This window comes from Schistocerca piceifrons, chromosome X, assembly GCF_021461385.2.
Source record: "Schistocerca piceifrons isolate TAMUIC-IGC-003096 chromosome X, iqSchPice1.1, whole genome shotgun sequence".
In the NCBI taxonomy this organism is placed as follows: domain Eukaryota; kingdom Metazoa; phylum Arthropoda; class Insecta; order Orthoptera; family Acrididae; genus Schistocerca; species Schistocerca piceifrons.
The window spans coordinates 743,306,083-743,378,171 of NC_060149.1; the positions used below are offsets into that span (position 1 = coordinate 743,306,083).

At 41.0% G+C, this 72,089-nt stretch overlaps 1 protein-coding gene across 1 annotated transcript; it reads left to right on the top strand.

Moving 5' to 3' along the window:
• Nucleotides 1-12,865: 12,865 nt before the first annotated feature.
• LOC124721739 (protein obstructor-E-like) lies at nucleotides 12,866-56,701 on the top strand. The gene is made up of 5 exons (XM_047246841.1): nucleotides 12,866-12,966; nucleotides 34,112-34,315; nucleotides 35,898-36,104; nucleotides 44,098-44,311; nucleotides 56,087-56,701. Exons 1-5 carry the CDS (start codon nucleotides 12,918-12,920, stop codon nucleotides 56,127-56,129), a joined length of 717 nt encoding a protein of 238 aa, XP_047102797.1. The 5' UTR covers nucleotides 12,866-12,917; the 3' UTR covers nucleotides 56,130-56,701.
• Nucleotides 56,702-72,089: the final 15,388 nt, after the last annotated feature.

The following is a 72,089-nucleotide window of genomic DNA, read 5'->3' on the forward strand; positions in this document are numbered from 1 at the left end:
AATGGAACAGTGTGTCTTGAGCAGATGTGCAGGGTGCCTCGCAGACGTATGCGCGAACCGTACCGTCAAATCATTGAGTTTGGAAGAGGGCGCATTATTGGCATGAGAGAATGTGATGCATCCATCCGGGAAATTGCTACTCGTGTGGGGCGAAGCGTTTCGGCAGTGTAACGGATGTGTGCAGAATAGTTGATGGAAGGCTGTAGAACACTACGAGATGGGTCAGTTTGCTACACCCATATCATCCCCGAGAAGATCGACACCTCATCCGAATGGCATTGCAAGACAGATCTGCGTCCTCCTCAGCTCTGGCGCAACAGTGGAACAGTGTAACACATCGTACACTATCAAGCATGGGTTACGTGCACGTCGTCCACTTTTGAGCTTACGTTTGACAAATGTGCAGAAACATGCTGGACGACAATGGTGTATGGAACGACGTCACTCGGGACAGGAATGGCATTGGATAGTGTTTTCGGACTAATCCAAGTTCTGTTTGTTTGAAAATGATGGCCGCACTTTTGTTCACCACAGTCACGGGAAGCGGCATCACAGTGACTTCATTCGCACAAGGCATACAGGGCCAACTCAAGGACTTATGGTGTGAGTTGCTATTGGGTACAACCACAAATCACAGTTAGTGCATGTCCAGGGCACTATTACCATTGTGACCCCAGTCAATGACATCATACGACCCTTAGCCATACTCTATCTGCACAACACCCCAGACGCCATTTTTCAGCATGACAATGAACGACCACGTGTTGCTGCATGAACACGAGCCTTCTTCGTGTCACCGGATGTCAGACTTTTGCCCTGGCCCGCCATCTCACCAGACTTGTCGTCAATCGAAAATGCGTGGAATATGGTGAAACCACGGGTACAGCGCTGCGACCCAATGCCAACCACCATAGATGACTTTGGAACCAGGTGAATGCAACATGGGTGGTTATACCACAAGACCCCATTCGCACCTTATACCCGTCGATGTCATGTACATGTCCTGTGAATACGTACGTCCTATCTCTAGTTGTTCAAGGTGTTCTGTTTTTTCTGAACGTGAGTGTATTAGAAGTTCAAAACAGGGAGGGGGGTCTTCAGTTATTTAAGAGCTGTGTGAAAAGACTACAAAAAACACGATCTGTTTATCAGGCGCCTCATATTTGTTGCAACTTATAGAGAACCATTTTCTAATGAGAGCTGATTCAAAGTAGAGAATAAACACTGATCAGCCTTACGCATCTCAGCAGCTGTCAGAAATTACAATTTTTTATATATTATAACCTCTGTATCGTCAAACATTAGCTTTCTTGCAGTTTTTGGAACATGTAGTTAAAATATTAACTCATAGTTATCGTGACCAAAAAGTAAAATAAGAAAACCTCTCTTCTGACGTAATCTTGTGTAGCTACACATTAGACACTGCCACGCTATTACACTATTCAAGTATGCAAACACTAAGTGTTATCTCCACTTCAACAACGAGCAACAGACGTAAGTGAAGCTGAATCATTTCCAGAAGCCTGGTCAACACTGGCACGCTCGAAGTCACGAATAATGGTTTGCAAAGCAGGCTGTATGATATGCTGTTTAAAGCTTTTTCTCGCTATAATACGTTTTAGTGATGCTGTCGGCCGTTGCGTCTGTTGGTGCCACAGACACATCGCAATAGTTCGGCGCCTGTACGTTTGTTAAGACTCCTGACATTTCACGATGTTCGATACTTGTATCTCACTCTAGTGTTAAAATCGTGCCGCGATGTACGTTACTGCTGTCTATGATGGCAAACGGTAAAACATTCAAATTCCGAGGTATTACGGCTCGAGATTCGTTGTACATATCCATTTACGATTTCCGTCCTTCCAGTAAATTTCCTTGGATAAATTCACAAATTCCCTAACAGCTCCCTGTGTAAAGTCTAAATAAATGTTTGAATAACAGTTTCCAACTTAAGTACTAAGCATTCTAACATTTCTTACATTCATGACGATGAGACGTTCGTTTCTCATCGTATTGTGCACCAGTGCAGCCGGTCGCTGTGGCCGAGCGGTTCTAGGCGCTTCAGTCTGGATCTGCGCGACCGCTACGTCGCAGGTTCGAATCCTGCCTCGGGCACGAATGTGTCTGATGTCCTTATGTTTGTTAGGTTTAAGTAGTTCTAAATTCTAGGGGACTGATGACCTCAGATGTTAAGTCGCATAGTGCTCAGAGCCATTTGAACCGGTCATTTTGCGCCAGCGTAGCCATCCCGGCTCAGTTTCATAGAGACCGTAGATATTTGAAGAATAATGTGGATACTTTATCGGCTGTTTTTAAATCACCGTTTACACCAATTGGAAATGAGAAACGAACATCTCTTCAGATGTTACTTTGAAACGCCATATCGTTTTGGGACACTGTTATATGGTAGTAAGGAAATCATTCCAAGAACTGTGCATGAAAACTCTGAGCCCATATTACATGATGTTATGTTCTGAGCGTTGTATTGGTCTAGGAACCGCGCTAAATACAACTGGAGGATATCGGGAGGAACAACGCTCGTCGTCTCTGTTCTGGAAGCTAGTGTTACACCGAATTACTCCTGGATCGCTGCATCAGAAGAGTAGCCATCCTTGATTATTCGATGACAGAAGAACAATTTAGGAAGAATGTTTTACCCATAGTGTCAACTGGGACAACCAGTATTTGTTTGTGGATGCTGAGCCATGTAAAATAATGGCGCTCTTCCATAACTCATCCCGATGGAAGCTGCGCTACTGATGCAACAGGAGATGAAACGAATTGTGGCATGACGTCAGTGATGGTCATCTGGAAATTAAGAGTGAACCAGAAGAGCAACAAGTGTCTGAGTATCAGGCGGCTACTTACTCGAAAATCTCATTGAATACTGGTGTCAGGAACCAGAACCTAAGGTGGAAGGAAGAAAGGAAGATGATGGTTTATCTTTCGATCGACAACGAAGTCTCTACAGGCGGGGGACGGCTTTGGATTGGAGGAGGAAATCCGCCGTGCCTTTATCGTGGAGCCGTCCTGGAAATCACCTTAAATGATTGAAAGAACCCACGGAAAAATAAGTGCACAATCGCTGGGCGTGGATTTGAACCGCCCTCCTGCTGACTGCGACTTTAGAATCTTAGCCACTACTCCAACTCGCCCAGATAGCGTATTTTGAGAGTATACTTCAGGTATTTGTAGATGGAACACACTCAGTACAGCAGACTGTGAATTCTGTTGCCGTTTCCAGTACCTTAGGTGTTACTCAGCGCGCTCTCCTGGATATTAGTCAACACCAATGGATAGTGCAATTACTAGTCTCGTATCTCTTTGAGCACGCATGGGACATGATGAAACTGTGCTCCCAACATCCCTTCACCACTTGCGACTAGTGGTGGAAGAGATAAGGAATGTACTCCTCCACACGTCTTCCGACACCTCTAGGGTCGTGCAGGACTGCCACATTCAAATCAATGTGCCAGTGTGTGGACGACCGTTTGATTACAAACTATACAGTATACAACATGATTAATATTAGAAAAAAGGTATTTAGAGACCATTGCCGTAGTGCTTCACTGGCTTATTATGCCAAAGAATGGGTCACTAAGTTGTTTCCAAAACAAGTTGTCTTAGCTAAAATCCTTCTTAGAAACTCACTTAAAGAATTATCTGGACTTCAGTTTTTGTGGGGGTGCGTGAAAGCCCCATGTTTGGTACAACTCCCTGTGAAAGGATCCAGTTACTGGGTATTTTCCGCGAACTGACCCTGTATATTACACCAATAATTCACGTATGGAATACTATGTTACCCTTCGCCAAACCTTTACTGATGTGGTGTGTATGAAAATTAAACGGCGAAAATTAGTTTGTCCTAAAACTGAGGCAGGGTTACCATTTTTCCAGTTAAATGTGTACATTTCGCACGTCCTAGCGACATCTCTACGCAGTCAGGAGTGTCTGACATTCATGTATTTTTCCGTTACTTTATCACTTATTTCTTTCATGGTCACCTCAAAACAGAGCTAGACAGACAGCTTGTCAGAAAATTAGACAGCACAGAACTTCTTTGATAGCTGATATCATTAGTCGCCGACACTGCAGTTGCTTGTTGTTAAGAACTTTCAAGACGTTACTAACCTATGGCGACCGCATGACTACTGTAATTATTTTGATACCTTGAAAAGCTTTTTTCTTCTCTGGGTAACTCAACAATAGCAGTAACATGCCGGTAGCATTTATGATGTTATCAAACAGCGCATGACATGTCTTCTTTCCTCCCAATTTCCCTCTGTCATTTCCAGCATGACGTTTTCCACAGGTAGCTCAAAAATGGTTCACATGGCTCTAAGCACTATGGGACTTAACATCGGAGGTCATTAGTCCCCTAGACTTAGAACTACGTAAACCTAACTAACCTAAGGACAGCACACACATCCATGGCCGAGGCAGGATTCGAACCTGCGACCATAGCAGCAGCGCGGTTCCAGACTGAAACGCCTAGAAAAGCTCGGTCACAGTTACCGTTGGCCCCTGATGTGCTCAAGTCTCTCCACGTTTGATGTTGTGAAACTTATATCTCCTAATACTGATAATTAATTGATCTACAAATCTCGGGAATTCGCAGCATTCTCATTTAACGACATGTATAAGAACCGAATGTCATATTTTTGTTCTGTTCTGCTTCTTCACGGTACATTCCACGGAATTAACCACTTTATATTACTGATATTGTAATTAATTTTCTCTGTCATCATGCGGGTATATAAGCACCGACACGTACGCAAGGTATTAGTGGCACATTCGCGTCTTTCCGACGTGCGTCCGGGAAATGCGGAAACGTGAACTATGGCGACGTTATTACCAAATGCATCCAAACAGGACAAACGTGCTGTTATTCGTTTCTTGGCTGCCGAAAGACAAACACCGGTAGCCATCTGTCGGATGTGTATGGGGCAACAAGTCCGTCGAAAACACCGTTGTGGAAAGGTGCTCCAAATCCCACGCTAATCGCGATAACGCATGTCCTCATATCGCAAATACCGTAACGAGGCAGTTGCGCCAACTCAAGTTGGAGACACTCGAGCGCCCACCCTATAGTCCTGAACTCTCCTTATGCGATTATCATACCTCCGGTCCCTTAAGAAAAGTCTTGACGGAAGAGGATGTAGAGCAGCCAGTTGTGGACTTCCTCACATAGCAGGACACGGTGTTCTACCAAACGGGATCTTCAACCTGTTGCTACGGTTGGATGATTGCCTCAGTGTTCACAGCGATTTTGCCTGTTTGGCATACCGATTCTGGACTATACGGCCTTCGAAAGGAAACTTTTCGATCACCCCTAGCACTTCTCTCATTTGTTCTAAATCATGCCCCACTTCTGTATAAAATCCACGATATTATCGTTAAACACTTGATGCCGAGTGTTTGCCGTTGATATTTGTTTCGCATTCTTTATTCGCCACATCTAGATACCAACAGCTACATCAGTACCCCGCAATACACCTTAGGATGCATGGTGGAGGGTACCGCAGGTACTATTATCATTTTCCCTATTCTCTGTCCCATTTGTGAATGGCGCGTGGGAAGCACGGCTGTCGATGTACACTGATGAGCCAAACCACAGTCACCACCTGCTTAATAGCGTTTGGTTGATCTTTGAAACGCAATACTGCAGCGATTGTGGGTGATACGGACTTGAATAGTCCTTGGTAGACTTCCGGGTTTATGTGACACAAAAAAAGTTCAAATGTGTGTGAAATCTTATGGGACTTAACTGCTAAGGTCACAGTCCCTAAGCTTACACACTACTTAACCTAAATTATCCTAAGGACAGACACACAAACACACATACCCGAGGGAGGACTCGAACCTCCGCCGGGACCAGCCGCACAGTCCATGACTGCAGCGCCTAAGACCGCTCGGCTAATCCCGCGCGGCTATGTGACACCAGATGACTACCCACATGTCATGCTAATCCTGTATATTACGGACTTGTGGTTTGTGAGCGCGGAGCTGGCGCCCGTCAGCGACCCAGACCTGCTCCATCGAGTTAAACCAGGGCGAATTTGCTGGCCAAGACATCGACATATCCTTCTGAAAGCTCTCATCGTCTTCGTGGAACACCTCAGGCATACAGAGATGCAACAACTGAGTTGTTAGATGTCCCCCTGAGGGATTCCGTGCCAAATTCTATCCAAACTGCACATTATATCATCAAAATCGCGAGTTGGTTGGAAACTCCTGCCCATAATGCTCCAGACGTTCTCAGTTGGGGAGAGATACAGTGAGATTGCTGGCGAAGGTAGGGTTTGTTAAGCACGAAAATAAGCAATAGAAACTTTTGCATTGTGCGGAAGGGCATTATATTGTTGCGATGTAGGCCCAGGATGGTTTTCCATGAAGGGCAACAAAACGGGGCATAGAATATCGTCGACATACCACTGTGTTGTAAGGGTGGCCCGGATGACAACCAAAGGGCTCCTACTATGAAAAGAAATAGCACCCCAAACCTGGATGTTGGGCCATACGACGGACGACAGTCAGGTTGGTATTCCACTGCTGTCTGGAGAGTCTCCAGACATGTCTTCGCTGGTCGTCGGGCCTCCATTCGAAGCAGGACTCATCATTGAAGAATCCTGCTTCGAACTGAGCCCCAATGATTGGGCGAAGACTTGTCTGGATACGTCCCAGACAGCGGTGGAATACAAACCAGACCGTCGCCTTCCATACAGCCCAACATCCAGGACCGATGGTCTCGGGTGCCATTTCATTTCATAGCAATACCCGTTTGCTTGTTATCGACGACACCTTTACAGAACAGCGGTACGTCGACGATATTCTAAGCTCCGTTTTGTTGTCCTTCGTGGCGAGTCATCCTGGGCTTACATTCCAGCAAGATAACGCACGGCATGAGTCTCTACTGCTTGTATCTGTGCTTGTCAAACCCAACTTGGCCAGCTTGGGGGCCTCCAACCAGCTCGGGATTTTGACGATCTAACACGCTAATTGGACAGAATATGGTACAATATGCCTCAGGAGGACATCTAACAACTCTGTCAGTCAATGTATAAGAGCCATAGGTAGACCAACGCGTTAGTGACTTGCTCAGTTTGTGAAGCTCTCTCTCGTGAATAAATCATCCAATTTTTCTGAACTTGTAATCATTGGTTTGTACATTTACATCACACCTAGCGATTTAGGTCCCATTCAGATAATTCTGTCGCGTCTTTTCTTTCTTTAATTTGTGTTAGAGTATATTTTCCCTTTATCAAAGTCGTACGCTCTCGGAATTTCGACAGTAAACTTTCCCATGATTCACAATGCCTCTCTTGTAGCATCTGCCACTGGAGTTTGCCAAGCGTCACCATAACGCTCTCGCAGAAAAAAAAACAACATATCCAGTGACAAAAGCGCCGCTCTTAGGTGGATTTTCTCAGTCTCTTCCAGTAATCCAGCCTGTAAGTGTCGCAGACTGATGACCATGGTTCAAGAATCGGTCTTACAAGCATTTTGTAACCATGTGTTTCGTGGAAGAATTGCATTTCCTTATGATTCTTCCTGTCAATAACAGCCTGGCATCTACTTTTCACAAAACTAGTTTTATGTGTTCATTCCACTTAACGTCTCTCCAGACGGTTATTCCTATTTTACGGTTATTACTGTTTCCACTGATTTAATCACCATTTACGTAATCGAACAATAACGGGTCTCCTCATCTATTTATACGTAATGTATATTTATGCTCAGGGTCAGCTACTAATCCCAGCGCCAATCGTCGATCCTTTACAGTTCTCCCTGCATTCTGATACAGCCTTCTGGATCGATGATGAAGCATTTACGAGGTGTTAATTCTCATTTTATCATTCCTGCAGCGGATTTAAGATCCACCAAAAACAGCCCTGTTATATTCAAGGACTATTTCGACGTTTTCACTATCTTACCACCTGTTTTAACGTTCCACTTTCAAATTTATTGATTTTGTGTTTAATATGAACTTCCTGGGAAAGTAAACGTATTTACCTAAAAAAGACAAACTTGTCGCTTGTGTAAATGGTTTTTTGTTAAAAATTAAATATCAGTGAACATCCGATGTGCCACAAAAAGCGTTAAAGTGTTTTACTTTCCGAAACTTGTAAACTATACTCTGCCATTAGGTTCTGAAATCATCATTCATCTTGTGATCATTGACACAGAATTAATTCTGCTTAAATCAACAGAAAAGTGTTAATGTCGTTTGAGGTAGTAAACTAGAATAAATGTAAGAAAACTATGGGTGGTGAGACTTTAAGGACTGAGAAAATAGTAACAATTACAGCAATCACTAGACAAGTCATTAAAACATATCATAAAACAGTTGATAGATTGAATTTGTTTCGATGTGAATGAGGAGCAACATCTGGTATCTTCCATTTCCAATTTATCGAGTCATGCCAGAAACAATCTTGTTTTCATGTTTTGTTAATGTTAGGCTTCATTCTCATGTTAATGAGAAAAGAAATCTTTAGAAGTTTCTCAGACTGTCTGCCTCATCTACCCTTCTTTTAGTAATCAAGCATCCAGAAAATAGTTTACATTGTTTTAGGCTTTCAAAAAAAAATGGCTCTGAGCACTATGGGACTTAACATCTGAGGTCATCAGTCCCCTAGAACTTAGAACTACGTAAACCTAACTAACCTAAGGACATCAAACACATCCATACCCGAGGCAGGATTCGAACCTGCGACCGTAGTGGCCGCGCGGTTCCAGACTGTAGAGCCTAGAACCGCTCGACCGCACCGGCCGGCTTTTAGGCTTTCACACACATTTTATGTATAAGTTTAGAATGACTTTACATTATGACTGACACTGTATTTTAGTTATATGTATGAGTGTGCACACGTATAGGCAGGGCTGCATCGTGCATGCATGATTATCCTGCTCTGAAAGTGATCCTTCTTTCGCAATAGTAACAACATTTACTTATCTTTGTAACGAAATTCCACCTCGTATGAAAGATAATTAAATTATATTTCCTTCGCTCATTCATCTATGAACAAACGTTAGTGGATTAGTAATTTATTTTATCTCTCGAAAATTTTCGAAATACTTAATACTTTCATAAAAAATTTCCTAAAATTATGCGTAAAAAGACATCTATGGATAATATTTATTGTTTACGTATAAATTTCTTTCTTGTTGTAGGTTTCTGTCCCCCAGTCGTCTACAGCTGCTCCGGTGCGGGCGTCCGTCTGTATGCTGACAGCAGTAAAACAAAAACTTGCCAACCAATTATTTCAAATTATATTGACTATTATAAGGTTCTATTTAAAATGCCTTATTCATGTAACAAGTAAGTAGTTACTCTATTTTAATTTCATGAAGATCTAATAGTTTGTAAAACATTTTTCTTTGTTTAGTTCTAAATATTTTTAATGTCTATTTCGTTATTAGCTTTCATATCTACTCCCTCTACATTTCTTCATAGCGAGAGACTCCTAAATGATAATACCATCAGTTTTACACAATCAGTTCAAGATGTTACATGAGGTCTGAAAGAGCTGAATGTAGGCCTAAATATGCCGATACGCCGCCACAGCTCACTTTCATTTCCATTTCCTTCTGAACATAGCCTAATAGATTACAAAGCTGAGTTCTGCTTGTTTCTGATGAAGCACGAATTATTGTGACTTTCATTGGCCAAACATGTTTTAGTAAATCCGTGAAACCATCGGTGTTTCAATTTTAGAGTACGTCTAAAAAACAAATTTTTGACAATAACAAGGATGACTGGGGGATCGTTATTATTCCTTTCTGTTTTTCGCATTAACTATTAAGTTGCTTAGTTTATAGGAAATTCACCTGTTTTGTACGCATAGTCTGTTATTAACAATAGATGGCGGAATACCCTACCCGAACAGCTTAATGTTCTATAAACCGAACTACCAGTTAAGGTAATAAGCAAAAAAGCAATTCTAATAACAAATTGTTTGGGCCTAATGTCCTAAATATCACTGGTACTTTTAAACATTTATTGTTTTTAGGTATACAACAAAAATAAAGATCCATAGATGAGGAGAAAAAGGTTCTGACAATGGAAGTATTTGTGTTTTAGCGTAAACAGGTGGAACCCAGTCCCACAGTCTTGCTACACATGCGTTTGCTCCTACCTAATGTATGAGTTCAATATTTTAACTACAGCGCCACCTAGGTCGATCTGTCTGAAACATCACAAACCAGATGATTATTGTAGCCTATCAGGACTGAAACTGTTTTGTGTTGATAGATTCTTATTTAGAACGTTTTACGCTTTCTTTACATAAAGTTCTACAGAAAACTTTAACATTTACCTTATCGCTTTATTTTTTTGCTTATGTAATGAATGACGCTAAAAAATCTACCGTTCCTTTTCAAGAAAAAAGAGGTTTTCTGCCATACTGGCTTATCTGCAGATACAAATGTTTCGAGTGTGACTCGACACTTTTTAAACTTTGTGCACTGATACAGTATAAAACTACTTTTGATGTATTATTTTATTCATAGCTGTTATTTTGTCAGCAACTATAGTACGTATTTTAGAATAAAAGTCAGTCGTTAGTTGAACGGATATTTTTATTTCGCTTTATTAGTTTCAAAAGATTAATTGGTCATCTTCAGAAGCTTAGTATTGGTTTTGCAGATGCCAGTATCTTACTCACAGACGCACTAGGCTATGGCATGCCAAAAATTTACGTATTGTATGTGACTATTACAAACCAAGTTTGACGGATTAATAATCTATAGTACAGAATCACATTTATTTACACAATCAAGTAGCTGTGCTAGCAGCAAGAAATTTACAAATTGTATGCGACTATTATAAACCCAGACTGATAGACTGATAATTTAAAGTACAGAATCACATTTATGCATACGGTCAAGTAGCTGTGCTACCAATTCCTTGCTGCTGGCACAACAACTTGGCTAAGTCCTTAAATGTGATTCATTTACTGTAAGTTATCAATCTGTCAATCTGTGTTCACAACAACCAAGTACAATATGCACAGTTTTAGTCATGTGTACATCTACATTTATACTCCGCAAGCCACCCAACGGTGTGTGGCGGAGGGCACATGCTATTATGCTTCCTTGAAGAAGATAGTGACATCTGCTAAGCAAGTACTGAGTAAATTTTTATAATACATTTCTTACACTGTACTTTAATATATGGCCAAGGTCTAATGATTCATAACAGCCCTAATTTTGTAGGCTTCTGAAGATGACAGATTAATCTCTTGAAACTGGGAAAGTAAAAATATGTTTGCAACTGACGGCAGAATTTTGTTGTGGAATGTGTTTGATGTTATACGTTATCTTGTAAGACTGTATTATGATCAAAAGAGCATTGTATAGAGGGCACTTACTTGGAACAAGTGCTGTTTTTACGACACAGGATGGAGTTTGCTGTGTCGTCCAGTCTGATTTAGGTTTTGCTTCTTTTTTTCTAAACCATTTCAGGCAAATGCCGATCCTTCAGCTAGGTCTCGGTCGATCACTTGTCTCATCCTCGTTAACGTGCTTATATATTCTGTGTGCATGTACACGAGCAATCACATTATGAGAAGTAAAACTCTCCAACCCTTCAGCAGTAGAAGTAGTACTATCGGTTATGACAATAGCTATAATCAACCAATCGGTACCTTCAATAAAAGTAACATTGTTACTAATACTACAAGTAAATGCGCATCCTACAAATACGAGTAAACAAGGACGATCAAAGATGGAGGTAGAGGCAACTCCTTATGAGCTATTTATTTTCATTATATTATCATGACAAATGCTATATCCTTGTGAAAAGATCTCCGGATAATGAAATAAATATAAGGGGATTATTCTCATACATATTACCCAATATCGACACCGCGATGAAATGGGTACGTGTTACTTTTCCTCCAATATAAAATTAATTGTTGGTAAGGCGAGTACCAGGTTGAGATTCATTGGGAGAGTCCTTAGAAAATGTAGTCCATCAACAAAGGAGGTGGCTTACAAAACAGTCGTTCGACCTATACTTGACTATTGCTCATCAGTGTGGGATCCGTACCAGATCGGGTTGACGGAGGAGATGGAGAAGATCCAAAGAAGAGCGGCGCGTTTCGTCACAGGGTTATTTGGCAAGCGTGATAGCGTTACGGAGATGTTTAGCAAACTCAAGTGGCAAACTCTGCAAGAGAGGCGCTCAGCATCGCGGTGTAGCTTGCTGTCCATGTTTCGAGAGGGTGCGTTTCTGGATGAGGTATCGAATATATTGCGTCCCCCTACTTATACCTCCCGAGGAGATCACGAATGTAAAATTAGAGAGATTCGAGCGCGCACGGAGGCTTTCCGGCAGTCGTTCTTCCCGCGAACCATACGCGACTGGAACAGAAAAGGGAGTGGCACGTAAAGTGCCCTCCGCCACACACCGTTGGGTGGCTTGCGGAGTATAAATGTAGATGTAGATGTAGATTCCTTTGCAGATCCTCGGTGGATCGCAATATTCTGTCTGAGCTCACAGAGAAAACAAACAGTGATACAAGATTTCATGAAACGTCTGTCGGAGGAGACGGATTCGCTCGCAATGTCGGAAGGTTAATAATTTTCGAGAGATAAGAAACGTCGTGGATGTCACGATCGGAATGAAGCGAGCCCGCATTATTACTTCCCAGCACGCTGGCGGGTTTTCACGGGCCGGATGCGGCGGGAAAGTCAATTTGCGAGGGTCTGATTGCTGGCAGCCGGAAGGAGAAGAACCCCGGGTGCGTACAAGTCAGTCACACCCCGAGCCGGGTGTCATCAGGCGACGTGCGGCGTCGGCGCCGGGGCCGCGTCCAGCCTGGGGTGGGGGGTGCGGGGTGTGGAGGGGGCCGCCGCCTGCTATAAAGCTATAGGCGCGCCGGGAGGGTTCACAGATTTCACGTGACTCAGCCATGGCTACCAGCGCAGCTCTGCTCCTCGCGTCCGCGGCCGTCCTCTTGGGTGAGTTCCCAGTTCATTGACTCTGCGACCTACACTCCGGAACGGCTGAACCTTTCCCGCCTTGACCCACAACGGCCGCCATCCGTCCAACAGCTACTCGCACTCTTCTTACAGACCAGTGCTTTTGTGTTCTGACGCGTATTCGAAAATAATAAATTAGTGTAGATACAATGCAGAACTTCCACTTCTCGAGAGGACTAGTCAAACTCAGTTTGACACTCTTAATACCCGACTTCAAACGTTCACAATGCAGTAAATGCTCATTTTTTTTCTAGCCGTCACTTTATTTTTTGGTTGATATCGTCAGAGCACCGAACATACGTCTCGCACAGTTCGAGCTCGATATTACATTCGAGATTCCTGTTATTTAATTATTTTACGATTATTACTATTCTTCGTAAATGAATTTATCACTTAGCATCACGCTAAAATTAATTTCCCCTACGGATCCTCTTCTTCTATGGGACTTGTTCATGTCTCCGATGGCCTGGTTTCTTAATCATTCTTTCAACGTAAATCTATTTATTTTTAAAAAACAATCTTCTTTCAGTTTGAAACTCTTGCAACTTTTGCAAACTGCTCCTAAATGTGTGAACTTATAAATAACATTTGTTAGACTATGCTAGACATTCTCCAACGTCCTTAAAAAAACGATGTAATGGCCTCATATTTCAGGGATAGTTCAATTAATCATTTAGGATAACTCTAAAATTTATTTCCCTTTCCTTCCATGGATCTGCTTCGTCTCTAGGCCATCATGTGTTGGGCTGCTGTCTTTGTTATTCTGTCGATGATAATAATTTAAAAAAATTCTTCTCTCAGATTGAAACTCTTCCAGATTTCGCTCTGTGATCCTAAAGTATTTACTTATAAGTAATTTTAATTGTCAGACCTTCCTAGATTTTCCTCGACTTCCTTAAAACAGAGGGTAGCTGAATTTCTGCTTGGTTGATCTATTTTCATTCGTCCTGCACAGGTGTCGCAGAAATGTCAGCCTCTTTATTAAATAGCCTATGTATATATAAGAATACACAGCCTACACTTGCAGGTATATTCTTATATAAACAATACCAGTTGCTGTCGCTGCATAAAAATGTTAAAAATTAAGAAAATAGCCTATGCTTATTTAGCGATGTACTGAAACATCTTCTAAATTAGTTTATATTTTGCTATAATTTCCAGTCGTACAGATTTATGGTATTAAATAGACCGGGATGCAAGTATTATTATTTCTGCCATGAGATTTTACAAAAGCCTGTTACATATTCCTCGTTTATTTGTAACAAATACCAGTTTCGTGGACCAATATATGAGCCCCGATGAATGAAACACAGCGGCCAGCATTTACGATGCTTATATTGTCGGGTACAAGAAACACAGGTACAAAAGGCGGGCTTGAAATCGCATAAATACAACTATTTCTAAGACGCAAAATTTTCGTATAGACTTTACGACATAAAAATCCGTCAGACACCGAGAACTTTGAGCAAGATTTCGAAGATCTTCTTTCTTAAAAGTGCGATTTATAATTCGAGATTCTTTATATGAATTTTGCTGTCTACTCTTTTCTTTTAAAAAAGAACTTTTATGAATTAAGTCATGGCTTGCTTTGAGAATAGTCATGATCCACCTACTTTAGACCCCACTGAAGGCAGGAAAGCATACCAATACTGTATTACTTGTTACACACTGGAAGTATACACTGATGAAGTCACTACTTTCAGTTTTCGGCTCTCGTATGACTCTGATCAAAAATAAAATAGTCTGCAATACACGTGCAGAGACTTTGCTTTCGTGAAGTATTATTGTTGTAGGAAGCCACAACGAAATATAGGAGTAGATACATTCGTTGACGATCTGGATTGTTGCCATACTGTACAACTGCCATTATACTAAAGAATATCTACCGCTTTAAATATTTTATCGTCATTTGTGGATCAGTTCCAGAACATGACATTTTAGCTTTAATATTCTTAGCTTGCCACCTGATTGTTAACTGTTATGAGATGGAAAAGAGTTCCGAACCGTGGATAAAATGTGTTATATAAGTGATTCAACCCTGCCTTTTCAGAGAACTTGACGAAACGTGTTTAGAATAATAATGATAATAATAATAATAATAATAATAATAATAATAATAATAATAAAAGAGGACAGTGAAAGATTCGATGTCACTACAGAGAATACATTTTATCAAAATTAAACTAAAATCAGGCTTCGACATCATACTGCCAGCCAGGAATATTTTCGAATTACAAATTTATTAGTTACATAATTCACACGGGAACACAAATAAGCGATAATAGTAGGCCTACAGGACAGCGTGTATTGCGGGCCGTCAGCGGTCTAAATCTGCAACGTATAGGTCCAGATGGTAGATATGATTTGGCAGCATTACAATACGCGTTCCCCTGTGGCGCTGACACCACATCTAGATAGGCCAGCTGCGGCCGCCACTTTCGCTGAACTGGGCGGCGCTCCACATACGCAGCTGGTTTGTCCAGTCACGTCCCACTTCAATAAATGTCAACATATTCGGCACGGCAGACCACTTCTCGTACTTCCTATTCCGGGTATTTATTAATAATTACTTGGCATATGCCCAATGCTATCTTGGTGCCTCAGTAGATTAGATCTTTCCTTGACACTTTATCACTACGGGTATAACTAGAAATGATAATTTCGCTTCTGATCTGAGCAATAAGCAACTCTTAATCTAACTCATCAGTTCTATGACAGAGAAACAACTGTGTCGCTGGAGAAAGAAGTGATGACCGATGATTTCACCCTTCTGCTTTTAATACCTGTGAAAACATTCCTTATCTAGTTTCCTTTAGGCAGTTCTTTTAGAAAAATTACGATTTTCGATGTTCAAGGGTATTTAGATGTTGCAGCCTACCTTTATAATAGTTAAGAAACTCACCTCTTCCCATCATACATTCATAAAAAGTCGAATTTTACTTGGTGACAGAAAGTACATATAACTTGCAGCGCTGTTCTACATTAATGTTTAACGCAACGATGTAGACATGGTGCTCGAACAGTCGCTGTTTCGTATTTGCTACAGATTATGTCTTGCCAGCAAGTTACTTAACTGAATTCGACATCGAATGAATGGTTGACATTGTAGTGCGTTATAGAGGCGAAAACACATTCTCCAGTTGCTTTAAAATTTGAGTTGTTTTGAAAATCAATATTATGCAAACACTATTTATTTCTTTTTGTTGATCCGGGCATGTTTGGACACCTATGTGTCACGTTCTTTAGGTCAAATTTTATTTATGAAAATTACATTGCTAGTGACACTGCATTATTATGGATGGGTCTTTGTGCTGTTTTTAGTCGTTTTCGAGAGCATGTCATATTTTCTGTCCTGCTATTGGGTACACTGTTTCCACACTGGCATCCATAAAATTTTGCTCACCACTTTACTTCACACGTATTTTCCACAACACGTGACGGAACATAATTTGAGCAGACTCTTCTGTTTCCATTGCATTCTTCATATTTGGAGACAGAAGTGACTGTTCAAATCCATAGTATGAAGACAGAAGTGTCCTCTCAAATCAGGTTCAGTCAGCTTTTGTAGAAAATACGTGTGAAGTAAAGTGGTGGGCGAAATTCTATTAATAAGTGTGAAACCAGTGTACTCAATAGCAGCAGGAAGATATCCACCAGACACACAAAACAGGACGGAAAATATGACATGCTGTCAAAAACGACCAAAATGAGCAAAAAGGCCCAGCTACAATAACGCAGTTTCCATTGTAATGTAATTTTCAGAAATGAAATTTGACGCACAGAAGATGGCACGTAGGTGTCGAAACATGACTGGGTGAATAAAAAGAAATAAATAACGTTTGCGTAAGTCATAATTTGAAAACAACCCAAATTTTAAATTGCAAACACGGAAAAACATCAAGAGGAACTTCACATCTTAGCAAGTTATTTTAAACTCTGAAACACAAACAAAATATTTCACTGAATTGGATACCGTGTAACACTTACTTTAACGCTCCCGTGAGAACACAAGATTTTTTTACATGTTAGAAAATAAATTAACTCATGTCAAGTCAACATTTTCAAGATACAATGCTTTACATCTACCACTACCTGCAGAAGAACTGCAGCTACTGTGACATTAAAGTAAATAAATGTTCAAATGTCCACCGAAATCATTTCAGCAAAAGACATTCAAGATGATCACTAGTAGACAATCTCAAATATTTAATTCGTACACGGGAGATGCATGATCGATCCAACCCCCCCCCCCTCCACTATCCCCTCCTCCCCTCCCCCTTCCCCCGGCCGTAAGGGCTTAGATTTACCGTTGTTTCCACAAATAAATTTAAATGAAAACTGTGGTGCCTCATTTGAAAATGTAACGGTGGGTTTTCTGACCTATCCTTGTCTAGTACTACCTCGCCCTCATCTTTAATTACCTCGTCGTCCACGGGAAGTTTAACCCTCAAATTGTTTCCGCAGTATTCGAAAAATGTTACCGTCGCCAAGAAAACAAATTTTGCCACAGTCACGTTGTTAACTGACCGTACAACGTCAAAGTCGGTGCTTCTGTGTTCCGGTAGAGTGACCTATCATAGGAGGAGGTGAGTCAGTGCACACACCTTTACGGAGTCAAGAGTCAGGGCCGCTAGCTAGGCCTCTCACGACTGTATCGCGTGAGACAATCATAAGCTGCTTGCTAGCTTAACAAGAAGAAAGAGCACCTAAGTTCCGTATGGCATGTCCTTGTCCCGGAAGCCTGAAAACAATTCTAGACGTTTCTTCAACGAATATCGTGTAGAATGCGTAAAGTGTTCGGAAATCTGCCGCCGAGCTTTAGTCGTGTGGCATAATACTCAACGTTAAACCAAAAATACTTTGTTAAAATACCGTACCATCTATCCCGTGCGAGAACCCTCTGGTGCTGTGAGTTACGAACACTGCATGTTGGGAACCCATAGCGAAGACAGATTATACTGAAAATAATACAGTATATCTCGTTTTAAAAAGTACGTAGGGACTTCAGGAAGTAAGTTATACAAGTCGTCCCACGCCAAGGTCGTAGTGCACCAATGGTGGATATTGTCAGAAGAGAGTATATATTCCGGGTTTATGGCATCTGCCCCACAATGTGCAAGTAAAGTGGCGCAGCAATTGTAAACGTACTTCAAAGTTGAAATACACAGGACAATATGATTCTTGTAGACAAAACGTCTAGACCGCACACAGGTTCATAGCGAAATTTTAGCGGTGTATGGACCAAATATCATGTCGCGTGCAGCCGTAGCGAAACAGTGCTAACAATTTGACCAAAGGCTGGCGATGCTGACCGGGAAATCCAGATTTTGCACGGTACGATTTCCATCTTTTCAGCAAGCTTAAAAAACATCTGGAGGAAAAAGATTTTCAGACGATGAGGACGCTCACACAGTGGCTTTCAAATGGCTCTGTAACCAAGGAACAGATTTCAGAACACCGTGTATATACACTCCACTACGAATATGACGTCCCAATGTTAAACACCGGATAATTACAAAAAATTCGATAAATATAGACGTAAGTATCGGCGCAAATGGATAGAAATAAGAGGGAGAGAGCACACACGACCGAAGACTCTGACTCGGAACTTTGTTCAAAAGCATCAGCGGTTCTATCACAAACGATTTACGCACAGAGCTTCTTGAAATCATGTGAAAGAAGTGATCTTTTCAAACGCCACCGGAAGTGTCATGGTAGGATAAAATAAAATTTTTGAATTCAGCTGAATGGCGTCATTTTCTTCAGTTTGGACCATAATCTGCAACTGGTTATACTGTGCCTTTGGCGGTCACTGGGGAGTCTGTTCCATGAATTGGCTGAGTCTCTGCGGCATCCACTTCTACACACATACCATTGAATCCCGCAATTATATGCCGTATTGTCGTTATTTACCATAAAAATGGTTCAAATGGCTCTGAGCACTATCGGACTTAACTTCTGAGGTCATCAGTCCCCCAGAACTTAGAACTACTTAAACTTAACTAACCTAAGGACACCACACACATCCATGCCCGAGGCAGGATTCGAACCTGCGACCGTAGCGGTCGGGCGGTTCAGACTGTAGCACCTAGAACCGCTCGGCCACCCTGGCCGGCCCATTTACCATATTTTCAGATTTTACATCTACATCTATATTTCACAAAACACCTTATCGTGTGTGATGGAGAATACTTCTTACACAACTGTCGCCTGTCCACCTCTGAGCGAAGTAGCGCAGTGGTTAACACACTGGACTCGCATTCGGGAGGACGACTGTTCAAACCCGCGTCCAGCCATTCTGATTTAGGTTTTCCATGATTTCAATAAATCGCTTAAGGCAAATGCCGGGATGGTTCCTTCGGAAAGGCACGGCCGATTTTCTTCCCTATCCTTCCCCAATCCGAGCTTGTGCTTCATATCTAATGACCTCGTTGTCGATGCACGTTAAACACTCCTTTGTCATCTCTCCCCTTTCCTGTTACAGCCTTGAACGGTGTGCTGGAGGAACGACTCTAATTTTATTGTCTTGGTCCTTTCGCGAAATATATGTAGGGGGAGCAATATGTCGGTTGACTCTTGTAGGAACGCACGCTTTCGGAATTTAAGCACACCGTAATGCTCAACGTCTCTCCTCTGACGTCTGTCACTGGACTTGATTGAGCATCTATGTCACGCTTTCGCGTTTATTAAATAGATCTGCTTAGAAATATGTTACAGTTCTTTGGATCTTCTCTATTTACTCTATATGTACTACGGGCCCCCAATTGACGAGCGAGGTGGCGCAGTGGTTAGCACACTGGACTCGCATTCGGGAGGACGACGGTTCAATCCCGTCTCCGGCCATCCTGATTTAGGTTTTCCGTGATTTCCCTAAATCGTTTCAGGCAAATGCCGGGATGGTTCCTTTGAAAGGGCACGGCCGATTTCCTTCCCAATCCTTCCCTAACCCGAGCTTGCGCTCAGTCTCTAATGACCTCGTTGTCGACGGGACGTTAAACACTAACCACCACCACCACCACCACAATTGGCGAGAAATATTCAATTGTCAGTCGAACGAGGGTTTTGTAAGTTACATACCTAAACACATGAGAATTCTTCCTACGCATTTCAGTCTGGCATCTGCCTTTCCTATTTTTTGGGGTCAACTTAGTTCAAAACTCTCCGAACGTATACGACCAGACAAATGAGGAATGTGACTGCTTCCAGTGATTATTCGGTAATTTTGTAATCAAACAGTAATGGACCTTTCCGTGTATTAATGCGCAATACGTTATTGTTCATGCTGTGAGTTACCTGGAAATTAGTGAACCGAGGTCGATCATCCGCAGGTCTTCTCAACAATTTTCAGCGTTGCTATTTCTCTACGCAACAGCATCGTCCGCGAACAGCTCAAATGTTCAAATGTGTGTGAAATCTTACGGGACTTAACTGCTAAGGTCATCAGTCCCTAAGCTTACACACTATTTAACCTAAATTATCCTAAGGAGAAACACACACACCCACGCCCGAGGGAGGACTCGAACCTCCGTCGGGACCAGCCGCACAGTCCATGACTGCAGCGCCTGAGACCGCTCGGCTAATCCCGCGCGGCCCGCGAACAGCCTCATGGATATATCTACGTTATCTACTGTATCAGTTATATGTACATTGTGCACGTTATTGTCTAAATTTTCTCGTTTGATGTGCGCCTGAACCTAATTTTACACCTAAAGACACCAACCACATGTTCTTTTCTATTGGCTGGGAACTCTTCAATCCAATCGTTAAGACTGATCTGATATTCCGTATTTTGTTGTATGTTTGTTCATCAGGTGATAGTATAGAAGTATATCGAAAGCCTTCTGGATGTCAAGGAACGCAGCACCATTAACCTGGCTGCTTGCGTCTGTTGCCTTGTAGGTATCGTAGACGAACGGAGCGAGCTGGGATTTACAAGATCGTTGTTTGAGGAGTTCGTGTTGATTCCTATCGAGGAGAGTTTCGGTCTTCTGGTAGGTCATAAAGCTGGAGCATTAAACGTGGTCTATAGCGGATTGACGCCAGCAGTACATGCCTATTGTACAACAGCAGGACACATCGCACTGCCTCAAGCTCGTTAACACATTTAGGCAAGGCACTGAGTGAAAAGTAGCAAGTAATAGATAATATAATGAGAGAAGCACCCTGAGTTTTCTCAGAGATTGACGCCTTTGTAAAAAACATTCCGATCCACTAACGACTCACTGAGCTGATAATGTCCAGTCCAGTTGTAGGTCTTATCTGTGGTGGGGTTAGGACGGAGGTACGTTTGGCATCTCAGGCGGGTTATTCAGAACTGCTTGCCAAACGCGTTCACTCTGCATAACTATCAGTCTCTTGTCACCAGATCAAGCAGATCTCAGCTACTCACGAATGACAAACAAACCTTCTCGCACGAGGAAGCCGATTCCCGAGTCGAACGTTTTCTCATATTTACAATTGGTTGTTTAGAGTTAAGAGGATATGGAAAATTAGCCCTGGAACATGAAAGATAATTTATCAAGTGAGGCGACGTAGTGCTAAAGGCACTGAACTCGCAGTAAAGAGGAACAGGGCTCAAATCCCCATTCGGCATTCCAAATTCAGATTTTTTTGTCGTTTCTGTAAATCACTTAAGAAGAATGGCTAGATAGTTCCTTTTAAAATGTCACGGCTGATTTCCTAGATTTATTGCAGATTCTTCTACAATCCAAGCTCGTGTTTCGTTTATAGTGACCTTACCATCGATTGCACCCTGCCCTACAGGGTATTGAAAAACCACGTCTTCATAGACAAACAACAATATTACCCTGAATACCTCACACTTCTCATCTACGCATAATACGTTGCTACACCCAATCATAAGCTGTGATATTCTCTGTAAACCGCCATTAACTGGACAGACATAGACCGTGACGGACACTCGGAGGACCACGGTGAGATAGATGTATGATTTTGGCACCACACAAATCTGAAAAGTTTCGCTTCTGATTGTAAGACAAGGATTCATTCTCACGTATCACGCTTAGCTGTACAGCCAGTACAAAATACGAGTCACTGTTTAGTACAAACAAGAGATGCGCAGCGAAACGTCACCTTGGAGGAGAGAGCGACAAGCAAGAGACGGAGAAAGAGAGAGGTCTGTTGCAGGCTAACGGATCCTTGTGCACTCCTGCGGAACGGTTCAAATTAGCGCAGTCAGTGATGCGAATTTAGAGCATCGTGTTCTGGCAGCGTAAAGACAGGTAGAAAGAGAGAGACGATAGGAGATAAAATTGGTAATTCTAGAATACACACCACTTCTGCTGTTCCACCATGAAATAAGTCCACATTTTAATTCTCCCTAAACGTGGTTTCCTTAATCGATTAAGGTCGATTGCTTGGATGATTTCTTTGAAAAGCACGCGTCCGATTTCTTTGCCTATCCCTCCCCACCTGAACCTAGGCCCCATCTCTAAGAAACTTCACGACGACGAGAGATTACACCTCAATATTCCTTCGTATGATTAGTGTCGCTATGAGCTCACGTGAAATGAGTTAACTTCAGTGATCTTGGCTGTACATTCGTCATTGGTACACACGGATACGAAAATTGGATGCTTTGTGTAGATTTTTTTAGTGACATCTATCACGCATGGGGCCTATAAGGGAGCGGTATGGGATGTATTTGATGAGTCTGACACACTCCTGCCTTGTAGATGCCAATATATGTCTTCAGAGATTCTTCTTCATGGTACGTTGGGCTTTTGAAAACTAAATTTGGACAGAGGGAAAATTTCTCCTTCTAACAAACAGACGGAGTTGACGTGAAATTGAAGCGTTCTCTCGAACAACGACTGAAATGAAACCCAAATCAGTCAGTAATTCTTACATATTACTCTATCATGTCATATATTTTGAAACAAAAATATTTCGTTTATATTTGACGGAAACTTAGCCCATGTACTGAAGACTAAAATGAATAAAAAAACTATTTAAACTGTTCGATGCTATGTATCTCGATCTCAGTATATTTCAGATAAGTCGTTTTCCCAGAGAATGCCTCGACTGTATTTCCGTTATATGGGTACATATTGCCCAGTTGTGTAGTTGGAGTGTGCAGTTGGTCTTCAAACAAATTTCCTTTACACAGCTTTTTAAAATAGTTGTATGAGTATGTTTCGTTGAAACGTGTAAAATAGGTCAATTTAGCGTTAGTACATTCTTTGTTATGCGCGATTTATCGTTAACGAAAATTCATCTAAAGTTGGCCAAGATTTAAAGCTAATCTGCTCCTTTGTTATAAATAGTAAAGAATTAGATGTATGCCGTAGATCAATTGGTAAATACTGATGCATTAAATACATGAGACCACAACCATATCAAAAGAATGTGTACGGTTTACAAGAGAAATTAACTATGAGAAATCAAGATGGGTGCCACGTGTACTCCCATTTCATGCTGACTGAAAGAAGATGCAGAACCAAATATCTCGTCAGTATCAGGCCTGGGTAAAAAGAATAGAAGTAATTTTGTGCGCCTTTAAGTTACGTTGAATGAAACTTGCTTCCATCAGTCTACACTAGAAACCAAGCAACATTCAAAGCAATGATTGAAACCGGTGGCATTGTATAGAAAGGCTATCATAATGTCATTATCGAAACTCTTATATGGAACGGAGAAAAGAAGAAATGAAGAATTAAGAGGGCTGTACAAACACCGTAACATCGACGAAGTGCTCAAGAGGAGAAGGTTTAATTGGGCAGGCCATATAGCAAGAATGCAGAGAATAGACTACATAGAATGGCATTCAGCAGAACAATAGATGGAACGAGAGGAAGAGGGAGACCCAGAATCAGATAGCGGGATAACATTCGGGAGGACACAGCTAGGATGAACAGCAGCAGCAACTGGACAAACAGTGCATTGGACAGGCAGAAGTGGAAGAGGCTCATAGAGCAGGCGTATGGTCGATAAGGCCCTTGCCACATGTAAAGTAAAAAAAAGTAAAGGTTCGAGCAACACGCGAGTGTTACGAAGGTTCTTCCCGATACAAAATTTCTGTTCCTGAAGGGAAAACGACATCGTTTTCACGACACAAAGTACAGAAAATTTAGAGAATGTGAATTTTAAACTTACTGCAGAACGACTCTACTGCCGCCAACGTACTTTTCGCGTAAGGACCGGAAACACAAGAGAAATCAGGGCTCGTACTGAGGCGTATAGACAACCTTTTTTCCTCGTCCCATTGGAGAGGAAATGATTAGTAGTGCTGAAAAGTACCTTCTGCCATGCACCATGCAGTGGCTTTCCGAGTATGTAGGTAGATGCAGAAATCCCAGTCCGGGTACCCCCATTTTGGTTTCGTTTGGTTTCCGAAAACCGTTTAAAGCAAAAGCTGGGGTAGTTTTTTCGAAAAGCAAAAGCCTCATGTTCTTCTATAACGTTGTCCGCTCCTAACTTGTACTCCGTCTATAGGTGTCTCTATTGACAGGGCGTTAAACCCTTACACCCCTTCCTTCATTGTAAAATACCTTGGACTGATTCCTCGGCACAGGCCCGTCTCTTGTGAGAGACTCTACGAGTAACCAAGTTCCCCCTTAATATTTGCATTACATATGCCTGCGACTGATCTCTGTCGTTCGCAAAATCTCGTAGATGGCCCCACTTGGAGAGACCAGTCTATTCATCTGTACTATACGCATTTATGTTCATCGGGCGTGACCTACTTGACCGAGCACGGTTGCGTTTCGGTCGCACAGTGGATTCGCATTCGGGACATTGGTGGTTTATATTCTCGTTCAAGCATCGAGATGTTGGCTTCCGTGGCTTCTCTAAGTCGTTAAGGCAATTGTCGGAATGGTTCCGTTGGAAAGGACGTGTGGGCTGTTCTTTTCCCGTTATTATTGAAAACGAACTTCTGCTCTGTTTCTAATAAACTCGTCGTCGACAGGACGTTAAAATCTATTCTTCCTTCTTCCTTGTTCTGATACAATAGTAAGACATTCGAATCATATTCAAGAGAGCGTGGTTCAGATCACGGTTGACCACCATTTGTGTTTCCAACGGTCCTCGCGAATGATTTCCGGCGAATGCCTGGATGATTTCTTCAAAAAGATAATGCTTCTTAACTTGTATCATTCTCATCGTACAGCGATTATGTTTTTTGTGTAATGATGTGTGCAACCGACATCAACACAACATCAATCTCTAACATTTCTCCTCATTCTCTTCTTCCTTCTTATTCTTATTGTAACATTTATCCTAGGTTTTATAATATCTCATTAAAGTTGTGCTATAGAGAAATACTTTCGTCTGTGACACCGAATTCACATTTTCCATATCTTAGCCACACTTTCCGTGACCCATGCTCTGCTGTTTGTGGCGTGTGACCGTAACTGGCAATGTTCCTTTATGGAGCAATTGATATCGATGTGTTACGTACGAAAAGTTTTCTGCCATATATCTATAACGAATACGGTCATCATTTGTAAATGCCGGTCGCGCTAACAAATTATGAATATTCATTTGGGCAGCTTAAGTTTCACCAATTGTCTTGAGAAAAGACGAAGTTCTTGTAGAACACCAGATGAATGCGCCCTACGAAGGCTTCGTGCTATACTCCTCTTTCATAGCTGTTGAATTCAGGACTGTTTTTCAACTTTATGATGCATCTGATCAAATACAGGAGTAGTGCCCTCCGTTATCCTGAAAAGTGAAAGCCTGAAACAGTGATGACTGATGGGTTAGTTGTATTACCATCTTAAGCCTGGGGATCATCTTGATGCTTTGTGAATGGAGCAGGCCGTCTATCGGCAACAAGGGGATTGAAGAAAGAGTTCAATTTTCTCTGAGAGTTTTGGTCATCACAGACGTAATGGCCAAGTACAAGAAAGGAAATGTATAGTAATTTTTGTGTCACATCACACTCACCACCAAAAAATTTCTTTTTTTCCTTCCTTCGTTTTCACATTCATTCACAATAAAGTAAACATGCTACTATACTTCAAATATGCTCACTGCGTATTTACTAACAGTGCAGTTATGTGTCTGACACTAAATAAAATAGTCAGGTTAACACAATGGCTAGCAGAGACAGAAATTAACGTATCATATTAAAAAAAACGCGTCTTTTCTTTATTTGACACTGGTGACAGGTACATTTCCACTACCAGCAACATTAAGCGAAAGACTCATCTCCGAGGTAAACGAGTTGAGTCTCAGAAACCGTGCCAAATCAGTAGTTTTCCGTAGTTAGGCAACCGATGTAACCGATGTGGCCGACCTCTGCATCGAACACGCCGGTCTGCGTGTTTTGGATTATTAGCTACACGCAGAGCTGATCATTTTCAACTCTTACGTTTCACTCAATAGCCGAAAATTGCAGAGACCATTTGCAGGCGAGTTCAAACTGCTACTTCCATTTGAGGTCACGGGCCATGATTCGCCACCCACTCCGAACCTTATATTTCACTTTTAACTGAAATGTTGGAGAGTGGTAAGATAATTGCAGATGTCTTTTTGAATCTCTTTCTAGTGGTTAATTGCTCAAGAGGAAGAGTTAGGTCTTTGTTTTGCAGATTTTTAACTGAGAATTAAATGTTGTCGTTGGTAACTGAACCGAATGGAACAGGATAATTAATCCTACTTTCCATTTTTATGACGTCATAGTTTTTGTTCCTGTTGATGATCTTTCTGTTATCAATGATTTTTCACCGGAAAAGTGATTTCGAAAAACGTCATAGATGGGATATTGTGCATTCATTGAACTTTCAGGGCTCGTGTCCGGTTGTCTCACACGATTTGTCTTCAACATAGGTTTATTGTTTATCAGGAAAGAAGCTAAAAATTCCAAAAGATCAACGTTCTGGACAAATAGTTGCTCTTAAGAGGATACCTGCGTTTCTAAATGTCGGCGACATTCTCGTCAAGGTATCGGAAAACACTTTCGAGTTTTGAGCAGCCGCAGGGAGCGTTTCCTTACTCGTCTGCTGTGACTAGTATTTACGAGAGCAGCGCACTGATTTCCATTTCTGGCACAACAGGAAAATTCCACCTTGACGAACCCTTTACCCGTGATTTCACTTCAGTACAAACAACTGCGCATCGTTATTGACTGGGGGTGCGAGGCTACTCTCAATGTCTCTTCCTCTGACATTTCGGAAGACAGTGAATAAGACGACGGTACTGCATAACCGCGTGTGATGATGGACGTCATTCACAATCATTTCACACGAGTCTAGCACATGGCATTAGTATACCGCTTGCATTTTGAGTTCGTGGGCAGTTTATGAAACTGAAGATTTGTATATTTTATAATTTATTTCAATAAACGAGCAAGTATTTATTATGAGTTTGGTTGCTCTTTCGTAGATCAGTATCAAGATCATTTTCCTTCATGTGGATCTGTTATTTTTAAATTGTTTTTAATTTTATTTATATATTTATTTTTTCCGGAGAGGATTGGTATCGAAGCTGTCTATGTTAACGGAGAGTGTACATTTACTCATGTAACTCGGGCAGTTTTGTAGCCTTTGGGTCATCATTGAAATCGGAAAGTATATCTTACTTTTTCAAGACAGGCATATACACGTGCACTGCAGCTACACATAGAAATATATGCAGACTGTGCTAAAAAAAAAAAAAAAAATGCCGGTTAAAGGGAAGAAAATGAAATGCTATTAACCATTGGAGTCATGTTAAACATGACAGTGCATGCTGATACTAATCGAGGTTATTATGTAAAATATTTCAGTTGCTTCTTTTCACTTACTAAAAACAAGCGCACACACCATTTATAATCAGGGATTGTCAGTTTTCGAAATAAAACACTACGTGATAACGAAAAACAGCTCTTGGAAAAAAGTTTAAAGCTCAATGTTGTCTCACAAATAAGTGAACGACAAACATTAAGCATTCTGTAATAGTTGAAAAGACGAAAGTGAAGTAACTTGCATAATTATACAGCAACTACCGACTGTATGGCCAAACAAGTGAAGAAATTAAGTGAACATCATTATTTGCATATACCTTGATAATACTGCATTTCCAACTGACGTTTGATGAAAATTATCATCCTCGAGTTATGGAGTTAATTGAATGAACGAAGGCTTAGTACCAAGGAAAAGCAAGAAAACTATTTAGCAGAGTAGTTATGTATTGAGCGTTCACTGATTTTTAAAGCAATTTAATAGCAGAAGGAACAGAAGGTATTCATCTTAAATGGGTTCGTTGACTTGTATTTGAAGATCTCAAGCAGTACCACATCGCAGAGAATGTCAGAAATCATATTAACAAATTTTACGAAGGAATTTATTTCTTGAAATGCCTGAAATGCATTATCAGCCTTCAATAAATAGCTAAATGACACATAAAACAATAAAATCTGGGAACCGCGAGATATTTTAGATAAAAAAAACAGTAATTCAGTCTCTACAAGCAATGGCCAATGTCTGATGTCCCTTTAGGACAGAGGACAATACAGATGGACCAGTGGCTCCCTTGGTCACAGTTTTGTCGATGATACCTTCATTGCATTCGTCTAAGCGAATTCAAGGAAAACGACGGAAAATTTTGTTCGTGATATCTGGATGTGGAACTGACTGCACTCCACCTGACAGAGGAATGAGTCACATTTCTCCGTTGTCTCGAGCATGGATTTTTCCTCACGGACTGATATTTCCATCACAATGCTGTCTACTGGTTAAACAGAGAAATGCAACTCTCCGACAATATTTATTACTGAAATGACCTAGTTTCAGGTTAGAATGAATATTTTAGTTTTAAACTTAGCTTTTCGTTTCAAAAGAGGAAGCTCTTACTCTCCGAAAACAGGAAGACTACTGCATACAGTATGTGTGACGCATAGTTCCCTGTGTTTAAAGCAGGAATTAATTATAATGTGCTGGTAGAAGATTTCACTAACGTGGAAATGTATATTGGTTTTTATTTGCATACGATATCACCAATCACCACTTCTTTTCATAAGCATCTTTTCCCGATCCGAGATTTCTGTCAAGTATAGGACAGAATAAACCTTGAGATGTCTTACAAGGCCAAACAGACAATTATCCTGTTGCTCTGGTACGATTTCTCTGTTCACTGTACTCTCTGAAGCGTTGCATGACTTGTTTTGTCGGGAAGAAGAAGGTTACTCCTGTTGCGTCTCAAAGGCCTTCAGAGTTCAGCAGGGACTCCACGTAGGTCTTAGCAATGCCTTTGTGACTTCGGATAAATTATGTTATGCAGCTTGATTTCACTGCATGTCTTTTTCTACATTTTTTGTTACAATTTTTATAAACAGTTTGTTTCAGAAAAAATATGACGGAAACTTATAACACATTCCTACTTGGAGAACAGAACCAAATGCGAAGTAGGAAGATTAGGATTCAACATCCCATCGTGGATGAAAAGTTATTTGAAACAGAACACAAGCTCGAGTTGGACAAAGGTACAATAAGATATCGGCTGTTACACCGTGAAGAGATATTTTGAAACCGTATAAATGGGGTAGTTGGACGAGAATTCGAATGCAGATCCTCCCCAAAGCGAATACATTGCCTTAATCACTGCACACCTTCACTTGATGTAGCCTACTAGGTTTTTATTAGACGAATGAAACAGACTCGTGGACACTAGACGAATAGAGAATCAACACAGCATAAATCTAAATCTTCACACCAAAGAGCAGTGAAGTCTTCCGCATATTATCGAGCTTTCACTGCATGTTTCATCAGAGGCTTCTGCCAGGGAGAGTCTTCTAGATATTCCGAACGGGCTATGAGATTCTCTGTACAAGTATATAACTAGATATAAGAGGTTCCTCTTTCCCAAATATGTTGTTCTTTCGTATACAAAGTTCCACATGTTATCTGTCGACACCAGTTACCATCAAATCTAACTTTGAAGAAGGAAACTATTTCTCAATGGATGGACAGAAGAAGTATGTTCATGTCGGTGACTTAACGAAAGAAGATTGTTACGAAATATTTCTTAGTCTTCAACTATTTAAGAAAAGACAAACAAGATGAGTAACAAGCAGCAAATACTGTGAAAAATTTCAAGCTAATATGCCAGTGCTCAAGCATTCACGAAAAAACAGGAGGCGAAAGCTACCCCTTGAAAACCTAGTGACTCCTGAAAATGTTTGCAGTATGCTAAAGCATTCTGAACCTGAAATGGATAAACATTTGGTAGACGAACTTTTCCACCAAGTTGAACTCCAGTTATTCTTCTCGACCCAAAAGAAAATCTGAGTTTCTAGGAAAACATATCCCAGAAACAAATGTAGCCGAAATATTCTCAAAACGATTAAGCTGAAGTTGTCAGCTAAGTTAAACTTCCCTCATCAGTTAGTTCTTTCCATTAATAGCTGCTAACGTATTTTCAGAATTATACATATTGAAACTTGCCCGACAGAGTCTCTATCAGAGTGCAGACTTTCCCTGTGCGGAGTCCATTTCTGTAAGATGTCACTGGGTGTGTGACTGTGTCATGATGTGATAAAAACACCGACATTTTTGCTACCATTGCAGACAGCCTGTTGAATGTTGATTCCCGACGAGGCCTTATGAAGGCACCTGCAACATACCCGAAACTTCTGTACTTTTCATACAGACGCGGTCAAGTGGTCAGAAGAAACCTATAGTAAAGAGCCTTTGTAGTCTTACATTAACCAAACCACCTCTCTGAGAGAGTGAATTTTCTTCACGTTCGCCATGAAAAATAAGCGAGTTATGTGACGTCTACTGTTACTGTTTAGAATGCACGCGCCAAATGCCGACTTAACAACGAATATTGTGGAAGAATTATGCACTGTACTGTTACTAGAAAATGCAGTCATAGTTTCAAAAAACAGACAGAAAATAATGTAATAGTGGAGAACAGGACGTCTCCCAGGAGTAAAAGGGAAGTTGGAAGTCAATGACATCGCCGACACGAAAGGTGAAGCACGCCGTTGCAGCATCTAAACTGAGTGCCACCTACCTCCGTGAGTTTCTCCTTCTGCAGCAAAAGGTCAGATGCAACGATGCGCCTTTCTCACACTAACTGCGGATAGAAGCTGCCTTATTCGTGCCATGCACATTTTCTCCGCGGCTGCCCTCACGCGCTGTTGTGTAATAACCCCAGCATCTAACGATCTTCACTAGCTATGTTTACCATCTCCTGCTGCTGTTGTGTAACCAACACAAAGAGAGAAAATCAGTTTATTACCTCGGCTGATGAACAGAAATTTTAAATTCGATAATCATACGTGGTGGCTCATAATACATTGCGTGAAGTGTATTGAAAGTATTACTCTATTTTTACAATTATTTATTTGTTCAATGTGCTTGGATACTTTGTCGGGTGTCTTTTCTGTGTGACATTAGCATCGGTGTAACGTTAGCTGTTCAATGTTCGTCAAAAGTATATCGTTTCGTTAAGCGTAGTGAAAAAGTCTTACCGCGTTTCATTTTTCTTCTTTATCTTCAGCCATTTTCTGTCCTGGCAGAGTTCGTTAACGATCAGAATCCAGCAAAACATGATTTGACCATTGTTTTATTTTTATCCCGCTGCCTGTTGGTTTTAGTGTCCCACAATTAGTAGTTACCTTAAAGAACAAAACTGTGCTTGTTGTGAGTCGTGTAGTCTTTGTTGTGCGTTGTAGTTATGAACCAGAAACGTGAAACTGGAGAGACATTTACCCAGGTGAATGAAAAAAAAGAGACTGAAAACTACTCTTACCCTATCTACGTGGAAGTGATATTGGTCGGGTATGCCTCCACATCACACAACCCGTCGAAATCTATGCAGGTCTCTTCCCCAAAAAGAAGTAAGAGATGCACCTACTCTTCGATTGTCGGTTACTTCTCACTAGCTGTCGAAAACCCAGTCAGTTAAGCTACGAAAGGGCTGATAGATTCAGCGAAGTGATCTTTGGCTCAAATACATGATGTAATTAAGAATAGTTATGTTCCTACATTATTTAAGAAACTACCGTGAAATTTTTGCGAACTATTTCGGAAGTATGCACATAAAAAGTAGTAGTATAAATAGTTTCGCACTGGACACAAGAAAGTAGTCATGGATTGGCTGTTCCACCTTGAAGGACATTTTCAAACCATACCTCTCACTGCTCCGTACATTGTACAGATAATGCATGAATACGTGCGCGCTCGTGCGTATGAGTGTGCATGCGTGCGTTCTTGTGAGAGCGTTCATGCGTGTGTGTGTGTGTATAAGTGAGAGAGAGTGAGAGAGAGAGAAAGGGACATTTATATTCGGTTACATGTGCACAATCATAATATGTGAAGATGTTATCAATTCGCCATCCAATACTTTCCCCTCAGAATGTAGTTAGCAGAAGCTATACGCCTCTCCATAAAGATTTTTACCAGGTTTGTTGTGTATTGCTATATGATCTTCCATGATTTTCCGCAACCCGTTCCTTCACCTGCAGTGTCCGCCTGCTTAGCTGGGTGGTAACGTCCTGGCCTCCCATTTAAGCGGGCTCGGCTTCGATTTCTGGCCGGGTTGGAGATTTTCTCCGCTCGGGTCCTGGGTATTGTGTTGTCCTCATTATCATTTCATCCTCATCATCGCCCAATGTGGCGTCGACTGAAATTAGACTTGCACTTGGTGGCCGAACTCTCCCGGATGAGGCCTCCCACCCAACGATGCCATACGCTCATTTCATTTCATCTGCAGTGGCAATAACAGTTCCTCTCCGCTTCCATCCCTCAGGAAGGAATGGATTATTTCATTTACTCTTGCCCCTAATGAATCTGCTCTCTGTTTCTCATATGAAGCCTAAAATCTTCCTTTTGTTCCTGGGTTTTCCTGTATCCCAGGGTATAAACACTGATATTGGATTGATACTTTCAGCGTTACTGGCGGACATGTACTGATGAGTCAAAATATTAAGACCTCCTGCTTAATAGCTTCGGTGTCCGTCTTTGGAACGAAATACATCACTGATTCTGTGTATCAGGGATCCAACAGTTTGTTGGTCGGTTTGTGGAGATATGTGACATTAGATGTCTACGCACACGTTATGCAACTCGCGTAAATAAGGGGGTGCTGATTTGCGTACATGATGATGGCGTCCGATAGCGACCCAGATGGGTTCCACAGGATATAAATTAGGCGAATTTGGTCGCCGTGGTATCAGCGCGAGTTCACTGTAACGCTTCTCAAATCAATGTAGCACATTTCTGGCTCCGGGACACGGATAATTATGTTGCTGAAAGATGACATCGCCGTTGGGGAAAACATCAAGCATGAAGGGACGGAGGGTGTTCGCAGCGGTCAGCGTGTCTTAGATTACTACTACCGGTCCCATGCAAGCGCAGGAGAATGTCTCCCGTAGCATAATACTGCTCCCACCAGCCTGCGTCAGTGGCGCGCTGCAGGTTTCAAGCCGCCGTTCACCTCGATGATGGGGTTTGTAGAGACGACCAGCGACCTAGTGTAGCAAAGATGTGGTTCACCCGAAGAGCCGACACGTTTCCATTAAGCGACGATGTTCCCGTGCCCACTGCAATCGTAACTGACGATGTCGTTAGGTCGACAAGTGAACACGTAGGGGTGATGGGCTGCGTAGCTCTATGTTCAACAATGTACGACGAACGGTGTGCCCCGGAACTCTTGTGCGTTGAGCGCGCACCAGCACTGTGATTTTTCGGAAAAATTGCTGCAGATCACCATCTATCCTATTTTACACTGCAGACAAGCCACCGAACCCCATGTTCTGTGAAGAGTCGTGGACGTCCAACTATTTAGCGCCTAGAGGTAGTTTCACTGTCCTACCTCTTCCCGTAGATACTCACGACATTAACACATGAACCTTCGACCGCTTTGCGTAATAGTAATCCACTCTTTGTCAAAGTGGCTTATCTCAATGGACTTCCCCACCTGCAGCCCATATCTTCGCTAGGAAGATTCCCCGTCCGTGTCTGCTCGGCTGACATACTTTCGTCAGCTCGTCTCGCGCCCAAAATGCCACCAGGCGGCATACAACGTCACGGTAGGCAGTGGTCATGATGTTTTGGCTTATCAGTGTAATGAAGATATTGGCAGGGCTATCCAGATCATCGCATGCAACAAGGAAATGAATCTGACCGGCAGGGTGAGTACGTGTTATGAGCAACGTGTGTTGTGTTGACAGGTTCGGCAGCAGCGCAGTTCAAGTGCCCCGAGCCGTCCGGCTACTTCCCGGACCCTGTGCAGTGCGACCTGTACTACAAGTGCGTCAGCAACAGACCCGAGGAGCTGCTCTGCCCAGACGGACTGGTCTTCGACGACAGCAACCCTAACCAGGCGCGCTGCGACAACCCCAACAACGTCGACTGCGGCGACCGGACTGAGCTGCGTAAGACATCTCGCCTTCTGTGTCCGTCTCTCTACGTGTCACCAGTGTTGAATGAGTCAGTCAGTTCCTACCCTGCATGCCTTTCATTAGGTTTTTGTAAGTCTACATTCACTACTAACACTATCGAGTGTGTGAAGGAACGTAATCGACAGAGGTGACCTCCACGTTTTCGAGTCCGTAGAAACAAAGCAGTAGACGAATTATTGTTAACAACAGCATGAAGTGTAGGCGGTGATGAAGTCGTTATAAGCAGCATGGGAAATAGCTTAAATGAAAATTCTGCAGGACGGAGGGAAATGTCATCAGAGTGCTGGGGGGAGGGACAAGAGTGTGAACTGCAGGACAGTAATTACGTTAAGGGGCATCGAAATCGCGACAGTTACTTCTGTCTCGCATTGTTAACATTTACGTTCATTGCTGGAAGGTCCTAGTTTATTTTAAACGACTTTTTCATCTCATGTAAATAAAAGGTGGAGGGGGGAGAAAGGAAAGGAAGGGAAGGGAAGGGATGGATCTAATGTGTCAGTTGCATTGGGACTTTATGCGGAATCACTGGAGACGAGTGAAAATGTGTGCCAGACCAGGGCTCGAACCCGGGATCTCCTGCTTACTAGGCAGTTGCGTTAATAGCTGCGCCATCTTTTTTTCCCCCACCCGGACACAGTGTTTATCACAACTCCGCAGATTATCTCGGCACGCTCCCCAGCCGACTCAAACTCTCACCCAGCGCCACCTACGCACAGTCCCCATCTATGTCCACAATGCGCGCTAATTTTATATTACTGCTGGGGGTTGAAAGTAAATGTGTATCTGCACTGAGGTTTGTGGATTCATTGCCCATCGAGAGGTTTGTGGATTCATTGCCCATCGAGATGACTCAGATATAAGAATGCGTGGTGTCTATTCTTTCGGCTATGTCATGAATGCACGTTTACGTTTGAGTCCAGTGGGAATCTAGAATTAGCGAGCATGGAAGACATGGATGGGGACTGTCGATAGGTGGGATTGTGAGTCGAGACCTGCCCGAACGAATGGACACCACGCATTCATATCATATTTCGTCTGTCGCCAGTATTTCGTCTATCATCAATGTTATGATTGTCACGGTGCGCTTTGATGTAAAGTATAGCCCACCCAAGGGAAATGTGTGTGCGTGGCACAAGAGCGCAGCGCTGTGGTGTGGGGCGATTTTATTCTATTTTACTTTTTTTGGGAGTGACTGGGGAGGGGGGGGGGGGGGGAAGGGACAGAAGGTGATGTTTGTGTACATAGGGTAAATGAAAAGTAGAACACTAGGGACTATCTTTACAGAGCCTATTTTCCTTTTTCTTCTTCTACGAAGAAGAAGTACACGTGACTAAGACCAAAGACAGTCTAGGCTTATGTCCTCGTGTATTTTAAAAATCAATCTTATTTTTCCATAACATGCTTCACTTGGTTGTACTATAAGTCTAACTTCTGGAAGAGTAGAAACAGTTAATGAAGGGTACGAGAAACATGGAGAAGAAAACAGAAATGAAAGTAGCTGTGTAGTGGAGTAATATGTAAAGAGGTTGTAAGAGATGTGTTGGTCGTTGTGCAGAGGAGCCGAAGCCGTCAGAGGGCTGCCCGCGCGCCAACGGCTACTTCCGTCACCCCGACGCGCAGGTGTGCGACAAGTTCGTCAACTGCGTCGACGGGACGGCCAACGAGCTGCCCTGCCCGCCCGGACTCATCTACGACGACAGCCGCAGCACTTGCGCCTGGCCCGCCGAGAGTCAAAGACACGATTGCACCAACAGCAAGAAGGGTATGCTCGCACTTTCCTATTCTCACCGAGATTCTTGTTTTTAGAGGTTTGGGACCCTGTTTACCTCACAGGGTCCTTTTTAACAGTACAAGCCTATACTTTACTACACCCGTATAAGTGTGTGGCCTCAGATCCATAAGGATGAGATTCTTACTCTCTAGTTTATTTTGAATTAACATGGATCAGTTCTGGCACCGCTGACGAGTGTAAGTAATATCCAACTCTTTTGCTCAGCCTGAAGTAGGTGGCAGCAAAGACAAATAGCTGTATTTTGTCAGTATTAAACCCCTAGATTTATATTTTATGTGTCAGTTCTTGGTGAAGAGTGTCGGTATTAAAATAGGTACTTCACTGATTTTATATGCACTGACGTGATCCAATAAAAGTTCCAGACATCCTGCGGCCGATACAGCGTTTCACATATCTCTAATTCCAGAATGAAATCATTTCTTCCGGAAGTGCTGGTCTTGCAACTTCCGCAGGAAAACTTCTGTGAAGTTTGGAAGGTAGGAGACGAGAACTGTCGGAAGTAAAGCTGCCAAGACGGCTCATGAGTCGTGCTTGGGTATCCCAGTGGTAGAGCACTTTCCCGCGAAAGGCAAAGGTCCCGAGTGCGAGCCTCGGTCCGGCACACCGTCTTAATTTGCCAGAAAGTTTCAGATCTTGAATTTTTTGTGACTTAGAGAAGAATGAAGCAATTCAAATCTTGATCTGAGTATAGTAGAAAGTAAGATTAGTGTTTAAATTCTAGTCGACATCGAAGTCATTTGAGGTGAAGGGCTAACTTAAATGTACGAATGTGGGAATGTGGGAAAAGAATATGGTGGTGGACTTAACAGTTTTGAGGATCCTTTGGAAAGGATGTCTGCAAGGTTATTTGTACTGTGATTCTACATAAAATGTATCCATTGTCTGAACAACTGCACCACTTCATATCGATCTGATGATAGAAATTTGTGTTTCCCATGTGTCTTTGTGAACGTTCACGGCCGGATACCAGGAAGGCGAATAACAGTCTTTCTCTAACAAATCTTTCATTGATAAACCAAAGTAGGTTTCCCTTTGAAAAATAATCAAGGCCTTCCATTAGTTACATAGACAAAAGTGCTGTATTTTCGGGCCCTCTTGAGGTATGTTCATCTCTGTTTTTGTTTCTTACTTTTTTGTGTACTAATGTGTCGACATTTTTGTTGTTGCTATACACAGCCCGGAAGATCCTACAATGGAAACTACCGAGGAACTAGTATTTACATTGCATGTGGTCTCCAAATTTGTTTGTGTTGTTTGTTAGACTGGTTTCCTGCTCTATTTTATCCCCGTATTTTACTATCATTTCAGCGAAGTTACAATGTTCGTTATATATACGACAGTTCTCTCTTTAGTTACTGTATTCAGGTTATAGATTGTATCTATAAGCGTAAATTTCGTCACATCGAGTCGGCAGTGAAGGATATAGCATCACTCACGGATGCAATCTTCAATCTCGCTAGTTCCCTATTGTATAATTCGTTGAAGCCAGTCGTAAGCCGCACTGTTTAGGTTTCAGTTTACAACTAACAAATACCAGAAACCAAAATTGTGGATTTACTATATCTCCTTTGGTTCATAAACTATCAGATATTTGTTAACATCCGTGCCAGTTCCTTATTGTATAATTCGATGAAGCCAGTCGTAAGCCGCACGGCTTAGGTTTCAATTTAAAACTAACAATTATCAGAAAACCAAAATTGTGGATTTACGATAGCTCCTTTGGTTCATAAACTATCAGATATTTGTTTACATCCGTTTTTCTTGGTTTTGCTTCCTCTTAACCATATCTATGTCAGAGAAGATTAAATGGTATAAGTCACAAGCCGGAGCAGTGCTACTCAGTATTGGAAGATCCTGTTCAGTAGGGGACTGGCTGCCCCTCACTCCTGGGAGTTGGGCCTCAAGACGTACGATTTCATATTTGTGCACGTCTGTGGTTTCAGTACAAGAGCACGCCAGTCCCACAAGATGCCTTAGAGTATACATAAGACTGTTCTAAATTTTACATAATAAATGAGCGTGGTGTATTCCTTTTGTGCTTTATATTCATACGAATGTCAATTACGATTTTATGCCGGAAATTCACGCGAAATGCCACGAACCAAACGTTTCTCGATGATTAATCAAAATCTGTGTTTTGGCCTAAAACTATTCACCTAATTAACATGAAAGTATTTAAGCTTATTACTTTAAATATTTTCGAGGTCTATAAAAATTCAAGTCAAGAAAACTCTTTCCATCATTAATTTAGCATTTTATTGTTAACAATAGCCTCAACGGCTAGAAATAACTGGATCACTGGTTTCATTAGCTAATGTGACAGATTAAAACTAAATAGAGGCTCTTGTAGATCGATTGTAGGTGTAAATTCAAATAAAAGTGCCGTGGCTATAAGTGCATTCGTCAGTCTGAGTTATCCACCTTTTATCACCGTTCTCCATAAAGTTTAGTTATTTATTTTACTGTTACAGATGCGTTGTGTAAGACGTTCGCCTAAGTTGCCAAACATAAGAACTTTTTATGTTAGCTTCAAGGGAAATATCCCGTGCAGAAATGTGACATTCGACGGCTTGGTCTTTGGAAGAAATCTCCGACGTCGTTACGGACCGCCACCGATAATCGGCAAAACTAAATATCCTGCTCTGCACTTCACCGCAATTATACTTTCAGCGATCTGAGTATCAGAACCTGTGGCAATCACGTCTGACTTATGAACTTCAGACCTTACAGCGATGGGCTACAGCAGATTAGCATAGACGTCGCTTAGAACCAAGCGTCCATTACCTAAATTATGTATTCACCGACATGCCTTTCCCATCAGGTAACACAGACTATAAGGCTACACGAATAGATGGTGTATAACAAAAAGGTATGACTAAACTTTTACAAAACATTCTTCACTCGTAGGGGAAGAAAATATGTTATATGGACATTGGTTTGAAAACGCTTTATTTCCGTTTTAGAGCTCAGTTTCTACATCTCTTCTTCACACATCTACTTTGAAACGAAGCCTCATCCGGCAAGAGCACATCTGCACGAAAGTGACGGTTGACACATTGGTGAATCAACCAGTAGCAGAAGCGTATCCGTGTCGAAAGATCAGCTTCTGACAGTGCCTGCTGCACACACTGTACATGGTGCGTGTACAGCTGGTTCTCATGTAGCGCCCACAGATGCTCATCTGGTTAACATTATTTGACGCAGCTAATTGTCTCACGCTGACACCAGGGCAGCCTTCAGCTGCACGAAGAATTTCCTCCATCAGTTGAGGTGTCCTCGTCTTTATAGGCCTCCCCCAGTCGCAAGTAGTAGACTTAAACGTTCCAAGCTCCATATAAAGACGATCATTTCCTTCAAAGGTCCCCCCTGTCGGGGCACCTTCGTTCTGGGAATCTCTCCCGATAGAAAGAGGATCCCCACGGCCATTACCATCTGCTAATCCATACAGCAAATGGGCATCTGCCAACTCTGTACTGAGTAACTTCCATTGTACTGTACCGGAAACCAAGTCCGCGATGAACACTAAACGGCTGCTGTTACGTGCTTGATGCTGCAGCAGCAATGAAGTTAGTCGCATGTCAACACGGGCAACGAAGTGAGTCACATATCAACATTAGCTTCGTTCAATTGGAACAACAAACACTTATTAATTACAACCCACAGTACGTTCTAACCAAACGTAACCAGGAGGGTACTATGAAGTTTGATCGTTTCATGTAAGAAAACGTTTCATGGAATGCTGATACGTTCTGTTTATGAGTGTTTCCCATACTTAATTTGATTGTGAAGAGAAGTACAAAATGAGCTCTAATGTGAAAATGAAAACGTGTCCGGACCTATGTACATACAACACATTTTATTTCTATATATATGAGAATTGTTTCCTGGATGTTTGGCCACAAATTTTTGTTACAAGCTTTACAATCTTATAAGATTGTTTTGTAGATAGAGTAAAGAAAATTAAGAAAGGAAACCAGTCCAACTTTCGTCACTAGGAATTTGGAGCACCACCAGGCACTACAACGCAGCAATAGGTAGAGATCAAGTTAATGAGGAAACTCGACTCAGTATCATGCGCAGTTCCTTCAACTATTGAATTTCCGCTAGAGTGATGCACCTGCAAAATAATTGCGGGCTCATATTCGATATGAGCGGGGCCCGAATTTCCATCCGTATTAAAAATTCTCGTGGTTTCTCTACATCTGCTAGGGTAAATGGTACGATGGTTTTCCGTTAAAGGGCTGCGGTCGATTTCGTCCCATCCTTGTCCAATTGTGCCGTCGTCGTCGACAGGTCGTTAAACCCTAACCTTTTCTTTCCTCGCTTTCGTGGTGGCGTTAAGCTGTGAGAGAGCTCGGAGCTGTGTCTCATCTGCGTGCGCCAGTGATGCAAGCACTGCCGCCGTTGCTCAACTCCATTAATTCTGTAGCCGCTGTGCCGCTGCTGCAATCGAACCCAGTACCGCCAGCTCACGGTCACGCCGCCGTGCTTTCGCCTTAGCAACGGGACCGCCACCGCTGCTTCGAGAAACGGCTGGCTCTGGAAACGGTACTTCCCTTCGCCTTGAAGCTTTATCTCTTTCCGCCTACTGAGCTTCTAGTGGAGCAGAACTCTATTTACGTCACACTTTCACCATAATGGAACACTGTTGCCAAGGTGTGACAGAAAACAACTGACTGATGTTGTTTGACAAGTAACCAAAGCTTTATTTTTTAATCCAAATGTAAAACACCAATCGAACAGTTCTGAGAACTCCTCGATTCGCGTCTGTTTTCGTGGAATTGAATTTTTTGAGAAATGTCTTGTGTCTGTCCGATATTGATATTATAAAATAGTAGACTCTGACGGGTTATGGTACCGTGACTACCAACTTTTGTACATTGTAACGGCTGTTTGCAGTGCATATAGCGGCTAGATTAGATGGAAGTGACTAACGGTTGTGTAGGACTGTTCTGTCTAAAATTCTCCTCACTAATGTTGAAGTTTGCGTGGCGGAAACATCTCACAGCGAAACGTAACGAAGAGGTGGTTGCACCATCTATCAATTAAATCAGGTTCCTGGGAATTTGGTCTCGGGAAAACACTTTTAAATCTTAATCTTGCTCCTCCTGCCATATGCCGATGCTTCTAACCCTGTGAAAACTTTCCTATAAGGTCTCATCCGTGGTAAACAGTCATCAAGTGATATCTGAGGCGCAGACCCGTAACAGAATCGTCCAAAATGTGATTCTATATGAATTAAACAATGCAACTCTCGTAAAAATTCCCCATATGAATGTGAGTTTAAGAATTAACTATAAAAAGTTAGTAAAATGGAAGGCCTGCAGGAACTAGAGGTGATTTCGTTGGCAGTACATGCTGAAGCTGCTGGAAAAATGCAGCGGACAAAGAATGCCCCTATGGAGACACCTAATAATACGAGTACAGAGAAAACAATACAGATACTGAGTAGATCTTTAAATCAGTAGGTTACTTAACGTGTACACATATGAATAAGTTTTCGTCTGTAAGAATCAGACTATCAACAGGATGTTAAATATTTACATTATTTCTCAAGTCGATGAAAATCTGCATAAATCTGGACAAAGTCTTTATTTTCCACACTTGATCGTACTTATAGAACATCGTTCAGTTGTTTTAGTACATTATGAACATTAGATTACTGTAATTTCCTTCCTAATACGATAATGTGTCAGGATTATTCCGCTTGTCGTTTGCGCACCAGAGACTAAAGGGAGTAGGAGGAAATTGTGCTGAGGTGGTAGCTGGCTCAAGCGGGCGGAAGTCGTGGGTGCTTTGCACACACCATTTACTTGAGCGCGGGTTCCGTGGCGCAACGGCTAAACACGCTACACGGAGCAGCGTGCATGTCACGAAGTTAGATTGCTTGTAGACCGTATATTCTAGATAACAATCAAACAAAGACGTGACAGATACATTTACACAACTCCTACACGCTTAAACCTTTGGTCCCTCCAGGGATGAAAGTCTCTGTGCGCCAAAATTAAGCTGATTTTCTCACACTAAATCTGTATTGTGCATGTATTCGACAAAGACGTATTTCATCATAGTTTAGCAGTGAATGAGAGGCAGTAACGTAGTTAATCAGTACGTGACATAGCTCCAAAGAACTTTTCAAATCAGATTCAAGAGGTAAGCAATATAATCAGTTTATGGCAGGCTGCCATAAGCAAAACGAGCCGTCGTGGGCATTTACAACAATCCCGGTGAACTAGTTGCAGCCAGTAGGTGACTGAGCTGTTCTGTCGGTCCAGCATTTACGCCCAGCCCAACATCACAGGGCAAGGCAACAAACGAGGTGGGTTAGTGGTTGAGGAAATGCATTCGCTTTCGTTCGGATCCCCGTCCAGACGTAGGCACTCCTTCGAAGGGGAAAAGGCTGATTTTGTTCCCCATCATTGCACAGTTTGAGCCTGTGCTCAGTTCCTACAGACGTCATCATCGACAGGACGTTAAACCCATAATCATCTTTCTTCGAGACTCTGGACAACCCCAAGCATATGACACTCGTGATAAGGATTTTAATTTTACAGTCTCATATGTGCCATTAAAGAATAGTTCAGACTTTCTTTTTCAGCTTTTGTCTCCTTTCAGTTCATATTCAACCATAGCAAGAACCACAAAGACAATAACTAGACATCCCAACCTCGGTCACACACACACACACACACACACACACACACACACACACACACACACACTTGCACGCGCGCGTAACACTGCACTAGGGACTCGTCAACCGGATCCTGCTAGACACTAGACACACTTCAACAGGAAAAGAGACAGATCCTACGCCAGTACTTGGATGCATGCCACGAGCACCGATGAAAATGAATCACAACATACAAATGAACGATTAGCTCTAAGTTTGAAAATGACATGTGTTACTTGTAACGAGCTGCTAAAATTGTGAAAAACATTTGGGACATGGGGATTCTATACGGGGTGATGTTGGTAAATGGGGACAGACTGAAGGAAACGATCACTGAGAGAATAAGGAGCGGAAAAAGGACATATGGACAGACATTCGTTCCCAACGGAGGTACACCCCTTGAAGCTGGAGATACAAGAACTTTGACAATGTAGGTTTCAATGACTGAAAATGAACACGAGGGCACACCAGGGAAGTGGGAATATTCTCTTTAAAATGGTTCAAATGGCTCTGAGCACTATGGGACTTAACTTCTGAGGTCATCAGTCCCCTAGAACTTAGAACTACTTAAATCTAACTAATCTAAGGACATCACACACATCCATGCCCCAGGCAGGATTCGAACCTGCGACCGTAGCGGTCGCGCGGCTCCAGACTGTAGCGCCTAGAACCGCGCGGCCACTATGGCCGGCAATATTCTCTTCGTACTGGGGTTTTGTTAGCACGGTGGCAGCAAACCGTCGACACTGGTTTAGCCTCAATAATTGGGCAGGGATTCTTGGCGACTACCACAACGCCTCTTGATCTTCCAGCGGGTGTCCCTGTCTCGTATACTCGAAGATATGCCTTTGGTAGTACGAAGGCTGCTACATGATGAGGCTCCAGCTAACTTCAGCTTTTGTGTGTGGAGGCATCTCGACGTCTTCTCCGACCACATGCTGAGGGTGAACCGGTGTTGCTGATTCGCATGCAAATGTAACACAACAACACTAGTACAACAGAACATTGCCACTTGCCTGGTGTGTTCTCATGCTTGCTTTCGGCCTATCGAAGATCTATCTGCACCTTCAAGTCGGTGTACCTCCCTTGGAACGCATTTGCTGCCATATGTCACCTGAAGTTTGCTACTTATCCTCTCACGATCGTTTCCTGCAGGTTGTCACTATTTGACAAAATCTCCCCGTAGAGGAGTAGTACGGTCCTTCGCCTCTGTTGGCTAAGGGTACGATGGCTTTCTGGGTCCAGCACATACGTTGGCAGGCTCCTCAGAGTGTGTTTTGCCTGTTGCAGACAAGCTGGACGACGGCTTCTCTTGCCCTGACGGCGAGGTGATAGGCCCGAACGGACGCGTGCTGCCGCACCCGACGTTCCCGCACCCGGACGACTGCCAGAAGTTCTACATCTGCCGCAACGGCCGCATGCCCCAGCGCGGCAACTGCCCCACCGGCACCGTCTACAATGAGGTCACTTTCAAGTGCGACGAGCCCGAGAACGTGCCCGGATGGTAAATATCTCATTCACAACAGTCCCACCCAAAAATAGTCACCTGCATCATATTTTAATGGCCTTACCTTTATGTTATTTTGAAAGATCCACACTTTTACACACTGAAGATAAGCCGTCCTCATTTATTTTTGTGCAGAATTCTAAGTGACTAAATTTATTAGATGTTCCTCCGCATCTCACTATTTTTCTCGTAGTGTTAATATGATTAGATAATAGGACTTCCGAGGACAATATAACGACTTACGTCTCACATGAAACCCTTAGGGGGTAATTTCTAACTGCGCCAGGAAAAAAATTCTCTCTTAAAATATAAACCACGACCTAATGTCTAGTAAAATACACACATGTTAGTGAAATTCACAACAAAATGTGAAAATCGCATCACAAGTGTGGTAGACGAGCCACAGTGATTACATCGAAACTATAAAGCTTCAAATCATCACATCAGGCTACGGGCAAAAAAATGACACTGAGCTAAGTCCCCAAGACGAGCAGTGAAAATGATCATTCATTGTGGCCCAACTGATTTCTTCGATGAGATTTGAATGAAGGTATCATTCTGTTCAACTTTATGAGGTTGTGTTCGTTCTTGAGAGACCTACTGATTTATACACGCACAGACCCCCGATGACAGACATGGAACATATGCAGCACCTCTTTTTGAAACTTAGTAAATAGCTGATTATATGTTAGCAGTAAGACCGATACGAAAATTAAATCGTTAATTATTACTATAAAAAAATCAGAACTGTCCTTAACTGGGAGGCTGCTTTCCGCAGCATAGTGCTTTGTTAGGCAATGCTCCATTGTAGATGATATTTTCTTGCCTTCATGTTGCAAGTTGAAGAGGCCTACATATTAAAACATGATCTGAATGTCAGTAAAACTTAATACTTATATAAAGAACTTTCAGAGGTGAAAGTCTCACTAAGAGCCATAAGTATCCTAGGACCGTTCTCTGATGGAATCACGTACCGAAAATGTCATTTCCGTCGAGTGAGTCCCTCACTGCTATATAATACTAACATGCTTCAAAAAGCAATTGCTGAAGGATTCGTAACTTAAGAGGAAAGGGAAAATGCAGGATGAAAGTAAAGAAGAAGGAAATGAAAACTGCAGATGTAGGAGAGACGAGCAACAGAAAGCGAAGGAAGAGAGAATGCTATGGAATATTTATCTCGTTGAACAACCTCCAATGGATACATTCAATAGGTATACACGATAAATTCCTTGGTCTTTGAGATAAAAGAGTTTATTAGTATCAACGTATCGATACTTATGTCCTAGGGATATAGAAATTAAAAATTTTAAAAAAGTACGTTTGATACATTCGACACGTTGCGGAAGATGTTATTGCAGGACAAACCATGAAAAAATAGAGTATTAGACGAGGAAGTACTTATTAGATGTGGTAAAACACGATACTGCGATAAATAATTTATTTAAGGGTTAACAGATTTTTTAGGCGTTTACAGCGTCATTGAAAAATATTTAACAGCTTGATTGAGAGAATCATGTCAACGAAACATGCACGAAAGAGACAAAGTTAAAAATGTTTTAATGATAGCAAGGAAGAACGTAAATACAAAGAGGTGAAGAGATTGTCTTTGGATTGAAGGGAACTAGTGGTACACCAGACAAACGTATCCGAACGTAGCACCAATCATTCCAAATCCAAACAATGGAGGTTTCCACTAGGATCATGTCAGATTCCACAGACCTAAGAAACTTCGTAGATGAAGTGTTAGCCTTAACGAACTCGATGTACAGAATATAAACTGATGTAGTGTCTGTAGGATCCTAGCAACCCTGCGGAATCTGTGAAGTGCAAAACAAAATTCATGGTGTCCTCTTAGTTAATAGGGCATGGGATTTAATGTTGACTCAGTTTCTTCAGTTGTTGACATTAAATTGTTGGGTTTGAATAATAGGAGATCAATTTTCAATTTCTTAATACGAAATCTTACAATGATGGTCTCATTAAATATTAATGAGATACTCTGTCAGAACATAGCGCTGGCATTTCCCCGCAACGGCCATAATAAACGTATCATTTGTAGAGTTCTGGCATAACTTGATTTGATATGTGAATTCATATTATACAGGAAAAACCTTGATTTGAATTAATCATTCGTGTAAATTTATGTTTGCTAGGAAGACAATCATTCCGTCAAATTAATTAAAAGTTAGACTTCAGGTTGATTCATGTTCTGGGCCCAGTGTAAAAACCCCGAAGAAATACAAAAGAAATGTTTGATACAGTTACTCAAGAATTATCTAAAATGAAACTAATTTAATAAAGCGTACTTGAGAAATGTAACTGGAACGCTTAAGTACAGTAAGAGGTGAATTATTTAAGCTGTTTATGTGGAATATTACGAAGCCCAATACACTTATTATGGTTTCGCCCAGATGAAGAACGAGTTCTCACTATGTGAGGTACTAGTTGTCGCTGAACTATTAGTTGTCGAATCGTGAGTTTCATGAAACTAAACTAAAATTGCATCGGTGGCAGCATACCAATTCTCCAAAAACACATCCCTTTGACAGCGTGGCCCGTAAATTCTGGTGAAGGACTGCACAAAAAAGTTTGAGATTATTCCTGTAATTTGGTCTCTTCGCAGAGGCAGCAGCCGAAAGGTCAATTTCTGTGAATCTACTCGTCTAGATAAAATCAATTCATGTTCAGATTGGGCTTACTTGCGTGCAGGCACTCAAATGGAGCATTGCTGGAAACTCATGTTTGTAAATGATCTTTTCTAACTTTCGGATTTCTCGAGAATGAATTGAGAGATATTCTGTGTCCCCTGTGGTCTAGAAATCGAATCACAATAAGATACAACCCGTGTATTGCGAAGCGACCGAATATCTGGAACTCTAGTCCACTCATTTGGTTTCTAGTCAACTGTGAAACTGAAAATGGAAGGGTTAACCTAGATAACTACTGTATCTAACTGTTTACATTGAATAAATAACTGAAAGAAATATTGTAATTTTATAATCACTGTTCATTGTATTTACTTTCAGGAAGCTATGAATGATGCGTGCATCAAAATAACGAAAATACTCTTTAGCGTTAACTGCAAAAATTTATATTTCACTTAGAATTTACATTCTAAAAAGTTTACTTTTCACTGTGGTACATACTTGCGTTTGATAGTCTACTTTCTTTTGGGAATAATTTTAGTATTTTCTATTAATACTGCTAAGGAGCGTAACTTAAATTTTTAGTTGCGTCTAGATAGTCACGATGGAAAACATTTGCACACATCATACATGAAACCAGAAATTTACTTTTACCTCGAAAGGTGTGGACACCACTTAGTTTCTTGTTGTGACTTCGTTACAGCGCTGTCTCGTGTAAACGCTCAGATTCTTCTTAATAAGTGACTATATCTTTAAGATAACATTTTGCTTCTTGAATTTGTGTGACTTTATGTTTAAACATCTTCAAATTTTGCTACAAAATATGGTACATACCTAACAGCGTTTGGTGAACTGAGATTCTCCCATACCGTTTTCACATCGAGATATTAAAGAAGTATAAAGAATCACTTACGCAATATGTGTAATTCTAAAAAGAAACTAAACTCGGTCCACACGAATACTGTAATGTGAATTTTGGATGGGTCAGACCCCAGACGTTGATCACAAACATACACTGTGGTATTAAGAACCACCGCGAATCGGGAGTATCCATCAGGCCTCTGCAGCCGACTTATTAGTTTCTGACCCTACACGCAACTAGATACTAAATCCGGTAGTATAATTGATGTGTCGACAGAAGTGCCGACACAGTGTGGTTTGAGGTGACCGAAATACACGCTATAAGCTCACGCAGGATGGCGTGAGGTCTGAAACAGGATACGTAATGAATGCTATAAAGAAAAGTACGTAGCTTCTGGAATACTTAACTTTAATCCATCCTTGGTACATCGCTATTGACGATACATGCTTCATACGATAAGTATCAATTGCTATGGCGCCTTGCTAGGTCGTAGCCATTGACTTAGCTGAAGGCTATTCTAACTATCTGCTCTGCAAATGAGCGAGGCTTCGCCAGTGTGCATCGCTAGCTACGTTGTCCGTACAACTGGGGCCAGTGCTAGTAAGTCTCTCAAGACCTGCCGTGATGGCGCTCGGTCTGCTATCACTGAAAGTGGCGACACGCGGGTCCGACATGTACTAATGGACCGCGGCCGATTTAAAGCTACCACCTAGCAAGTGTGGTGTCTGGCGGTGACACCACAATAATACTCAAAATTCGTGTCATTTTTCCTACATTAACTTATCATCGCCTTGACGGGAGTAAGAAAAGAAAAAGCCAACTGGGTGGGTTGGCGTTTCGGATCTTCGGTCATTTCGTATTACACTGCTTTCATACGACTGCGATTCAGTTTCACGGACTAAGTTCGAAGTCCGTGACGAATGCGGCGGTTCAAAAGACTCGTCGAGACCAAGTTCACTTATTGGTTGAAATTAGCAGAAAAAGCGAAAGTTGACGAATGAATGGATTGTACTTCCTGTTTATTTTCTTCTGAGTGAAAATAAATTTGGTTTACAGCTTACGAACTCGTATGTCTAGGCCACTGCAGGCGAAACAGAACTTAGTCCACCAAGATCTAGTCGAAGGAATCACTGTAGGGTCTGTTTGAAATTGTTTAGGCTAACTACATTTTTCCCGAATGGCACCCAGGTGTGTGACATCAAACCACTGTTGTTACTGACTGCTGATATTTCGAAACAATCAGTTAAAAAACTATCAGCAAAGACTTGAGATCTCATCCTCAATTATTTAGTCTTGTCATATGCTGCGAAAGAGAAAATTGTGTTATGTTTTTTTTTAGTGGAATAAAACTTCCTCAGTCTAGTCAGAAAAAAGTTCTTTCAACTGCATTGCTTATTCTACTTCCTCAGGCCTTATCGAGCGAGATGGTTCATTGATTAGCACAGTGGACTCGCATTTGGGACTAGAACGGTTCAAATACGCGTCTTACAATCCAGATTTAGGTTTCCTGTAATTCCCCTAAGTCGCCCCAGGGAAACTCCGGGATGATTCCTTTGAAAAAGCGGCCGATTACCTTCCCCATCCTTCAAACTAGGCGAGATTGTGCTCCGTCTCTAATGACCTCGACGTCGACGGGACGTTAAACCCTAATCTTCCTTCTTCCTCAGGTCTTCACGCCTTTTAATAGCACACGGTTTGGGAAATATATGTTCGTGGTCCTACTCACAGTCGTAGAAAAATGTTGTTTAAAGACTATGAGATAATTTTAACTCACCATGATCTCAGTTGAAAAGCCTGATTTCGACTTCTGAACACAAAATCGTTTGTTAAATGTATTCTGATTTTGTCAAACCACTTCAATACGATCGCAAAATACTTTTCCTAGTAAAGACTACTATTTATGCGGCATAGTCCCTCTGAGTTGCTGAGCATTTGCCGTCTCTGACTGTCCCTACATGAACCAATAATTGGGAACAACAAGCATTTCTTTCATACGGTACGTTATGGCGAAATTATATCACATTACTTATTAATCATTCCTCAGATCTCGGTTGTTCCAAAAATACGTACACCACTCGTGCTGAGATGGCTTCAGAAGAAGGGACTCCAGATATTCGGTCAGATCGCTATCGCTGTGCGCGACACATGCCTCGAACTACATTTATAAATCAGTGTGTCACGTCTGCTTTCGCTTGCGCCCTATATTAGGGCAAATGTAAAACAGGAGCCGCTTTACGGAAGCTGTGCAGCGTGGACGTGTATGAATGGCGGCTGGGCTCGGCGCGTTGCATAAGCGTCTGGCCCAAACCCGCGGCTGGTCTGCGCTCGCTGCTCAGGGCCGCACGGCCGCCGCCTGCGCCGGCTTTCGCCGTTGCGCAACGCCTCGCCCACCCGATGGCTGACCCTGTAGCACGATTCTCTGTTCCCCGCCCGTTTTCCGCATCAATCTCATTTTGTTAGCTCAGCGTTACGTGCTCCATCTTCACGCTTGTGACTGGAACTGATCGCATTAGACCTATTGTGACCGGCTGTCACACCACCTGAAACCGTGGATTCTTTCAAAGCTGAACAACTACAGCTATACAAACCGAAAAGTGATTACTGTGGAAACGTACAAAAAACAGTTATTTCCAGAATGAATTTTCACTCTGTAGCAGAGGGACTGCCGATTTGAAACTTCCTGGTAGGTTAAAACTATGCACTGGTGGGGACTCGAACCCAGATCCTTTGTCTTTCGCGAGCAAATACTCTACTGTGTGAGCTATTCAAGTACGACTCCCAATCTGCCCTCACAGAGTATTTCCGCCTGTAGAGAGGAAAACATAAATCTGTTCAAAATGGTTCAAATGGCTCTGAGCACTATGGGACTCAACTGCTGTGGTCATCAGTCCCCTAGAACTTAGAACTACTTAAACCTAACTAACCTAAGGACATCACACACAGCCATGCCCGAGGCAGGATTCGAACCTGCGACCGTAGCAGTCGCACGGTTCCGGACTGCGCGCCTAGAACCGCGAGACCACCGCGGCCGGCCATAAATCTGTGACCACGCTGCTTTTGTTTTCATAGACTCTATGTCTCTTCCTAGTTTAATAATAGATGGATTCCACAAAATTGAGCATTATTCCAATATTTCCCCTTAAATACTTTGCAAGAAATCTGTTTCGTAGATACGCTTGAAATATACCCGTGTTCCATCATATACCGGTATCGGTTTTAACTGGTCGGTTTTTCCTATCCCACCATAGTAAACAGGAGATTCACGGTAAAGACTAACTTTCAAGGCTATCGCATCGGACATCAGTTGCCTGCTTTGTAAGAAATCTGTTTCGTAGATAAGCTCGAAATATACCCGTGTTGGCCGGCCGGTGTGGCCGTGCGGTTCTAGGCGCTTCAGTCTGGAACCGCGTGACCGCTACGGTCGCAGGTTCGAATCCTGCCTCGGGCATGGATATGTGTGATGTCCTTAGGTTAGTTAGGTTTCAGTAAATCTAAGTTCTAGGGGACTTATGACCACAGATGTTAAGTCCCATAGTGCTCAGAACCATTTGAACCATACCCGTGTTTTACCAGCAAACTGATGCCTCTGACTTACTTAACCTAGAACTCAGCACATGAGAGCGTTCAACTTCGTATCTCCACACACTATTACTACAGGTATTCGTATAAGTTGCCTGATTCTAATTGTGACTCGTTACTTACGTCTTCACAGCACACTACTTTTTTATGTTCCCTCAAATGCACGGAAACTTCAGTATGAGTAGTTCCCAGTTTCGTAGCGAACTGAAAATTGTCGAGATCTGGCTAGATATTTACAATCAGCGAAATGTTCACAACAGCAACTAACACCACTCGCTAAGTGGCTAAAGAATTATGTGACCAGTAATAGCACTATTAATATACAGGATGAGCTAAAATTCGCGCTCTCCATTACCACAGTGCACTTCCTTGCGTGCTAACAGAACATGAACGGTACGAAATTTTGGATCAGTCATTTTAGTCTGTTCCGTTCATGCTTTTGGAAGAAAATGGCCGTCAAATGAGGGCAATTTGGTAACCCTGTAACCACACACATGACAAGAAACTTCATTCAGTACTGTGTAATTTTGTTGTGCAATTAGTGGAGTGGGTTGAATTTTGCGTTAGAATACCCGAGTTCTAAAGTAAGAGTCCAGACCTAGATGAAACTTTTATATTTTATATTTTTAGACTGCGTGATTGTTATCTGACTTCTTAATCGTTTTACAGCAATTACTGTAGGTCTTACGGAAAATACATGCAGTTATTTAACACTAACACAAAAATTACAGTATAATCGTTTTTATCATTCATCTTTTAAAGACATATTTTTCCTTTAAACCTTCATTTTGTTCTCGTCCGCACACTACGCCCCTATGTTCAGTCCACGGAAAAATTACCATGTAGGTCAGATGTGACAAGTCTCACACACTACTTGTACACGAGTACCATCCGATATGCGACGCCACATGGTAACAATACAATATTGTCTTCAGTAAAGCTGTAACAGCCCTTACACCATTTCTTTGTTGCTTGTTTCTGCCGGCAATGTTATGAAAACAACGCTGATTGCATTTCCCATTTTCTGTAATAAAGCAATACTGAAATATAGGAAATTTTTCCATTCCATTTACAATGGAAATTTTATGGATAAAAATTACTAGTTTCTTTTTAAACCAGAGATATTAGCGCGTTTGCTGTGGCTAATTGATATTTTGGTTTTTTACCTGGTTATTAGTAAAAAATAAATAACACCTATTGTAACCGAGACCAAATAAATACCAATAAATAACGGTTATTCAGAAATAAAATAACGGTATCGGTTGTAACTGGTCGGTTTTTCCCATCCCATCATAGTAAACAGGAGTTTCGCGGTAAAGACTAACTTTCAGGGCTCTCGCATCGGACGTCAGTTGGCTGCAATTTCAAATCACTACCGAATATTAACTTATGATGAACTTTTAATGGCGCTGAATTTTGATTTATAACAGACGTGCAAGAGTTCTACTGGTTGACGTCGTACATGCGCATATACATATGCATCTACATGACTGTTTTGCAATTCACAATCGAATTACGTTCAAGTTATTTCTCTACCGTTGCGATCTCGAACAGCGCGCGGGAAAAACGAACACTTAAATCTTTCGGTGCGAGCTCTATTTCTCTTCTCTTATTATGATGATCATTTCTCTCTATGCAGGTCAGGGAAAACTAAATATCTTCGCACTTTGAGGAGTAAATTGGTGATTGGAATTTCATGAGCAGATCCTGCTGCAACGAAAAACTCCTGTGTTTTAACGATTGCCACCCCAATTCGGGTATCATATCCGTGGTACTCTCTCGACTATTTAGTGACAACACAAAACGAACTGCCCTTCTTTGAAACTTTTTGATATCCTCCGTCAAACCTATCTGATGTCGATCCCACATCGCATAGCAATACTTCAGAAGAGGACGGACAACTGTAGTGTAAGCAGTCTCTTTAGTAGAGCTGTTGCATCTTCTAAGTGTTCTGCAAATAAATCGCAGTCTTTTTTAGCTTTCCCCATAACATAATCTATGTAATGGTTACAGTTTAAGTCATTCGTATTTAGCTGAATTCACAGTCTTTACATTTGTGTGACTTATCGTGTAACCGAAATTTTGCAGATTACTATTAGTACTCATGTGGATGATCTCACACTTTTCATCATTTAGGGTCAGTTGCCACCTAACACACCACACATATATCTTGTCTAAATCATTTGCAGTACTATTGATTTTGATCGTCTGCTGACTTTACGAGTCTGTAGAGGAACAGATTGTCACCAACTCTACAGATGAAAGGTCATTGCTTGAAGACTTTAACAACAACAGTAGCAGGATCTTATGGAAATACCTCTCTCTAAACCCAGAGAACTTTTGTGCATGTGTAAAAGATCTCAGAGGCACCACTCTTAATGTCCTGACAATCATGAATGGCATAGGAACTGAAATTGATTGTATCAGAACAAATTCAGAAATGTTGAACTTCGCTTTCAAAGGTTCTTTTATGAATTTGGATCCAGAAGTATTAGCCTAGTTTAATTTCGCACCACTGCAAACCTAAGTGATGTAGATATTACCCTTGTCCAGTCTGAGACGATTCTCTGTCTCTAACGATATCGACGTCTACGAGACGATAATCCTTGGCTTCTTTCCTTTGCTTCTCCGTGAATTCCATTACAGGTACAGAGAAGTTCACTCACTTAGTTCCAGCAGCTGGGTAATCCGTGCTGTACTATAATTCTTTCATTGACACTGCTCCTTAGCTCCAAAAGCTATACTGTAATGTTCCCATGGTTATATTAAAACAGTTTCCATCGCTGAAATGACCATACAGACCTTTATTCTGTTAGTAACACATTTTTATTTGAGAATCACTGATGTCGTATGTTGCTGTCCAAAATTATAGTACATCTAATGACACATTACGACAACTGCCGTCTGCTGGATAATACCTGGAACTTTCAAGATATCAGATTTTTGTGTGAAGTACAAAATGTTGATACCCAGTGTTTCACCTTTAGCTGCGGCAAACCCCTGTGGTGGGTGTGGCCACTAGCTAGTAAAAGTGCGGGGCAGTAGAGAATGTTTGCAACAGATTTAAAAACATTTTACCACATAGCTCTCAGAAACTACTCTGATGAACAATCTTTGACAAAGACCATGTTACAAATTAGAGTTCACGGTAAGAAAGAGAAATGGCATCTATGTATCCAGTAAACATCAGCTGTAAAATACTACTGCCTGAAGTCTGTCTGAAATGGAATTTAAGAGGTAGACAGACTGTTAATATTCGATTAGTTGGGCAGACGTTAATGACGTGTGCATATCTTTGTTCCCGGCAGGTTCATTAAAGGAAATCTGCAATACAGAAATGATCATAGTGATGTACTACTACAGCTATCCCTTCTGTATGAAGCTCCACACAATTGTAGTAGAGTAGTATCATTTTAAAAAAATAAACAAAGTAATTGAAAAGTTCGTATCCGACTGAAAAAAAAATGATGTTTTTCACAGATCTCTCTGGCTTTTAACATGAAACATTTGCGAACATGTGTTACAACTATATACCGAAACATGACAATCGAATAGTCCAAACAATGACATAGGAAACATTTAATACCCGTAAATGCGAATCAGTTGAGAAATGTCTTATGTTTCTCATACTAACGGTATATCCACTGTAACGAGGAGAACCAAATTTAATCCAGAAATATTACGTTGTTTTGTTACACTCGATACATCAACAAGTTGATGTTAATGTTTTCAAAACTATTTGAAGGACAGTAAGTGGGAGGATACTATACTTAAACTGTAAGTTGCAGCATTATGCGCGTTCCTATCTGTAACACAAAACAGTGAGAGAAAATGTTTTTTGTTAGACTAATTGCGCTTGACACGTAGTGAACTATCCATGAAGAGATATTTTCGAGTCACATACTGTTCACTTTCCAGGAGGATATCATCTTTTCGTATCCGCATTAATGACACGATGTCACGAAGTATGACTTTTTCGTTAATTACGGAAACGGTTACCCGATATCACTGACAAACATTAACAAGAATTAAAATAACAAATACGTCATGTTGCTGGAGAGCAAATCTTCTCTTTACAAATATTCCTTGTAAAATAAAACCTATCTTTAAGTTAGCCGTCGAGTCTTAGCAAACCATCCTCAGTATTTACAGTTCTTCAAGGTTCTAAGTCTAAAAATAATTCAGTGGAAGGTTGATAAGTATTCTGTTCTCCACAGCAATAATGGTCAGGGTAAGATTCCAAAAGTCTTGTATATGTTAAAATTACGGGAAGAGTTTGTAATCATACTTATTGGGATGTAAAAAAAAACTATAAAACTGGAGTTTCTTGTACATTTTGTAAAGTCAGTAAGTACTTTAGTGAAAACTGCTATTCAGAATGGATCTTACTTCTTCTTCTTCCAAGAAACTTCATCTAAATGCTTTTCTGCGCTCCCTGAAGATTTTCATTATCAATAGCTTTATGTCATTATTTCCGCTGCAGTTCAATGAAGACACAGATATCAGTTCTTTTAAGGACGGTTTTTGACAGTCCATAATAAGCATCAGCTACCTACAACCCTTATTCATAGGAGACATACTTATGAATTACTGAAGTAAATAAAGTAATGAGATAATCTTTTGTACTTGCCATCATGACGTACAGTAGCAGTGATAATACTCTCATGTTATTCTCTTTCGTTTCAGTGAGAAGTGGTACGCTGATGAGGGCAAGAGGTCGCGGAAATAAGCTGCTATCAGAGCAGATGGCATGAGTGGTTATTCTGGCGTTGACACGTCAGAGTTTGTATGTTAGGTACTGTATGTGTGTGGTAAATGTTATAGGGAAAGGAATCATCACCACAGCACAACTGAAACATCCTACCAAATACTTTACATCGTTGCCAATGACTGCAAATGTAATCAAGTACAAGTGAAGCCCATATACATTTCTTCTTCTACATTACTCACGCTATTGAATATTGGCAACAGACATCACATTCTGACAATTCATTGTGCTGTCATTGTTCTGGAGCAGTGAATCATGCTGCCGTTCCTGTAACCGACCAAATAATTTTGAAAAGCACAACAATTTACTAAGCCTGCTGCTGTTGTTGTTCAGTTCACTCAAAGTGAAAATATTTTAAAATTAATTATTCACAGGGATCCTTCGCGTCGATATTCTGTCATTCTACATGTAATCTGAATCCAGAACATTCCCTTTACCCTTAACATCTCATTTTTGTCACCGTAAAGTCATGTTGGATTCCATTATGTTTTTCAGTGTATTGTAAAACATAAATAAATCGTTAATACATAAAATTACCGGCTTTTCATTCATTTTCCATATCCCTTTTCATTTACCTGACACTATTTCTAAGTAAATATAAAGTTATAGGTTATTGTTATGATGAAACGAATAACTATAGCTATGTGTCTATTCGTAATTTTTGATGACATGCAAAAGAAACAAAGAACAAATTTAAAATAGACATCAACGGATAAAAGAGCGCAGATAATTACGTACCCCAACTTGTCATGTAATTGGTGTGACAAACACGATATGACCAGTATTGGAGAAAGAAACAAATTTGTCATTAAAGTGATACTTGAAATGAAAGCTTTCATCGTTTGGACACCTAACTAGTGAATGGTTTTTTTGTACACTAACGATGTCACTAGCACTATTGGACCATTGTAATCTGCATATCGTGTTTACAATATCTATTTTGATAATAGCAGTCTAAGTGCTGCCTAAAGTTTCGCTCAAATTTCACTAGTATATATACTCATCCAACAAATAAAAATAAGTGAAGTGTGATTGATCACTATAAATACCTGTCATGTCACTGTTTGACGAACGTACTGTAGAGTCTTGTGTGAAAGAAGAATAAACAGTCTGATTACACAGTTGCTTTATATTTTCGATACAACTGAATAACATTCAAATATAATTTTTTACAAGACACACAGAACCTACCGTCAACAAGACTCATAATTTTAAAATAATAGATAACAAGAACTGATTTCTTTCTGTATTGGTTTTTACATTACATGTGACAGGAATACATGGTACCCGACAGTGCATTCTGAAAGCTTGACATACTATCATGTGGAGATAATCTGCGACTACTCAATTATTACAACTTCTCTCAAACTGCGGCTGATATGAAGATGTTCTGTAAAGAGCGAAGCCGATAATCGTTGTTAAAATAAGTGCAGCAATTAAGAAACGACATCATAAGAATGCATTCTCACGAAGGAAAAAAAATTACCTAGACATGTCAAGTAAGACACCACTTTTAGCGTTTCTAAAACATTTACTTTGCTAATAATGCTGGATTTATGCACTTAGCAATGTACAAGACTTGCCATTAGATGAACAGAACAATTCTTGTCACGATGAAGAGAAATTTGTTACTTTTACTGCAGCAGTAAGCCAGCAGCTGATAATATTAGCCACTCCTTAAAAGAGCACAATGATCCTTTTGTAGCGCTGCAGACGGTATAGAAATGGTAGCAGGGGATCATGTGACCGTCCGCCGCTGAAGTAAGGCATGGCTGAAGTGACGTGTACGTGCCAATTTGTTATACTGAATAGACGGGGTAATATAGTCCACGCGGAGAGGTGACAATATTTGAAAGAAACTGTAGTGTACCTCGACAGGGAAGTTGCCCGATCTTTTGGTGTATCAATGCAGATTGTCCCACATGTCTACGAGGAATGGAATGCCACTAGTTGACATGTAACATGGTGCAAAACATTGCTCGTAAAATATCCGGAGAAGAGTGTCACGTTCTACCAATGGATATCCATTCGGGCTACCTTGAAAATGAATCAGGGCGCTTATTTCAACGTTTTCGGTGAGTAAAATTTGCCATTTCTTCCACATTTTTCATGACGAGCATGATGTGGATACCTTCATCGTCGAAGATGACAACATACCCGTTCAAAGATCTGCACACAAACGGTTTTGGTTTGTCGAACACCCATGCACCATGTTACACCTCGACTGGCCTGTTAAATTACCCGAAATTAATTCCAAAGAAGGTGAAATGTAGTAGTCGGTAACCTCGTTATTTGGTAACTCTGCAGGATCTAATCATAAATGAATGGCCTCAGCTCAATGTGGCATACGTAGAGTTGTGAAACTACCATAGGCTACCATAGTCTACCATAAGTAAGCGCAGACTACGCTAGTTTTCCTAGCAGCTTTGGTCAGCTAAGGTCGTTCAAAATGGCTCTGAGCACTATGGGACTCAACTGCTGTGGTCATTAGTCCCCTAGAACTTACAACTACTTAAACCTAACTAACCTAAGGACATCACACACACCCATGCCCGAGGCAGGATTCGAACCTGCGACCGTAGCAGCAGCGCGGCTCCGGACTGGAGCGCCTAGAACCGCACGGCCACCGCGGCAGGCGCTAAGGTCGTACCTGTGTTATCTGTATGTTAGGTGTGTTGCTTATCCACTGGGCGTCACTCCAACTGTCGCTTTCTTTACGTGTACGAAAATCAGTGTCTTCCCCTAACAACCGGAAGCCGTGAACCATTTAGAAACTGAGTGAGAATATATAAAGGGCCGCGAAACCTACGGAACATTTTTGTTGTACAAAGTTATCCTCCTGTCTGTTAATAAGAAAGAAGCAGTATTTATAGCAAAGGCCGGCTGCGGTGGTCTAGCGGTTCTAGGCGCGCAGTCCGGAACCGCGCTACTGCTACGGTCGCAGGTTCGAATCCTGCCTCGGGCATGGATGTGTGTGATGTCCTTAGGTTAGTTAGGTTTAAGTAGTTCTAAGTTCTAGGGGACTGATGACCACAGATGTTAAGTCCCATAGTGCTCAGAGCCATTTGAACCATTTATAGCAAAACTGAACTTGTCGATGTTTTACGTATACGACTATCAGTGTCTTCCGCTAAAAACCGGAAACGGTGAACCATTTACAAACTGAGTGAGAATATATAAAGAGCCGCGAAACCTATGGAACATTTTTGTTTTACAAAGTTATCCTCCTGTCTGTTAATCCAAAAGAAACAGTATTTATAGCAAAACCGGACTTGTCGATGTTTAATTCCGGTTTTGTTCGAAAATTGTTGATTTGTAAAGTGAAATAGAGGAGTACTGCGGTAAAAATAATGATAACATTACAGATTTTTCATATAACACAAGAAAACGCAACTTACGCAACAAAAAGGTAAAATAAAAATCCACAAGACAGAATTACATCAAACATCGCTTCAATTCTTCGTCGCCGGCCAGAGTGGCCAAGCGGTTCTAGGCGCTACAGTTGGAACCGCACGACCGCTACGGTCGCAGGTTCGAATCCTGCCTCGGGATGGATGCGTGTGATGTCCTTAGCTTAGTTAGGTTTAAGTAGTTCTAAGTTCTAGGGGACTGATGACCTCAGAAGTTAAATCCCATTGTGCTCAGTGCCATTTGAACCAATACTTCGTCGAACTTATATAAAACATGTTTCTACTTTTCATAAACAACTTCCACGTTTGTCAGTAATAAAAGGAAACTCTTGTCAATGATCATGATGAAGAACGTTGCATTGAGTAAAAAATAACAACAATAATTATATATTGTTTGTGGATGTTAACTGTAGTTGGCTCAAAAGTATTCGTTTTGGTTATATAAAGGCACAGAAGCTACGAGATCACCTACGTTTTATCACTTATAAAATTCAATTTACATCCTATAAGGATGTAAAATGCACAACGGACTAACACTGAATGATGTGCGGTTCTAATTATGTGCAAAATAAACAACCAAATGAACAAAAAATAACAAAGACAAATCGACGGCTCCCAGTGTCTCTCTTACAAATTCATTTATGTTTCTTCCCCTACTAATGATACTAATAATATCGGTAATCCTGCCATTTACTGCGTCATTTATGTTGTGTACCAAAACTGCTGAACATGATTTTTGGTAGAGCGCAACTCTAGACATACGCGAATAAACTTATGGACTCTTTTCCCAGTCTAATCGATGCCATTTTATGGCTAGGGGAGGTGGGTTATACTGTATCAGTGTGGATTCCCCTGGGAGTGACTAACTTTCGGCCACTGCTCATATTTATTTCAACCTTTCTCAAACATGTAGGAAAAATATAATAAATACTGAAGAAAGACACAATGTCCAAATCCTCTGCTTGTCGATCGTTACTTATACGAGATCCACTGCAACTACTACCACACAAAATACCCCGTTATGGGTGTGGCGAATGCAGCTATAGGCCGAATCTCAGCACTGATCCCTGCTGGTACTGGAAGTTAGGAGAATTTTAAAATCTCCGTGTATTTCAGGTTACTTTAATTCACGTATAATAACATATATATCTACACATCTGCGTTGACTGTTTTGAATTCTGACATCACATTCATATCATTGTGCGTTCTCATCCATAAAACGTTCGCTTAATTCACTCAAACAAGTACTATGTGATGGAATTATAACACAGCTCTAAAAGCCCTTCTTTCAGGTGTGTTCTTCAAACTTATTCGTTATCAGTAACACATTTCTCCGTTTATAAAAACTTCTGAGCAGTTTCCAGAATGAGATTTTCACTCTGCAGCGGAGTGTGCGCTGATATGAAACTTCCTGGCAGATTAAAACTGTGCGCCCGACCGAGACTCGAACTCGGGACCTTTGCCTTTCGCGGGCAAGTGCTCTAGAGCACTTGCCCGCTGCAGAGTGAAAATCTCATTCTGGAAACATCCCCCAGGCTGTGGCTAAGCCATGTCTCCGCAATATCCTTTCTTTCAGGAGTGCTAGTTCTGCAAGGTTCGCAGGAGAGCTTCTGTAAAGTTTGGAAGGTAGGAGACGAGGTACTGGCAGAAGTAAAGTTGTGAGTACCGGCCGTGAGTCGTGCTTCCGTAGCTCAGTTGGTAGAGCACTTGCCCGCGAAAGGCAAAGGTCCCGAGTTCGAGTCTCGGTCGGGCACACAGTTTCAATCTGCCAGGAAGTTTCTGAACAGTTGTTTGTAGAATAATTATGATACACTGTGGAATCACATGTATAATTACATGTTATTTTCTTGGTGTGGAGGGACAAAATTAAGAGAATATTGTAATATAGGATTGATGGGGACCCTTATAATAATACTTTTATGCTTTTGCTCGCCAAAATTTACACTTTTATCGGCTAGGCATTTTGATGTAAGAGGAGACATGTATTCTACAGTTCTGAGAGCTGTCGTGCCTTTGCCATACGATTTGCTACCTGCCACTCAGGTATACAATGATCTATGTTGGGGAAGAAAATTTGAAACCCTGTTTCTACTACTCCAGTTATTTGGATTCTCTTGTTAGATAATCACATGGTAAAACCGTGGTTCATAACGAAAAAGATACCGCTGACGGTCTTCTATTGCATTTTTCAAGTATAAAACGATGTCATCTTACTATGAACATCATCGATGCTACTGTAGAGAAAATGAACCTTTTTAAGCGAAGTTAAATTTGCCTACATTGTTTTGACAAAGCGATGATTTACACAGTGCAAAACCTGTTGAACAATCATGGATGGACACAAGCTGTTTTAATCGATTTATCACACAACCAGTTTCAGCCGTAAACAGACCATATGAGTACTGTTATGTGCTTTTACTCAGATTTACTGTATGCTATATGTGCTATTGATTTATAGTTTAATGAAGGTGTTTGTTTCTGACATGTTGCTCGATAGTGATTCTAGGTTCTCACACATTAATCGTGATGTCCCACTATACCTGAAAAAGAGTCTGTTAGTGACTGAAACTGGTTGTGCAATAAACTGATTAATACAGCTTTGTGCAACCATGATTTTTCAACAATTTTCTTAAAATATAGGTCTTGACAGTGTTCGTTTTACTTTGGTGCTATTACTTAACGACTGTCCTGTGCACGTATTATCACGCATAACCTTAGTATAGCATATTAACTTATCTTTCAGACGTCTGTTAATACGCCCAAGACATATGAAATGATCTCTTAAGGATTCGCATGCCAATACAAGAATATCTCAACTTCTCAGTTTTATTTCCGTTTATGAATCTAATATATATATAGTTTACGGAGAGAAAATACGTTTTTCTGATATCGGAAATAAAGTTTTATTTTTGGAAACGGATAATGAGTTAGGTTACTTACATAGGTTTTCAGATCAAATGTGCCTTACAGAACCACTATCCAGAGAGAGAAACGATACGACATGGATATATTCTCCCCGACTGGCAGACGTATCTGACTCTGCTTGTTGCTGGTACAGGCTGGCGTAATCATACTGCAGAGTAAAGTTCACTTTTTCTCAGAGGGTGTTTCCGGGTGAATCTACTTGTATGTTTTGTAACGAGAGAACGAGTGTTGCTGAATTTATTAAACTATGTTCTTATCGGTAAACTCTCCCCATTCCTTGGAGCGTCAGAAGGCAACAGAAGTGTCACTTGGTATGCGGAAAACCACAAAGATCCGTGTACTTTCTCCTAGACGCGATTATTCTTTCTGTGATGAAGCAGTGCAGTTAGACCTGATTTTCTGAATCTATCGTTTCAATCTCCTGATCATGAAAGTTTGAATTATTTGCTTCGCAGCTTATTTATACCGGATGAGGAAGTCTTCACTGGGCTACCCTTATCAATCTGGAAACGGAAAGTGGGTAATTTACTGAATGAAAATCATTCGCGCTTCAGTTAATATGCTGAACGAGCTAAGTGCCCGTTTTGAATACATTGTTTTGTCTACTTCGTTAGGTCGTATGTGAACAGGACTTTTATGTATTAAGAGAACTGTCTCCAGTAATCTCTATTTTATGTGCTACGAAGGCTAGAGTGTGGCATGAGAGGTAACTCTTATGACTTGTTCATGCTGAATGGGGTAAGTGGAGAATGTGTTACATTAATTGGCTATAGTCTGCTTGTTCCTGCCGTTTTGTAGCCTGTCTCCTGGGTCTCTTCACTGTCGGGACAACGAATAGTGAAAACAGAAGGAATAATTTAGCAAATGGAAGTACGATAACAGAAAAGCTGATGATGTAATGAACGCAATAGCAATAGCTCGTAATAAGCAACCATTCACAGTTGTTCAGACGAAAGACACTTACTGTGTGGACTTTCAGCAAGCAGCTGATATGATTATCAGTATAACTAAGGTTAATATAATTTCTGCCTCATGGATTAAAAGCAGCACGCCTAGCGTAATTCGGTTGAAAAAAGACATTTGATGAAATAGTGGGTTGAGAAATCACAAGAATGATAAAAAAAGTAAAAATTTCGAAACCATCACATTCAGTGAGGTAACTGGTGCAAAAAAGTTGTATTCAGAGAAGAAAAGAGACCTCAAATGTGTGATGGAATACGTACCTGAGGTGCTCAAAGAGTTCTACAGTGAACTGTTCCCAGATTGAACAGTAAAATGATTGCAAGAGATAAAAATATTACAAAACTTGTTTGGTGGACTTAGTCCATTTAGTATTTCAGTGCAAATTTATTTACAAAAGTCAGCGTTTATTGGTTTTTGTGAATCATGCCAAGTGACAACCTACTTTCGTTAAGTCAATAAGCAAGTGTTAATTTGAAGATAGCGCATACTTATGCTCTTTTAATTTGAATAAAGTTTACTCTGAATACCTCAGAAAGAACACGTTGTTACTTAGCCCCTTTAGCACGATAATCCTTCGATTATCGTCACAGTATCCCAGTGCCTTACATGTATTTGGTGCTGGGGCTACATGCTTCTATAGGTAATTTGGAGATAACAACACAAACACAGAATAAGACTATACGAGCGTACGCCATAGTGAAAGAAAAGAATAATGCAAGTAAATAATTTAGAGGAGAAGTGAATTTAGAATTTAGACTCTCACCCGTTTTGAAAGAGTCTTAGTCTGTTGTTTCAGCTGCCAATAGTAGTCCTTTCACTGCCGCTAGATAAATCTGTAATTAGCTCGTTACAGATGTCATGTACATACGGTAAAAAGTACATTTCCGGGCTGGAGCTTCGTTACGAAACAAATTACTACACTTTCCTTAGCACATATACTGCAGATTTTAAATTCAATAGTAATTTTTTTTCACTTCAAATCGAAAGAATACTGGCAGTGAAACACATTGTTTCAAATGAAATAAACTGCAAGCTGCTTTTGACGAGCACCAAATGTTCGGATACAAAGGGTTTAATGACTTTTAATGGTACCTGTGGATAAAATGTTCTACTAAAATGGATTTGATATACCTCGGAATTTATAAAAGATGTTCTATCACAAATCAACAAAATTTATCCCATCATCAAGCAATGCGATAACAAAAATCTCTTGTTGTAATTGTAAAATTTTATCCCTTGGCACTGGAATATTTTGAATTCCTTTACAAAACACAAACTTTGGTTGCATTCAAGTGCAAATATTCTGTAGCATTGTATTCAATTGTCCGTCAATGGCAGCTAACGTCTCTGCCACACAATAATTATTACAGAATTGGAATTCTATACACTTAAGGCTGTAAAGTCCAAAAGTTCATGTAACAATGTAGTCGCAAAATCTCGTCCTGATTTAATAATTAACAAATTTGTGGCCATGACCCTAATACTTATATGAAATGAAATTTCGAATATTAGAATAATTCCATTGCTACAAGATCATAATGTGACACACAGCCTTAAGAAATATGTGCTCGCTGTACAGAACTATAGAGAGGACTATCTTTCATTGTGTTAAAAACAAATATATTGCCAAGAGCTCCTAAAAAAAATCTATAGATGGTGCATCTTACACATCTATCAAGAACGGCATTAATTGATTTCTTACACTCAATGAGATTACATCTTTGAATGTGAATTTCCAACATGGTGTGCGATATAGTCATATTTTTGTAAACTTATTCATGGAGTATTTAAAGATTATACTCGTATTATAACAGTTCAAGTACTTAGTGTTGTTGTTGTGGTTTTGAGTCCGAAACGTGGTTTGATGCAGCTCTACCTGCGTAAGCTTCTTCACCCCTCCTGACCCCCTCCTTGCTTCTGTTAACTAGCTCCATTTGAACCCGCTGACTGTAGTCAATCTATGGTCCCCTCTGCAATTTTTACCAATCCTCGGCGGAGTTTACTCCATTACAGAATTTACTATTCCTCGTTGCCAAACGATCACGTCTTTTAATAAAGTTGTACCATAAATTGCTTTTCTCTGCAATTGGATTAAGCATCTCCTCATTAGCAACCAGAGTTTTCCATCTAATTTTCAGATTTCATCCGTAGAACCACATTTCAAAAGTTTCTGTTCTCCTTTGCGTGAATTGTTTGTCGTCCACGTTCCACGTCTGTACAAGTTAAGTCCACACAAATATCTTCAGAAAATAATTCCTAACACTTAATTCGACGATAGTAAAGTTATCTTTTTCAGAAACACTTTTCTTGCCATTGCCAGTCCGCACTGTACATGGTCTTCACTTCGTCCATCGTCAGTTATTTTGCTACACAAATAGCAAAACATTTCTACCACTCTTAGTGCCTCATTTCCTACCCTAATTCTCTCTGCATCTCCTGATTTAATTCGACTACATTCCCCGCAAAAAACTCTCCAGGTCCTACGCCGTGTCTGTCAGAATTGCAGTGTTATAGACAAACCTTAAAGTATGTATATCGTCCATTTCATTTCTTTTCCGAATTCGTCTTTAGTTTCCTTTACTGCTTGCGAAATGTGCGTAGTGAATAACATAAGGGGTAAGCTACAACTGCCTCACTCCCTTCTCGATGACTGACTCAGTTTCATTCCTTCGATAATATAACTACTGTCTGGTTTATGCAGGGTGTCCCATTTATCTTGACCACCCAAAATAACTGTTTGTCCTGATGCAAATTACAAAATGTTTCAAGCAAATGTTCTTTAGCCGTCAGGGGGACATCAATCAGCGTAATTTTCTTCGTTGCAGCTTTATTTTTTACAAAGATATGGCCAGCCGTTGTGGCCGAGAGAGGAAATGAACTACCGAATAAAAAATACAGGGTGCCATTTAAAAAAAGCCATACCGCTGTTCATATCTTTGTAAAAAAAAAATAACTACAACGAAGGCAATCATGCTGATTGGTGTCCCCCTGACGGCTGAAGAACATTTGAAACATTTTGTAATTTGCATCTGGACAAGCAGTTATTTAGGGTGGTCAAGATAAATAGGACACCCTGTTTACTAGTTATAGATAATATTTCGCTTTTTGTATTTTATTTATCCCTTGCTGCCTTAAAATTTTCAAAAATTGTATTCCAGTCAAAATGGTCAAAAGTTTTCTCTAAATTTACAAATGCTATAAAAGTACGTTTGACTTTCTCGAGCAGTCTTTTAAGATAAGTCGCATAGTCAGTAATGCCTCGTGGCTTTCTACTTTTTTTTCTTAAACTGATTTTCCCCATGAATGGGTTCTACCACTCTTTCCTTCTTCTAAAACTGATTCATGTTAGAGTTTTCAACCATGAGCTACTAAAATAATGGTTCAGCAATATTCATATCTGTCAGCATGTGCCTTCTTCGGAATTGGAATTATGACATTTGCCTTCCTCACATACCATGCGTACCAAGTGGTTCGCCTTTCATCAGTTAAATTTATTATCTTGTGTGCAGGGAGCTATATACTTTTGCTTAGTTGTACCTCTGCTTCCTTCATTATTTCATCTCTGAAAGCTGCCCATCTGTCATCAGCTGCATTTGTCTTGCCTGGTTCTGTCAGTCGTTGTCTATTGTTTCCTCTGAAACTTTAAGCAACCTCCGTTTTTTCATTTTATCCAAGTCTGTAATTTCTTATGTTTGTGCCATTTCTTCATATTTAATCTTCATTTCATAAATAATAAATTATGAGTCAGAGTCCACATCTGAGCCTGAAAATGTGTTGCAGTTTAAAATCTGGTATCGAATTCTTTGTCACACCATTATGTAATCTATGTGAAACATTCTGCTATCTTCAGGCCTCTTCCACATAAAAGACTTCTTTCACGATACTTAAACCTAGTGTTAGCAATAGTTAAATCGTGCTCTGTGTAAAATTCTAGCAGCCGGTTTGCCCTTTCAATCCTTTCCCGCCGGCCGAAATGGCCTAGCGGTTCTAGGCGCTACAGTCTGGAACCGCGCGGCCGCTACGGTCGCAGGTTCGAATCCTGCCTCGGGCATGGATGTGTGTGATGTCCTTATGTTAGTTAGGTTTAAGTAGTTCTAAGCTCTAGGGCACTGATGAGCTCAGATGTTAAGTCCCATAGTGCTCAGAGCCATTTGAACCAATCCTTTTTGCCTAGTCTATGTGCTTCGACTAATTTTCCTTCCTACCCGTTTCCTATTATCGAACTCCAGTACCCCATTACAATTAAATTTTCGTTTCCTTTATTTCTCTATAATTTCTTTTATCTCCTCATACATTTTATCTACAGGTTAGACAAAATAAAACAATCCCGGGAAATATTTTTAAGACTGCCACGGAATTTATGTTTTTGACGAACAGGGCAAATACCCATCATCGAAACTGCTGCAAACCGTGATTTCAAAGTACCGGTCGGCTGCTGTCACATTTCTGCGCATGTACTACAATGCTCAAAAGCATCCGAACGACCTGAATTGCGTTCCGGCTGATATGCATGCATCTCACATAACGTAACTGTCTTGCAGGTTCTCGAATCTCTTTTCGGAACAGTCGCTTGACTATGCATTAGGCTACCGCAAGCTACCACTAGAGAAGATGGTAGTCTGTATGACAATAACTCCTGATGCAAATTAATACCACTGTATGAAAATAACTCCTGATGCAAATTAATACCACTATACAACAAATATCAGGGAACACATTATTAGAGATCACACAATTCTTCAGGTTTGTAAACGCAAGTTTATTACAATAAACGATATTTCTAAAATGCTACAACTCCATTAGTGTCTGAGACAAGTAATGCGCGTAACTCAACTACATAAATCATTCCATAATCGTTTCCCATTTTTTTTTTTTTTAAGAATAGGAGATTTTTCAGCACTATCTGGACTCTCAAAGTTCGCTGATAATTCTAAGTATTATTTCTCTCCAAAATTTTTTCAAAGAACTATTAACCGTCGTTTGCATAAACTAGTCGATAAACTAAGTAGTTAGAAAATCACTATTAGCAGCGTCAAGTGCTCTATGGTAACCTCACTATCAACAACGTATCACTACAAATTCGGTATACGCATGATGGCGCTTGGACCTATCTGCCGTCCGAAAGTCACTTGCCACCATCATCATCTAATACAAAGTTGTCATTACAAAAATGAGCAGCTAGTTGTGCAAATGTCTGAACTTTAAAAGACATGACCAACTGTTTTGTTCTGGATATGAATTCAAAATCAGTATCTATAGGTAATATGAAATAAACAAAGCTTTCTTGCCTGATCGAGACTCGAAAGCAGGACTGTTCTTCATTGCTGACTAGGCATATGAGACCTGATGTACTTCATTATTAGCTGGTATCACTTAGTAAATCTGAACTTGAAATTACATTAGGAAAATTTTTGTACTCTACCGAAACTCCTATCCAGCAACTATCGTCCGTATTAAGTGAGCATGAAAGCCGATAAATATTGCTTCATTCATAAGCAACAAGCTTCAAATGACACGATGTAACGTTTTGTGTTGGACAGGTATAAGAAGCCAGCACCTAATTGGATTGTTAACTAAACACAATTACGCACTAGCTGTCGAATTTTTTCAGCAGTAGCGAGATGTTTGAACATGAAGTGAGTTGAATGAATAATTTTTGCCGTTCCGGGGACCAAATGAGGCACGTATCGCTGCTGTTTTCTAGCGAAAACGTACGTTAAATATAGGTGTGATATTTGCATGTTTCAAACAGAAATAACGTCCCTAAGAGATCAGTGCTGACAAGGAATCAAAATGTGGACATATCGTCATTGTCTACGTATGAAGACACATTAACGCTCCAATTTCTTTTCACTAGTAGCTAGAAGTGGCGTATATGAACCTGAAATGATGTGACGAGAAGTTCTGTGTCTTACTGGCAGTCGAAACCTCCCACATCGTTACTTTCGACAACGAATTATTTTCCACCAGCAGTCAAGTGAGCTCATGCTAGCGACTGAAAAGACAGGATGAAGATTTTTATGTTCGAGCAGAGTTCGAAACCAGACACGTGCCTTAAGAGGTGACAATTAAGGGGTTTGGTATCTCGAGCAGGCAATGAATTAATGGATCTTATCGTCACGAAGGGATCCAGAACCAACATACTCAACATCTCTAGCCGAAATAAAAAATGTAATAAGTGCTCTGTGACATTACATGGTGTTTGGTTCACTAACTACAATAAAGTTACAAGTTTAACAAGGGTTGCTGGTGATAGACTTTCTACATGCTCTCACTTCCGCATCTGTTGTGGCCCAACCTAACCTCTAGTTGGTAGCGAAGGGATATTACCTCTACTGTGATCCAGGAACCACGGTGCATCGCACGTTATTCATTTGGCGTAACCGGAGATGAATAGATTTGTTTTCGACAGCGAAAAGCCTTCTCCTGGAGTGGGAACTGCATCATAATTTTCTTGCAGTGCAGGTGCGTCACACTGGATGGGAATTCATACTCCTGACGCCCTGGAGTGAATTCTAGCCTGTTCAATACACTCAGTTCCTTGTTTCATCGAATCGCCATTAACCAGCGGTCTCGGCTACCGAATCCGTACATTAGGCATGAATTTGCAGTCACTGAAATAAAATCCCATAACGGCTACCTACACAAAAAGATGACTCTGTAGAATGCAGAAGTTTTCGCAGAAATGGTTGCCTTCCGCTTAATCTACTCCGCTGGACTATCTGTTTGTGGTGAACGTCGCGTAGTTGAAAAGATAAGCTGTGTTATTGAACCTGATTTTCCTTAATTTATTGGAATTTCAGAGATAATTTCCTTCATTTTCTAACCCACCAACAATAATAAAACGATAGTAGAAGTTTGCGAGAAATAGTGACCTGTCCTGGTAAGAATAATTTCTTCTTCACGGGCCAAGGTGATTGCGACGCATCACGACTTGAGCCTATGATCTGCGGCAGTTGTTTCTGCACTCATTTTGACAAGCTTAAGATTTGTGAACGTGGTAGTTTGGTTTTCGGCATGAAATATTTTCGATAAGCTGAGTGTATACCATGTAGTAACAACAACGTTGCAACCATCGCTCATGTAGCATATAGTGTGAGGAATATGGAGTATGTAATTTCCAATTGTGGACAAAATTTATACGGAATGAGGGTGTTTGCGCATACGTTTCTGGGGATTTTGTTTGGTGGGTTGGTATGCATGTTGCTTATCAGTTATAAGTTTTTGTCTGAGTTTCTAGTATTATTCTTTCGTTGACACCTAGAACATTGCATACTTGAAAGTTGTGAGTAGGGTTGTTCGTTGGTCAAAAACAGAGCGTTAAACGGGAGAAAGTTTAACACTTGAAGCAATTTATTCTCTTTGGATTTAATAGAGATGTGAAGACATTGGAGGAGGCTCGAACATTTGTGCATTGTATGGGGTGAGTGCTACCGAAGAAATCACGTCAGAAAATAGTTTTCTCTCTTCACGTAGGATTGTTGGGCACGAATTATTCAGCACATTCAAGAAGCCCAACAGCTGTTGTTCCGTTACTTAAGAGATAAAATGCCGTTTCGTCATGATACTGGAAACCAGAAGCAACACAGCATTGGAATTTACACTGTAACAATGTTTCTACAGACCTAACGAACAACTGCAGAATTCTGCACAGCCTCATTTTCCTAGTGATGGATAAGACAGATAATTCGCAAAGAAAAAGACGAAACAAATTGTCGTTTCTGTGTGGAATGACCTTCCTGGACCAAAAGCATGCATTTGATAGATGACACGTCACAAGTGAAATTCATTTAGAGTATTTAATTGAAGTAGTAAAAAGATTATCAGATGACGTTAGCGGGATAATAATGTGTCACTCCAGAAAGTAAGTCTACTACCACAGCTTTGCCAGACATATTCTATGATATCAAGTCCCAATCACCCTCGCACCAAGAAGGAATATGGTTTGCACAGCCGATGTATTTCTTGAGTGGCCTAGCAAATCAGGAGTGAGGCTTGCGTTTCAAAGACGTAGTAGAAATTGACGGATTCCTGAAATACGACAGGTGTAAGCAACCGAAACAATAAAAACTAAGAACAGGGGAAGTTAACTGGACGACCCTCCATTCCATAGCTGTCATTATTTGACTTTTGTGTTAGTCTCTATGTTATAAGAATATTCAAATGAGAACCACCGAGGAGTGATTTTTAGAATAGTCTGCTATGTGAAATTTAAATAAGAAATTAACTGATCATTCTAATGAAAGGCTCAATGACAGCAAGTCTTTAAATGAAAATAAATGTAAAAAAAAACCTTGCTTTGAATGGTGTTTACTCATTGCGCCCCACTGAAACATCCGGGGATATCAAAGCGACGGTATAAATGGGCAGATGATGCTGGAATGTGTGGAGACTATTGAGAAGCTGCTGATTCATTAAGTCAAACTAACAAGATTCTTTAAAAGCGCTAGTCGTCAGCCAGAGTAACTCAGACTTAGTGTCTGTCGTTGAAAGAATTGCTCAACACTGTGTGTACAGGCATCAATACTTTTGTACCCGGTACACAGCACAGCCCCATCACATTCCCGTTATTCAAAGCAATACGCCCTCGGCTTAAACCTTTCTGTAAATGATTTAATTTCTT

What these genes read in the sequence shown, in the direction of transcription:
- LOC124721739 (XM_047246841.1), top strand. Translation starts at nt 12,918, where the DNA reads ATGGCTACCAGCGCAGCTCTGCTCCTCGCGTCCGCGGCCGTCCTCTTG. An exon ending in GTCCGCGGCCGTCCTCTTGG is followed by an intron (nt 12,967 to 34,111) that starts GTGAGTTCCCAG and finishes TTGTGTTGACAG; the next exon opens with GTTCGGCAGCAGCGCAGTTC. An exon ending in TTGCACCAACAGCAAGAAGG is followed by an intron (nt 36,105 to 44,097) that starts GTATGCTCGCAC and finishes TGCCTGTTGCAG; the next exon opens with ACAAGCTGGACGACGGCTTC.